Raw genomic sequence first — 72,089 nt, 5'->3', positions numbered from 1 at the left:
CCGTGCTACTTCGCCGCTGTTATACTCGATTTTTACGCGGCGGCACGGTCGTTACAGCGTCGGCGAGATTGATCGTCTCGCGTCGCGAATTTGCAAACGACATTTTGCGATACCTTACCGCGATTTTTACGAAAAAATCCCTGAAATCGACGAGAGTCCGTGTGGATTTTTGCGGGGCGCGAAAAGGTGCTCTCCACGTTACATCTTGTCGCCGCTTGTCGAACGCTATTGAGAATCAACAGTAATCAATGATGTTGTTTAAACGTCACGTAAGGAACCCTCGCAGAGAGAGGGAGAGAAGAAGAAAGACACGTTTTTTCCATGTAATGTGCTTCGCCCGCGGGATGTTTTGTTTACGCGGAACTTGTTGCTGAAGGCGAATAAACATTGCACCGTGAACGTAACAGCAATTACAATATAATAATGAAAATAATGATAATAATTACAATAGATTGCCGTAGAGCGTGTATTTTTTAGTGCTGCGAATACACACAATTTGATAATCACACATTACGAATAAAGAGCGTCATAATTTAGCGAATGCAACGTGTGTGTGTATGCATGTGCCAAAGGTTAACAACCGCGGTTGGCAAAGGTCAAAGTACGGATCTCTCTCTGAGGAGAAGAGGACGTTAATCCTTTACGGCGGATTGCGAAGCGGGCCCCCCCTCCATGCTTGTTTGAGTAGCATCTAGCTTCGCGTGACAAGCGTGGTTTTGTGTTCCCAGTAGGATCGGTCACGGTCCAACATCGCGTCAGTTTCCGGAATCTCCGCGGGTCGGAGTAGTTCCCACAGGATGTCTACATATCTGGTACTCGACCATAAAAACCGACCCCGTGAAGACGCTCGCGTGATCTCCGACATTTCAATTTGTCATAATAAAAGTGAAGCAGAACGGCGACGAAATTTACATGCTCGTCCATCTTGGTCCGTGGCAATTATTAATACAAAAACTCGCTCGCTCACCCTTAACATGAGTGACTTTCAAGTTCTCCGGATTCGCGTCCGGCTAAATTAATTTCAAACACTTGGTTTTTGAGCGATCTTTCGTGTTTTCCGACTAGAGTGGGAAGTTGTTCTCGCATTTTAAGTATTGTACACATCCGTCTACGTGTAACAGCCCGAATTTAATTCCATTTTGCTCTCATAACTTTGTGTGATTACTACTGACTTAATATGACGAATTTCCGGACGAGATGAGGAGTCTCTCAGCGAAAAAGCGCATCGCGTTAACGCGAAAAGCGTCCGTCTAGTAGTCGACCGAAACCATTTTATTTCCTTGAATACCACGAACGATGATGGCGAATGTGAGAGAGGCACGGAAATAGCGTTTCGCAAGGTCCCGCGATAAACTCGGGAAAGGGGAGGCGTCGTTAAACTCGACAGCGCATTGTTTTTGTAATCCGCAATCACGCGATGTTAATCCATTCGGGCTATGATTAGCCTGGCGGTGCGCGCCGTGAAATCGTAACTTTAATCCTTTGTAACACCACCGTGAATGCTTCGGCCCTCGTTTAAACAGCAGTAACCGGCGCGACGAGCGCGGTCTGCCACCCCCCACGGTAGAGTCAACCGCTGTCCACGTCGGGTCGGTTTCCCGTAACACCGCTGATGTGATTCGCCGTGGGCGAGTTTGTCTCCGCGCCCATCCTCGTGACCGCGCAAAAACAGAACGCGCACCGATGCGTAGCGAGGAACGAACATCCGGGATATCCACTGACGCGGTGACGTGTCTCTGATCTCCAAGGAGATCATAGAGCGAATCGCGACCGGAAAAGGATCGCTTGCTCATCCCCGAGGATTTAGGCGGATGATAACCATTAAGTTAAAAGTTTGTCGTGCTCGTCCAATAAAACAAGAAGACAAAATCACCCGATTTCGAGAGATTAATCATTTTCACGAGGAAAACAGTGCATGTAAAAAGAGTAAAGAGTAGCATATAAAACATCGTGCATTTAAGTAAATGTTACCTTTCACAAATATTTCATAAGTTTATATATCCGCAAATTTGTCATAAGTTTATAATTACATTAAATTTATTCAAAATCCACTCTGAATTCTAGCAAGTTTAACATTTTACAACCAAGAATATTAATTGAAAAGAAAACTTTGGTTTGCTTACTACATAGAGTCGAAATTACTTTTCTTTCGATAAAGTTTTATAGTATTCTTATAATAGGAATAAATTCTTCTTTTCATAGTGAGTTTTTCTTAAGTGTATAAAGACTATATCTTAAGACTGTTAGCGAGAAAATATACTTTGTTGAAGATAATCATTATTTACCAGGAAAAAGGTAAACTGAGGTGTTCGGTTATTCTTAAAAATAGAATAATGTTTTTCTATCTGCACATCTTTTTAGACATCAATGAGTATTTCCTATTTTCCTTTTAACACTTTTCACACGAGAATTGAGTGAGAAAACGACAAATCTTTTACGCACCAATTCTAAAATTATCCTTTCTTTCCGTCAGCTGCTCTCCTATTTGCCGCGAGTTCCCGTAGAGTGCACATTTATCTCTCACATCAGCAAGTACGCGGACGACGTTGGAGATGTCTATTATCGGCTTTCGTTTAAATTTCGCGACTTTTGCGCTTTTCGCTCGCTCCTCGCCATGCGTTGGATGCGCTTTTAATCACAATATATCTTCCCGACGTTTTATCTGTTCACCACGCCCGCTGTCCCATGCCGTACTTTGATAAATACTGTCATTTAAACAGCAGGACGTGATATGACGGCCGTCCGTGTCGCCTTTCCCGGCTTGTCCAAATAATGGAAATTCCCTCTGAACCGAGTATGTTCGCAGTCGGTGGGCCCGGGCCGGTCGTTCGGGAAGTCGGGGCCGAGGAGACATTAATTACTCTTATCTGTGCAAACAGTAGGTCCGTTACAGGCGAGGTCAGCCCCGGCTACTCGGGAACTCGTCCGGTTAGTTGCGGCCTGGCCTCGTTCCGCAAGCCCTAAAACCGCGTCGCTTTCAATCCCGCCGAGCCGTATACGATGCCCACCACCCCTTTCTTCGCTGCTGACTCTCACCCGTAACGGGACCGCCAATTCAATCCCTCCGTATCGCGACGCGACGAAACACAACGCCGAAGGGCCGGTTAAACGAGCCGTAACCCAACAGGAGGGTAAATAAAGTGGCGTCGTCGCGCGGCCTCGCGGTGTGAATGACGAAACGCTCCGCTTGTGAATCGCGGCCTAATACGCTCGGGGTGTATTCAAGCGGCATTCATGCTGCCATTTACGGAGATTCTGGTAGGGACCGCTTTTTCCTCCCTCGCAGAACTATCGCGTGTAACGACGCGATGAATAGCGTTTCGTGATCTCGCGGAGAAAAATCGGGAGACCGCAGACGTCTCGCCGAAAAATGTAATTCTCGCTGATCTTTCCGCCGAGCGTGATCGATCAAAATTGTTCGAGTCGAGCTCGTTTGCTTGTTCGTTTGCTTGCTCCCTTTCTCCACGGACTTTCTGGCGCAAAAAAGGTGTAGGAGAGAAGGAGGAAAAAGCGAAATCGTCGCGCCCGCGAACCGTAGTGGACGGTCTAAACTCTTCAACCAAAATTCCGCTGGCTATACACGTTGCCCGACCGACCGACCCGTCGCGCTGACCCATTTGGCCGGAGTTTCTACGTCGCTTAAGCTCAATTTACGTAATATCGACGTAAGAACGACCGAGCGGAGCGCGCAGTATCAGGGCGGAGGAACGATAAAGAGAAATACAGCTGAAGAAATCTAAGTAGGAGAGCGCGCGCGTGCACGTGCGCGAATGTAAGAAAAATTCGGTTCCCGTCAGGGAAACGAGGTGGAATTTATTGCGCCATCGTGCATACGTTACACGTGACAGGCGGCGATATAAGAAACGAGTCGCGGAATAAGCAAAGTTGCCGACAAGCGTCGCGATAACAAATTAAAAAATGCGATCCATCCACCAACGCGACGTCGTCGTGTCAAATTTTTCGCGACAATGCTTACTTGATCCTCGCGTGATGCAATCTGATCGTTGTCTAAACGCCACGATGAATTGCTCGTAATATGAGCACCGACATGAAATAATTCCCTCAAAAGATCTCACTTGGAGCAATGTGGAAACCTATGCTTCGTTGCCTATTTTTTCTCTTTTTCCTTCCTTTTTTTTTGACTTTACCTTCACCTAACGTTCTCGGAAAATTGATGGAAGTTACCTCCGAATTTTATTTTAACGAAATGTAGGCCAACGAGACTTTCCTCACTACTACCTTTACGCTGTCGGTTACAGCCGAGGAAGCGGAATTATTTATACCGATGTATGCGCACGTGTGCATGTACTTACGAGGCGGAAGACCTGCATTTGTCGATTGAAAATCTCGCAGAAGTCGATCTCCTTTTTATCGGACTTGATGATGTCGTGATAGTAACGCGACGTTGGAACCAAGGAACACTAAGAAAGACAGTTAACGCGGATTGCAACACGGTGGCAATCTCGGTGCGATCATCCATTCGTGTACTCTGTCGTTTGATATACGCGAAAATTTTGCGCTGCGAGTAACGCCATCAAGGCTGATGTTCGAGCATTGTATACGCCAAGTTTCGATAAATTTGTAACACCAAGGGAAAATTAATGAGTCTTCCTCATCATGCTCATCGTATCTGAGTATAATACTATTCGATATAATATCTACAAGGTAGTTGTATATACATAATGACAAATTAGCCGAATAATTAAGTAATAATATACAGTCACATCTAGACGCAAACAAAGACTAATAAGCTTCGATTGAGGAAACGTTAACGCTTTATTGAAGTTTAAGATACGAACGTTGGAAAAGTTGGGATGAGAAAATCGCACAAACAAGCAGATGAAGTCGGACGAGAAAGGATGGGAGAAAGACACAGAAAGATAGAGACAAAGAGAACGCTTTGGAACGAGCGCATCTCGTCGCGACGGGTAGTATTATAAAAGCCTTCGGAACTAAAGTTCCCGCCTATTACGATGCTACGAGCGTTAAGTGAATATTTCAGCATACTTTTGGATACCTTCGCTACGTCGTATTAGATCGCGCCTCAAAGCACGTCTACGCCAACTACAACATGCAGACCGTGTCGTTTCTGGCACGTCGACTGCTTTTGATCCAGAAAGCCTCTCCAGAAGACTCCTCGTTCGCGTCCGTTAGTCGAGTTTACACGATGCTTTTGTCTCACCTCATTTCGGTCCGAATGACATTTTTGATAAGTGGAAGCCACCTGTCTCCCTTTCTTCCAGTTACTCGAATTTATAGCGCGTCCTTCTCTTCCTTTTTCGTTGCATAAACAGCGTAGCTCATTTCATTGTCTCTTTCGACGCTGTTTCCAACTGCTTTGTCGCGCGAGTCATTCTCTGACGACTCGCGGAGCGCAATTTCCCGGATTCGCGTCCGATGACTCGCAATTCACCCCGAGCTGGAATGCAGAATTGAGCTCCCACATATATTTCCGTGGCCTTCGCGTCCGACGTCAAGGACGGCGTTAATCTCGAAGGGTTGGCGACGGCGCCTCCTCGGCTGATCCAACGCGCTCGTGCATCATCGATGGTCTTTCTTAAAAATCGCCAACGTCTGCGTCCGTTATGTTACCGTGGAGTTCGCCCCGCGCGCATCTTCTCGCACCGTCATGGTGGCACTCCTTCCACACCCGGCCGTACGGCCACGACGTACGACGAAAGGTAACGCAAAGAGCGAGGGTGGATGGAGAAGCGAGAGACCGGAGTCCGGGGTGTGACAGGAGCTGAGCTACGCTGGCCAGTTGCCAAACAACCCTCTCGGGAACCGCGGAACGAAAAATCCTGTCCCCCCACGACCTTTGACCTTCTTCGTCGGGAGATATACTGCAACTTTTCGTCTTTCTCTCCTCATCGTTTAACGACGGGATTGTAGCTCGAGCGTCGTGCTACTCTCAGTCCGCGCTAATAAACGTAAATTATTAAAGAAGGAAGGAGAGGAGAGAAAATCTAAGATTCTAATTCTAAAGTTTCTCGCGTTACCCCCAGAGAAAGAGAGATTTTTGTTCAAGTTTTTTTTTCTTATATTAAATTTGTGACAAATTATAGTCATTACTTGTGTTATAATTGCTCGAAAAAATTAAAGCACAAACGTTCGTAAAAATATTTATTGTAGCCTTTGTTATACGAGTTTTCGCGAGATGTCCTTGTTATCCCCTTTGTTCTCTACATTAAAGACACGCTTGAAAGGTTTTCGCAACATGCTCGCGAAGTGTCGTTACATTATTGGTAGTAGCAAGCAAGGTCAGCGATGTTTTGAAAGTGCGCTTTCATCTCGCGCTCCCAACTACCTTCCTCTTCCCTCTTATTTTTCCATTCGTCCGCTCTCTCATTCTCTTTTTCTCTCTCCCGCTCTCTCTCTCTCTCTCTCTCTCTCTCTCTCTCTCTCTCTCTCTCTCTCTCTCTCTCTAAAATTTTAAAGCTAACTTGCGGAACTCCTTGAAACACGAGCTATATCATTATGCAGGGTGGGCTTATATTCAACGTATTCGTTAGAACAATGATACAAAGAACATGAATTTCCTTTTTTATTTTTTCGTTTTCTCGAACTCTTTCCAGCCGTACGCGAGTCTACGTTATGGTCCGCAATTCCGAGGGAAATTAAAACACTGGAAGTTAAATAATTATCAACGAGAGTGCTTTCGCGTTCGCGTTCTAATGATATTTTCGAAAAACGTTCACTTTTTTCGGTCATCTCGTGAATGATTAAGATGAGCAACAAGCTACGCAAGAACAGTACTTTTCTACTCGTACGTTCTTATAGACAAGTTCTTCGTATCCTCCTCGCCATTATATCGATCGCTCATCCAATTACTAACATTGAGAACTCAGCCGTCTAAATGATAAATGGAAGACTCGCGAGATTCTTAATGTCGCAGGATTATATCCAGCGAGCAAATTATTTCGATTTAATCAAGGTATTAAATATCGCCATACATATATTGTGCGACGTATTCGTGGCGCCGCTGAACCGTGCACGCGCGACAAAACGCGCAGAAATGGAAACACTACAGGGAGAAAAAGGAGCAAAGAGGGGAAGGGGATGAACAAAAAGAAAAAAGAAGGCAGAAACAAAACGAGAAAGAGAGAGAGAGAGAGAGAGAGAGAGAAAAAAAGGAAATGGAAAAAAGATGGTAGCCGTGGCATCTCGGTCCCGGTTCAGCCTTCGTCCAGTGCGCCTCTCGCACGCTAAATATTCATGATACGGGACCGCATATCTGGGCCATTGTTCTATGCTCCGGAGTGGAAATACCGTAAAGCCGCAGGAGGGTCGTGCAGGCGCTTACTCCCGCCACATTCCCGTATCTGTACACACGCTTTACTTACCCTCCACCCCCGCCTTCGCCACCCAGCCTGCTGTCCTCCCTTCTCCTATTCTTGTAACCTGGGCATTTATCTTCCTCACTATCCACGAAGCAATATTACCGTTGGTTTATGGTCTCGGTACCGATATATCTTTGGAAATAATTAAATGGCGAGACGCGCATCTCCTCGTCCTTCCGCTCCTACTTCTCCATCAGAGCCGCGGGAGGTAGTCGTAACCATCGAAATCGCTATGAACGCTTAAGGACGTTATTACACTCGTCTAGCTAATTCACGCGATCACCCTCGGCGCCGTAATTTGGATGACTAACGAGTTTCGCTGTAAGCTGATTTTCCGGAATAAACTGATTCCCGACATTAGACACGCGCGCGAATGAACGAACGAACGGACGAACGAACGAGCGAGCGAGTGAGTGAACGAACGAGCGAGTGAGTGAACGAACGAGCGCGTGCCTCTCGAAATGGGGTAAAAGGATCGCGCGCGCGGCACCGGACTGTCCCGGTGAAGATCGATGCGGGCGTCGCAGCGCGCGACGTTGGTGTTCCCGTTACGGAAATGCGTTTTTGATCGTATTACGGAACTATTCGCATCTTTTTGCGCATCTTTCACAATGCTTTCCGCTGATAGGATGATACGCGCATGATAGGGAAACATTTTCAACACGTTTACACATGTACGCGCGGAAAGTCACTCACCAAGAGGCTTGGTATCTTTCGGCGCTCGCAAGCACTCGGATCAATTTCCCATTCGGGACATAGTCGCGTGAGGAGATTGCGACGTGTTTAATGAGGAAGCGAGGCGAAGTCTCTTCGTTACGTTCGACTGATGATATAACGAAAGCAGAAACCAATGAGATACCGAGAGCAAGTGTGAATAAAAGAGAAATGGATCGGTGATACTTTTATTAATATTTATTAATACTTTTATTAATACTTTTATTAATATATTAGGTAATTTCGTAAATCATTCATAAATTGCAAAACACACAAAATTGTATGTTTAAAGAGAGAAAGAGAGAGAGAGCGCATTACGGTATCTTTGACTTCACACATATCGTTTAACGCACGGAGAAGGCGATGCGCATATTCTTAGCGTAGTTGAAAGCTGTATTTCCCGCTTGTAACTGTATCGTGTTTCTTTTACACATTACACGGGTAAACATTGTCGTTGTTTTGTCGTTGTTGCAAATCATTGTCGTTTGTAAACGCGATATCCCACGTGCTTCTTCTCTCTGAGGCTGATTATTGAATTTCGTCGTGGTGTATACGTGCGAGAGTGCGTGGCTCGACAAACGGCACGGACATAAAGAGATTTACGGACGCGTTCGTTATTCGTCCACGTGAACATATATGGTTTCTCTGCGTACGCTTTTTTTCTACTAAATCATCGTCGCGAAGCACATAGGTATAACTGTGCTTCCATTACACGAAATGTCTGGGTTTAGGTGTCCCACCGCATTGCGCGCAATGATTGATCGGTTTTCTTTAATTAAGATCTCGGAAATTATCGTGATTGTTTGCAAATTGGTAAAACATTTTAGTTGAACGAGTGCTGCTTGTACGGGCCTTTTTTCGAATACCCTAAATCCAACCACTCTCTATGTGCATGAAGCTTCCTTTATTATCATTCTTTATTTTTCTTTTAAATTGCACTTTATAATTAAAAAAACTAACGCTTTGCATCACAAATCTAAACTAAAGTTTCCCATTAATCTTAGTCTTTGTTCATTCATATTTTATGAGAGAATAGTACGGAAACGTAAATTGCGTTCCGTTATACGCATATACGTGCAATTTCTATAGTACACGTGATATGAACTATAGATCGACCTGATGGTAATATCGAGCCGAAACCTGACATCGTTGTCGGGACTTTGAATGACTATAATGGCGCAAATGAGTTGATGTAGCGATATGAAACCAAAAGCAATTTCGTTAGCACGCATTCTTGCACACGTCTATGCTGCTCTTTTGTTGCTTATTTGAAAGAATTGAGTATCGTATTCGAATTATTCGAAATAGCAAGCTCGATATATAATACGGCAGGAGAGAAGACGTTTTATCAGTGTGTTTAAAAGCTCGCCGGTGTAGCCTAAAGGACGAGACAATCCAGGCCTCTATGATCGGCGAAACACTTTCGAGGAAAGTTCCTTTCACATTTTTTCCTCGCGCAAGAAGAAAGATTCTTACGTTGATTCTTTTTTTCATCGTCGTTTCCACGTCGAAATGGGGCTTGTTACGATGTAATTTCTAAGGTGCGACGGTGGCGTCGCTATGATTTATCGCTAGCTTCTTGCCTTACACACGCTTTGTTTTGTTTCGTTCGTCAGGAGACGCACGGAAAAGTGCTATTGTATTCTTTCCCGCGTTTCCAAGGTGCTTAATCTTGTTTCGCAACGCGAATAGCAGACCGTCGCAGATGCTATCGTATTTGACAACGGCTGGAAACACAAAGTGTTGCTGTAAACGCGGAGAGTGGAATAGTTTCTAATTTTATTCTCCACAAGAAAAATTGTTCACGTTCGATGTTTACATGTGCAAGACGATTTCAGCGAAATATTTGGCGCGTATTTTGCACTTTCTTAATTAAATCGGGTCTGTCCGAACGAACGGTGAGCGATAAGCTTGTATCGGTATACGAGACTATTTCTTATCTCACAGTCGATAACTCGACTACCACGGACGTGGCTTGCTTGCGGAAAGAAAAACTGCAACCCCTGACTGTGTAACCGCAACTGCGAAAACCAGGGTAATGGTAGCCAGGGAAGAAACATCTAGTAGATTTGCACCGCAAAGTTTGCCGAGGCGGACAGCTCGGACAAAAGTCTACTCTCTCTTTCTCTCTCTCTCTCTGTCTGTCTCTCTCTTTCCCTCTTTCTCTCCAGACGCGCGCGTGAGATAGATGTACAGACGTTAAACTGGGACAAGAGTAGATTTATTAAAAGGAACGTGCCACACGAATTAATATCTTCTTTTATCTCGCTCTTCCGTGACAAGAATTTAAGGATCAAGAAAGATGGAGAAGGGGAGAAAAAGGAGGAGGAAAAGAGATGGAACAGCGTCTGACATTCGATAAGTTTTGCATCTCCGGGTAATAACCATCGCGAGAGTCGGCGCGTCATACATAATAATCGACTTTAGAATTTTCGTCGCGCGGCTCGCTGGTCGTTTTTGCTCGGGGAATTTGCTAAAAAAAATATACACTGAGAAGAAATGCGCTTGAAAAATTATTTATAAAATAAAAGTTTTTTTTCACAAAAATTAACTTTATTTCACAAAAATTAACTTTATATCCTACAAATAAATTTTCAAGTATTTTTTCTTAGGGCACTATATTTTTTCCTTTTTAAAATACGGCGTACATCTATCGTATGCGTTTACATTTATTATCGCACATTAGTATTTTAGTATTATATTAGTGTGACAATCGTAATATAATCATCTTAATATCTCCTTGATATAAAATCATCGTAATAAAATCAAACTTCTTTGACGCGTCAATCGCAGCAATTGCGCAAACGACTACAACGTTTCGCTCTTTCGAGATTTCCTTGCAAGCAGGGAGAGAAGATCGTGGCGGAAAAGCGAAGGGTTTCGGCAAAGTCAACGTCTCGTTCCGTTCAGCGTGTTCCGCGTGAGCGATCCTTTACCATTCCGTCCATTCTTTCGCCTCCCGACATTACCTGGGATAGCGCTTAATCTTCTCCCCCATAGCGCCACTTTAAACTGCAGCAACTCCGTTCGCCGTTTCAACTCGCGTTTATTGCATTTGCTTGACAATCGATGCGCCTGACACTCGCGCGAGATGCTATCGCGGAATTAAGTTTGAGATCCAAGCATATGTGCTTAACGGTCTCTTACAGCCGCGATAAGATCCGCATAGCTGCTCCACCTTCCTTCATCTCCCTTTTCTCATTGTCCCTTTAACCTCGCCTCGCTCTTTGGCCTCTCGGAAACGAGAACGGACATCCTCTGCGCGCCGATGTCTATGTATCTTGCACGTTTATCCGACAAGCCATTCCTCGGCTCAATTAATGTCGTTGCATTTATAACTTATATAAATTTACCAAGAAACCACTAGCTGGGAATTAGTGCTGGACTTTTATATCATACGTGTCGCACTATAACGTTTCCGACAGCGCTCTGATTGAACGAGAGAGCTCCTAGACTTGTTCTGATAAAATTCACACACGTGGAAACCAGCGAGAGTCATGCGGTCGACGGTGAAAGATACGAGTCTCCGGAGGATGTATCTAATTTTGCTGTTGGCTGTAGGTTATAATGAAGCTGACACGAGATAGGAAATATCGATATTTATATCTGAAAATTGCGCGACGTGCCGTTCATGAGTTCGCGCGGTTGATGAGATACAACGTGATAGATTGGAAAGCTATGAAATGACGAGATAGCGCGCGAAAAATCCGCCTCCACGTCGCGAACGGCTCCTTAAATGGAGTTCTCGGATTTTTTATAACATGCTGTTGGGTGTCTCTCTGATCCGTGGTGGATTTTTATAATGAAGAAATAACTGGAATATTTCGCGGAAAATGCAAAACGAGTGTCCTGCGCCCATAGTCCGCGTTCATAACGAGAAAGGCGACTACCGTTGTGGACGACGCAGCGGCGGATTACGCATTGCGGAACAAGAAGCACGCACGATAAATTACACGCGCGAAAATGCACACTTATTCTTGAAATTTTTATATTACAAGGCGCCGGATAATTTGGAACTTCATATTCCGCGTAAAAAAGAAAAACACGCATACACACCTTATGATTTATAGCCAACTTTCATTAAATTGCGCAGGTAAATTTACGATTCCAATGCCCCGGCCAGGCTTGAATTATTCATTGAGCGAATTAATTAGAGACCGTGCATGTCTGCGCTTTAGTAATTGCACGAAGGAAAGCCACGACGATAAACTACGTCGCGGGTAGCAGTGAGGAGCTGTTTTTTTTCGCGACGCACTAAAAAGTCCGCGTTTTTCTTTGCCGGCGAGTGTAAACTCGGCGTGGTATCATGAAGCAGGAGGAAATTGATGATTGAACACCGCGTATGCACGCGCCTATATGTGTACATATGTATATACGTACATAAATATATGTGTATTTGCGTATGCATAAACAAACGGATTCCCCCCGCGGGGTCTCGGTAAACCGCCGCTTTTGCACAGTTTGTGTCCTCCAGATTCGAGCGCGTTACCATTTCTCTTCTTCCTGCCTCTCCATTTCCCGCCGCTCGATATTTATCCACGAGTCCATTTATCTGCTTATCCGCGCATCGACGTATCTATTTATCTATTTTACCTCCCGAACTCTTTTCACCTCTTTCTCTTTTCTTTTTCCATTCGTCCAGTAGCGACTTTTAGAAAAAGGGAGAGGAAAAGAGAGAGACGAACGTTCACTCTTATTTTGCGTCCCCTTTGTGTCTCTATTCTGGACTTTTCGTATTTTCCGTCGCTTTTACGCACACCGTTTTCGCGGGAACAGCCACAGCGATGTTCCTGAAAGCTTCTCGCATTGAATTGGATCACAAGAGTTACGTCCGTTTTCTCTTCTTTTTTGAAAATGTATTTTTACACGCGAGGTATTTTGCAACGGAGCCTAATCACAATTGTACATTCGTCGTTAATAACAGTTAACTGACATTCTCAACTAATAAGACGATTTACCTCGACTCGTCGTGCGAATATGTAGGAAGAATAAACATTTGTCACCGTTGTTGCGAGGGAGGGAGAGAAGTTATTCGTGCGACTCGATCGAGAATAAATTGCGTCTTGTCGATGTTCGTACGGTACATATGCTTGTCTAAAAGTTTTCCACGAAGGCGCGCGCATATAATATCTCCGTGGGGTATCGAATCGACAGTGTATGGAATTGTTGGTGCGCGCCCACCTCAGAAAATAGTTTCTAGTTTATCCAAGTACTGCGATACAGTAAAAAGGGAGATGGGTGAATATATATAGACGATGAGTACGACGACGACGACGACGACGACAACGACGACGACAGCGGCGACAACGACGACGACGACGACGAGCGGGGTTGGTAGTACGTTTCATTATACCAACGACAAGAAAAACTGGAGGAGGATAAAGATACGCCAACGCTCGTTAAATACGGAACGTGTGGCGGAGCATGTAATAACAAGAGAACAAAATGATTAATGCCGAGGCTACGTGTCCGAGAGTGAAGGGTAGATGGCGAGCGCTGTCTTAATTAACACCGCCCTGGATGTGCATATATTTCGTGGAACATCTCGTCTGGCGGATTACCGTTATTTTAATAGTCGATACGAATGAAAAGTTTTTCCCTCGGTCGGTCCTCCCTCTTTCCCCTCCTTCTTAGACGCTTGAAAACGTAAATCAGCAAGCAATACGGTATTGTAATGTGTATACCGCCGTTATTCTTATGGGTCACGTTTTCGCGTAAGTAAAGAGGCGACATTTGCAGAGTTGTCACGCCGTATTCTTTTTACATATAGCAAATTTACCTTGGCGTATGCCATCTGTTATTCTATCTCTCGAGTCGCGAAAACGATCGCATTACGAATAGCGAATTCGAAATGACCGATTCGGTCTTATTATCGTAAAGGTCACGAATGTACCGATATTGAGGTGGCATCGATATTGAGGTGGTATCGATATTGAGGTGGTAGTAAAACTCTTGCGAATTCCGCGAATGTTTCACGACGTTGTACGACGCGTGTATACCGTATTGCAGGACGTACGGCTCGAAGAGTAGGTCGCAATGTTAATGCGCAAAGCTACGTTCGGTGTTATGTTTGATTTTAGAGCCTGCTGGATAACAAAACAACAGTGGTAACCGCGCCGTACGGTGGTGAACGTCAGTCACGATCATGACGGTATCTCCGCTATTAACGTTAATATCGCGCGCTCGAACGTTGACTGTTTCTCTTTAGCAAGGCCGGACACACGTTTGACGCGGTTGGCTTCCAGCCGGGCGACATCATCCACACGAACAAATCTAGAAACTATCGTCTACCGGCTGCGCGAGTGTTGCTAGGCAAATACGCGCGTACACACACGGCAGCGACTTAACGCACGAGCACCATTCACACTTACACACGCGCGCACACACGCGCACACACTCGATACATACTCCGCGCTACGGTACCGAGCCCAACGCGCCCATACTATAAACAGTTCCAGGAACTTTAATTAAAACCTCCAGATATATATAGGTAATTAACTCACTTGGCTCGTTTTAGCGGCGCGCGGGAGCCGCTCGTGTTTCGGAAACTATCACTCGTGTTTCGGATATTTTAATTATTAATTAGGCGACGACGACTTCTTCCGTCTCTGCGGCATCGCCAGTTCTCCAATCCTATCCTGTACACAGGATATATATGTAATCATCCTGTATCCTCTTTCTACACTCTGACTTTCTCATTCTCTTTCGTTCTCTCTTTCATTCTCTCTCTCTCTCTCTCTCTCTCTCTCTCTCTCTCTCTCTCTCTCGTACTCTCATGCCCGTCGGCTTATATCAAACGCGCGCATTTAAACAGAAGCTCGATACGATGTGGATTAAACTGGTTGCTCGCGAGGCTGCTTTCACGGCGGCAAACATGCGCTGGCATTAACTTTCGTCTCGAGAGAAGCCGAGGAGATCGCTTCGTGCGCGACGATGATGTTTTCCGCGAGCGATGGCTGTTACAGTGCAGCGGAATGCGCAAAGGAATGGTAAATGGGATTACGGTGGTACCCAGAGCACTTTATTCGGTACAAATACATTCTTCCAGTAAGTGTTTCTGCCTGTCTGTCTGCTTGCCTTCTTGTCTGTCTGTCTGTCTGTCTATCCGTCTGTCGCTCATTCGCTCGAGAATATTTGCTGCGAGAGATCTTGAGAGGTGCCAAGTATCTTTGCTTTTCTTTCTATTTTTTTTCTTTTTCTCTCCTCTCACACAAGCAGCCAAGTGAAATTTCAATATACTTACGCGTAACGCAGGACGCGTAACGCGTGCGCGTTTATTTCATATTTTATATTCTCTGCGGATCGTACATTCTGCTTCTCCTCCCTCTCCCTTTCTCAATAATCTCGCTTTCACACGCATAATTTATCGCTTTATAACTGTTGCGTTTCCAGATTTTAGGAGGACAATTAATTCACAGCGATAATCGTTGGCGATGATTGATCCGCCGAAGAAAATTCGGATAGAATGTGTAAGCGACATCGCATCAGTAAATCCGTCCGCAAATTGTTGACGTAATATTTTTAAAGCGGAATACTTAATTTATCTTTATAATCAACAGCGATGCGTGGGGCCGCGATCTTCTTGCGGAAGGCGACCGCCCTTTGCGGCACTTTAAATAGCAACGATAGAAAAACATCTCTTTTGAAAGGGCTAAACGTCAGCGTGACGGCTCTTCCCCCGTGAAATTGCGTGAAATTATGCTTTTGACGGTTTAAAGCAATTTAAGTCTTTACGGCGTTTACCACTTATAATTATAACATGCGTTCGCCAGGGTGAATTTGTACAATGTTAATTACGAGCATGCCCCCATCCTTCCCCCGAAAAACTCACGTATTAGAAGAACGTTCCTCCCAGCATAATTCACGCGTGATTTATATTGTTATTTCCGCCTTTGCGGATTATTTGTTAATTTAGTCTAGTTAATGTCGTAATATATGCAAGCACATGTAGTTGCTGCAGCATATTATTCTCTGTTCTCCAATAGCAGACATAATTTTGTTAGCCTTTACGCGAGCTTTGAAGAGGATTTATTATGATTTATTCAAAAGATTATATATATATACTTTATCTCTCGCTTCTCTCTCTCTCTTTTTCTCTCTTTGGTTAAATAATTTGTCAGAAAGAGAAAGAGAGAGAGAGAGAGAGAGCGAAAGAGAAATACATTTTCGAAGAGTTACGAGATTTATTTTGTTAAATAATTTTCAAGCGTATTCGAATCACATTTAAGAGCACGAGACTAAAGATTTCAAACGGGACAGTTATTTCCATAATTAATAAGACTTTTGGTCTACGAAATCAAAATGTAAGTAAAATTTTCGTGATTTGAGTTTACCATCAAGGTAAATGCGCGCATTCAAGCAGCCGTTTGCACAGTTTGGACGTTTGTTTGCACAGTTCGTCCCCTCTCCCCTCTCTCTCTTTCTCGCTCACTCACTCACACCTGATTTTTTGCCGGAGACCCTTCGAACGTACGCTTAATAAACACGCGAAATAAACGTCGCGCCGCAAATTCACTTTTACTACACCGACGAAGTGGTGTAGTTAAGGATGTAATTGCATTACACCTTTAGCGCCGGGAAAAAACTCCTCGTGTGCCCTTCAGGAGCAGTGCGAAATTAATCATCTGCTGTCCGAATTCCCGATAACTTCTCAATTTAATACACAATAAACATCAGGTCTTACTTATCAGAAACGCCGGATCGCTCGATACACATATTAAGGCTGCTTCGTAGATGGAGGCAACCAACAGTTCAGGTCTTACCGAGTAGCCCAAACAACTTGGTTAGAAAATCCAATTTGCGCGCCAGAAGTTATCTCTGCTCTCGGAAGCGTGAACCATTGCGCCCAATGCGAATAGATAACCGATTAAGTATCTTAACCTTTAACGTAGCGTTGTCTCAAAAATCTCTACTTTCATGGAAAACTTGATTGGGATATTGATTCCATTCACTTCCTACGATTAGTTACTTCGAATGTCACCGCAATGATTAGTCGTCAAATTAAAGAGGAAAGAAATATGGGAGCAATTAACACGGCAATAATTACAGATTACATCGAATTACGTTCAAAGAGTCAAGTGTAACAAGATACTGTGTTATTATTAAAATTGCGAATTATGTAAAACTAGATGAGAAGGAGGGACGCTCTGCGCGGAAATTAATTGAAACTGACACGCTCTTCAATTGTAATTAATTCGTGAGATTTATCAAAGGAGATCATGCTGCGGTGCTTTCGAACGATTTCCAGAAGAAGCGTCATAAACTACACACACATTCGATTAATGATGTCCAATAAATATATTCCCGCGCGATCGATGCGCTAATTAGCGCTATCGTCCAAGCATACGTAACATCGCTCGTATTATCGACAAGCATTTTCATAGCGAAAATGATTGTCTAACAAACAAGATACTGTGCAAAAAGAGAAAGAGAAGTTTTTAGATATAAAGAGTAAGGTTACGATACGATTCGTTTGCTCGTTCATTCGTGTTACGTATTACGCGGATAAAAGCGTTCGTTTGTGATACGCAATCTCGAAATGTTTGCATTGGCCTTAATAAAGATTTCTGCGATCGACTTTAATCAGCGCTCCCGTTACATCGCCCTCGCGCGGCATGAATGCTACCTCGAGTGAGGGGTGAAAGGCCGGCGAAGGAGAGGTCGCAATGGGGCGTCAGGTACGGCGTTAAAGCGATAATGCGGATCGAAGTAAAGCGAGGAGTAACCGGCGGCGGCGCACGTTGCGCACGCGGACTGAAATTATCAAATTTGCATTCGATTTCCGGCAAACCGCTGCGCTCTCGTCCCGATTGACAAACAAGAGAGCGCCCATGTCGCCATCGCGCTTAATATAGGCGCCAGCGTGCTGTTTAAATTACAGGCCGTGCAAATGGATTGCCGGCGGTGGTTATACGTGGAAGCGCGATGTTGCGTGTTTGGCCAGCTGTAGGAGAACGTCAAACTGGCAGAGCGACACGTGCTTGCGACACCTTGCTCCGCGACGTTTGCTGCTGCGCGTCTTGGCGGCCTCGCGAAAACTACGAACCGGTCCACAGAGTTTGTTACGTTACGTACTAACGTACTAACGTTACGTTACGTGTCGCACATGTGAAACGTGTCCACCTTTCAAGAGAGACTGCATACTAGGAGAGAATATTAGTTTTTTTTTATTTATATATATATATTATTTATATATATATATAAATCCTTATCAGTTTTACTATGTTTTTAGTGATCGAGGAATAGACCATCCGTAAGATCTATCTTGGTAAGGTAAAAATAAATTTCGCTACACTGAGGGAAAAATTACCTTAAAATTAACAAATATTTCTTTGATAAGTGCCAATATATTTTTACTTAAATCTAAATTCTCTTTATTTAAATCAAATATTGTTTACCTGATTTTACTGATACCTGAAGTAAACTGATGATTTTATTGATGATTTTATATTTGAAGTAAACGATATTTGGTTTAAATAAAAAGATTTTAAATAAAAAAAAAATGTTAATGGCACCCATCAAAGAAATATTTATTGACCTTAAAATAATTTTTCCTTCAGTATAGGAACAGCAAATTTTGCTAGGAAAAGCAAGTGTTTTAATAGTACATTTTAGTTTCTAGAATATAAGTAATGCATATGAAATGAAAGGATAGTGAATCACTGTAGGATGATCGAATCCCTCGGATATAAAGTCCTATAGTAATTTTATTATAAAAATCCCCGTGTAGAAAAAAGTACTATGTTGAACCAATAGATATTGTTGGTCAACAGCGCTATAATTGGAACACGAATCTTCTGGATTCAATAGTAATATTAACTGATAAATTATATATTGTTTTAGTAAATTGAGTATTAATTACAATAATATTGTTATTGAATATGCAACATTAATCCCAATGATAGTACGATTAATGAATTCTATTGATTGAAATTTTCTTCACCATGCAGTGCTGCATATTTGTGATAATTTATTTTCCTATGTTTATACAAAAAATCAAGTTTGTTTTATACAATTACATAGAAAAGATGCAGAAAAGGTTGATGAATGTGTTGTATAACGGTTCGTCGCGCCTTGGCGATGACACTTGTCGCAGCTTGCAAATACCGTCCTCTCTTTTCTCTTTTGTTTTAATATTAACACACCGTAATTCCTCGAGGGAAAGACAAACGACGGCTCAACGTAGGGATTTTTTGCTCTTCGCGAATCTCTGCCGTCTCGTTGCGCTCGCGTCGTGTCGCATCACAACTAGGATCTTCATGCAAATCTCACATCAACGCTCTCACGCGTGTTTTTACACGATGCAAATTGTTTTACGCATAGAAAATATTAATGATCATCGCTGTATATGAAGGTCGCGATTACAACGCGTCGGTCGTCGGTGTTTTACATAAAGATTACACGATCGCTGGGGGAGGAGCAGGATCTGCTAATTTGCGTCGCGATCGTTACGGGCTAGCGGAGTGCGTCGTTAGAATCGCGTTAGAATAAACCGACATCGCGCGCGATGCATCGTCCTGAAGGTATTAACTTGCAAACGCGTGCGTGACGTAACAATTAATTATTGTAATCAGCGCGAGAGCAGGAGAACAATGGGGATCTATGCCGAAACGCTGTCGGACGTGTGATACATTTAATTTATCCGGAAGCTTTGAGACGCGAGATGTACAGCTTCGCGCGCGCTCGTTCGCCGACGAATTGCTGGTAATATGCAGCGAACCTAATTTAAACAAACCGTTTGTTTGACTACCAAGGGAATTCTGTTTCTTTTGATCGCCGCGGCTTCCTGCTGCAATCATTTGAACGCCCCGATCCTGTGCACCCCAATCGGGGCACGTACGTTCGCTTTGCGTTGTCTGCTTTGAGCGCTCTTAATCCGTGAACTCTCCGCCGCGTTCTGTGCGATTTGGAGTATTTCGAAAAAGGTCGTTTCATCGCCGGATACAGGGAACGCAGGTCACGTGTGTTCGCGACTCGTGAGTTTGCGTTGTATTGCGCGTTTGTATTATGGGAAAGCAAGTGAACCATAAAATCGCTCGAATAAACGAGGAAAATATTGCGAGACGTCGAGCGCGTAGGGCTTGGAAAACCAGCGTTTTCCATATTAACACGTTGTCTACCATGATGATCACCAGTGATCAATAATATTGCCGCATTGATTTACGTGTGAAGCGTAAGCAGCTTTATATGACATATTAAATATATAGTTAATAGGGAGCCAATGAAACGAGCTAACGAATACATGCATCGTGAATAATACAATTTATTTACCGCATATTTAGTGATTCGAACTTAAGCATTGAAATAATTTGTAAATCAGCGTGGCGATCAACATGTTAATGAATATCTCTCTTTGTGCCCACCTCATACGGTCCAATCACTCCGTGTCTGCTTTCCGCGAAATAATCCAGGAAAATCCGGAAAAATATTAATACCAGAATACTCATTGCGGTGTATGTTACCACGACAGCGGGGGCGGTGGCGGCCGTACGAACCTTAACATACCATTCATCTCGTCCTAGTGCATTTATCCCGCTAAATTCCTCTGTAGCTTTGAAGGGCTCGGACTTTTCGGAGCGCGGGCTTTGCCGACGTAACCAAATAAACCGCGACGACACCACAAAGCTAATCGCGGTAACATATGACCCTGCAATAAAGAACATCGGCCGAAAGCTTTGCAGCATCGCTCTCGCCAAACTTATCCGCGGGTCACCGCGAGAACATCGGTCTTACACATAGAGCGGTTTTCCCACCGAACTTCCGTTCTCGTCTGATCGACAATGCATCCAATGCGGTCGAAGGGTGATAAACGAATACGAAATAATGATAAAAAAGGAGAATCTAGTTAAAATTTTGATTCCACATTAAGGGGACTGCAGAGTCAGATTATCTGAAAATCGTGCTTATTTTTTTACTATTTTTTATGACAAACTGAATGAATATGCGAAAGTGTTATTTTGACGTGTATTTATACAACATATGAAGAGAAGAAAAATATAATTTTGATGATCAAATACTCAATATAAGAGTATGGTACATACTCAGTTAAAATATATTTAGTTTTTCTTTTCAAGGTCGTCATTTTGCAGTAATATCTTGACTCTTGGTGGTTCAATTAAGCTGAATTTTAGATAGAAAATTTCCGTAAGCTTGTCGTTATCGTGTGAATCACTATAATAGAAATTGAGTAAAAGTTAACAAAATTGTAAATATCTTAATAGAATATTATTAAATTCTCAGTTCGTTTATAGTAAAAAAATTAATATTTCAAAATTAAATATTTTCACGAGATTCCCGAGTTTGTGAGATTTGTGGTTCACAACGACAAACTTATGGAAACTTTCTACCTAAAATTAAAATTAATATTAATTATTAACAGAATGTATATTTATAGTCAGTAAATATTAAACAATGTAATAAAAATATCTATTTAATGAATAAGTGAGAAATAAAATTTTGTTTTTTCATAATTTCTTTATTATTAATTCTTTTCACTGGTGTTGGAAATGTATGCATATTAAGTACATATTTATATCTAAAAATATATTATGCATCACTGCTCGACGTTTTACGTCCGTCGTCTTGGCTTCCCGGTGCAGCATTCTGCTCTTGGAAGCTGCTGTCAGGGTATACCGGTCACTATCTCGTGACACTCGTGTATAGATACGATTTAATCGAAAAAAAACACGATTGATGGTTAACGCGATGTTAAGTCGAAAATCCGATTAAAAATATTTCAAGAGCCGACGAAATATTCTGCGCGAAATGTGGATATATAATATGGGTGAGGGATTCGCGGAGTAACGGGGAAGTACGCGTCGCGCAACTCCAAAACAAAGGGCAAAAAGTGTAAGTTTATTCTCAACCGTCAATCGCTGAACAACGTCGCTCAGAAGCAAGCGCCGAGTAAATCAAAACATTTAAACATACTGGACTTTCAAGAAGGTCGCACGCGCCGCGCACTGTTTCAGATGTTGTCATTACGCCTCGAGTCGGCGAGCGGTACGCACGTACACGGAACGCGTGTGTCGGTGTTACTTATCGTTCCTGTCGATTGATTCATATATTTCGCGGATTTTTGAACAATTCAATCGAAGCCTCGTCTCGTCGGTGTCGCGTTCATTATCATACAATTCTCCGATCGAATTGCGCGAGTGTCAGTGTCAGCATCAGTGCTAGTGCCAATACCACGACGGAATAGCCAGAATGTTAAGTGGACAAGTTAGGATGGAGGACGCCACGACGCAGAAATTGCACGTCATATATTGCAAGGTGTGTTAAATCATTTATTATATAGACTCCAGTTTTTAACGGGCGTTTTAACTTACTGGGAACAATAATATAACCGAGTCGAAATTTAAGTCGATATTCATAGTCATCATTGAACAATTATAACTTTATTAATCTCAGATTATTTGTCGATTTGCATAATATACACTTATTACATTATTTCATATTGGAATTACTAAAACAACCGAATAACTGTTTATAAATACAAATTTGTAATAAATTATGTTCTCAAAGATTTTAAATAATTCACGACTATGAGTACCGACTTCAAAATGTAGTGTTAATTTCACGATTGCTGATTTTTATGTCTAATAATGCTCTTTAGACCGCGATCTTGCTTATATTTTCCAACATTTTTTATTTCTGCTTAGCTTTGTTATATCCATTGCATTGAATTCAAATTTAAATTTCATTTATAAATACACACATAGCATTATTAGACAGATAATTGTTATTTTTTTACAGTTTCAAATTAGCTCTTTTAAGAGCCTTTATTCTCATCAAATCTTTCAATGCTTAAAAAAACAAAAAGAAAAAGGGAAAACAAAAAAGGGAAAAAAAGAAAAGTAAAAAAGAATTAGGAAGAGATGAGAATAAAATGTGTACTTTCTTCTACTCATTTCCACACCAACTTTTAATTGATTACTTAATATTTGTACTTAATATTTATACATGTCTTCTATTTGCTGCTAAATAAATTATATAATTAATACATTGCGGACTGAAATTAAAAATAAAGATTAAATTCTGGTAAAGTTTATTTTGAGATAATTGGACCGTATAAATAATTCGCTAATAATAAACAATGATAATGCGCGACGAAATAATAAGGAACACTTCGAGTACATATCGTTTTCTCGTTATAGCCACTCTTCGCCAATTGTCAATCGCAAGTATATATTTGTCAATTAATATATTAACGTTCATTTTCCGAGATTTTTCGGCTGAGTGATGCGCAACGGTCGTGAATGGCAATTGACGAATATTCTTAATGCATCAAATGTACGCAATTTTTTCGACACTTTTCTCGTGGAGAGAGATGCATCATGGAAGTTAAGTAGTCTCTTAAAGTAGATGGTGAGAACGTCGCTTGTAATTCATTTTTTGATTACGTTTCTGTTTAAAAAATCGCCAGTCAGTGAGGCAATGTAGGTTTTATGCATTCGATGCATCCGGGCGGTTAATTTTTTCAATATTTTCTCCGCGAAACGAACGAACGAACGAATTTGATCGCGCGTCTCTGAACTTCATTTTGTTCGAAAAAATCAAGGTAAACATCAGATCTCGGATTTTTATTATTGAATCGCGGTTATTCCGAATGACCTGTAATTTAAAGGTTAAATTCTATTAGAATATATTGAGATAATCTAATGTTAAATAATATTCTTGAACGAGTGCTTCTTTGAACTTCTTCAACAGAGATAAAAAATATAGTAATGGCAACTATGTAGATGACAAAGCTACGAGACTTTTTGATTTAGAATAATATATACAGTTTAATAAATGATTTTGTAGTTGTTGCAATAAAGTTTAGTATATTTCTATTCAATAAAGTATAGTTATATTTCTTTGAGTGTAAAGATTTAGTCGCAATTATAAAATAATTTATTAAATTATATGCAGTGCAATTTTCACATACAAAACTTGTATAGTTTCCATCATCGGGTTTTTCTCTTCGAGCGTAGAGAAAATGCAAGCAAACAACCATCTGCAGCATCAAGGTAAGACAATAGCCTGTAAGATATTATATCTCGAGATTCTTCATTGGTCTTTCACATTTCACGAAATTTGCAGGACTAATGTAGGATCCAAATTTCGACTCGGTGCACCGTAAGGGAGAAACACTCTCACTTCGTGCACACTGATTATGTCGTGTAGATTGCAGTCGCGATTGTCGTTTTACTCGCGAGTCATACAGCGGCATGACCATACAACCGGCGAGACAATTTACAGTATATACGTTAGATGATGTTTCCCTCCTGCTCTTCTTTATCCCCTCATCGTGATAAACACATAACGCTAGTTCCTTGCGAAAAGTGAGCGAACGCGGTAATCATGTTGCGAACACCGTAATTTACAAAGTTGAACCGAGCTAACAAAATTATGGTTGTTCATGGGAACGGAAACTCTAAAACGGGGTTAGTCTAACAGGCTCGTTAAAAGTCGCGCTTCACACCGTGGCGGAAATGATACCTGCCGCGTGTTCTGCAGAGCCTCCCCACCTTCGTGTGTATCTGGGCTCGGTTTTGTTGCGAGCGTCATTATAAAATAACAATGATATAGAAAGGATGCGCAATACACTGTGTTGCGATATACGTTTTGGCGGCCGTCGTTGTTAGAAAATAACGATCCGGGACAAAAGATGGGAGGGCGCATTACACGGCGTCGTGCGTGATGGAGTTTTTGAAGTCGCAGATCGAGGTCGATTGGATTTTCAAGCGTCGCGCTTGTTTATAGTGTCTCTGTATCCCAATTGCACGATGAGGGGAGAAGGGCAGGATAAATTAGAAAGAACATTTTGCTTATTAAACATGATATTATTTTTAATCACATGTAAATATAATTTATATTTTATGAAGGAGAATTACATTGATTATGTAATGAGATTTTTTTTTACCATGATATCGTTACGCAAATGTTTAATATATCAATCACAAAATGATAAAGAGGCTCGAAACATTTTATCTGTTGATGACAGGCTGTTGCATTAACGCGTTAATATGTTGGGAAATATTGGATGATGGCGTTTCATTAAAATTCATAATTCAGCGTAACATTTATAATCGACGTTCGCGCGGAAGTGTGTGTGTGTTCGCGATGCGATTTTCGCGCAGTTCCTCTCGCAGCTGTTCTGTATAACGTGCTACGTGATCGCGATGGGATCGCGACGATGAAATTTTTTTGGAATCTCTTCAATGAGCTTCTTTTCATCGTGAATGAGGCTCTAATATCTCTTCAATAGCTCGGCCTGAACGTTGAAGCGTGTCTCTCTCGGTGATTCGCGCTCAAGTTCATTAGCGAAAGCGCAAAATAACGTATTCGCCGAAAAAGAAAGTCGCCCGTAGGGTCGGATTCGCGCCAGGACAAATTACGCGCGATAACGGATGCAGCTTGGAGTCCGTTGCTAATTAAGTCCCAACTACCTCGGTAAATCAAGGCGGCATGACTGGACCTTAATGACGGTCTGGCGAGGCGGAGTTAGTTCACAGTATAAAATCACGTTTCTTTCCTTTTGTTTTCTTTTATTTCGTTGTCATTGCTTTCTGTTTTATTTGCCGTTTGTTCCCCGTCGTCGCGCGCGTTACACATTTATCCGGGGAAGAAAGGAATAAGAGGCTCTCCGCGATTGCATGCACGGCGCGCGCGATGCATTATGATCAGAATAAGGTCGCGCGCATTTTACACCTCGTTGCGAGATAACTTTCATCTCTCGCGATACAACGGCTCTCATGTCGATTATCAGCGTCGTATCTCTTCTTCATTCGCTCGGCTCACTACTTTTTCACGGCGCGCTTCCGTCACGTCTCTGGCGCGCGTTCATTCGCTCGCTCGCTCGCTCGCTCGCTTTTCGCTTCTTCTCTTTGCTGATGCTCGCGGCTCCTCTATTATCCGCAGCGACGATCGCCAGCGGCACCTTTTGTTTTGACTTTATGTACCGCCATTTTTCAAGCTTACACTTTAATAACGTCGCGCAATTCGAAAGTACCTACCGGTAAGCATTTTCCGCGTGCGAATGAACCTGCCGTTTGAGGCGGGGGTCGTCAAAGAAAAGTTACGTTGTTTCGTGACATAATAACGTCATAGACGACGGCAACGATGCAGTTACTCTCTTTCTCCCTCTCCCTTTCTGTCTCTCTTTCTTTCTCTTTCTCTCTCTCCCTCTCTCCTCACTGTGTCGCTCGTTTGACATAATAAGAAAAAGCAATCTGCATCTATCTGCGTGCGAATGGATCGCGAGAATAGGACGTTTAAAGAACGCGTGAAAGTTCCTGCGAGCTTTAATTTCGCGTAACAATTTCCGCTTTAGAAGACAATCTCATGAAAAGACCTTTCCGCGCAGGGTCGTGGAAAAATACTATTTTCACACGTTACATGAGAGCAAAGAATTATCACTCATGTTTTAACACGTCCACTAAATTTTCTTGGAATAAGCGCAAATTAGCGAAATAATGCTTTTGCATATCCTCGACACGCACATGCGAGCTTGACAAACAATATGCACGAGCAAATCGTATTCGAATTGCGGCCCGCGCGTAAAACCACTTATGTTTTATACACACATTCGCGTTCGTACGCGCACGTGCACCCTCCTGCGAGTAAACTTAATTCGCGTCACGGACGACTACGGAAACCGCACAGTTGCCGTGTAGGAATGGCGGTCGGCCGAGAGTGTCGGGAAATAGTTTCGAACTTTGCCGAATAAGGTCGTCTGATAAACGACGTGGACGTATCTTGCTCGCAGACATTGGCCGATCAGGCGGTCGGAATAAAAGCAATTAAAATTAAACGGCACAACCGGGAAAACGATCTGGCGACGGCCAGCAACGACCCAGACGACAATAGATAGATTTTACGGAACGTATCGCCAATCACGATAATAACTCAGCTAATTGCCGCTTATCCTTACATCATCAGCCGTTCATCTCCTCGTAAAAGCTTCCCTTTCTCTCCCTTGTTAATGTGTGCTTTGTTTCAATAGATTTTTTTATTGTCATTATTGATTTTACAGGACCGCTCGCTCGCAAAATTAAATCGGTGTGAAATAATTTGATCGATTATCTCTTCTGATAATGGGTTTAATCTGGAAACGACGAAGTTTATTTAGCGATGAGAGTAATAAATTTAAAAGAATCTACAAAAGGAAATGAAAAATTAATATGAATAATCTAATATCTCTGTCAAATGTGGTGTTTCTTTGCGGGTATTCATTAATTCGATTTAACTCCAACATCAATAACTCGCAATAATCCAGAAAGCTGCTCTAATAAACACCACAAATTATGTGTCTTTGAGATGTTCAACTTTTTATATTGCAAGTTATACTTTGTTTTGTACAGTTCTGTATGTGGAACAATTAATACAACAGCTTTAAAGAAAGAACGATATTATGAATCCTCTTCCGCATCGATAATGGGATGTGACGGGACCGCGCATCGAGAGAGACCGATTTCGCATTTTTAACAATACGTTGATTTGTCCGCGAGTTCGGCTCTTCAAAATATCAGATCTGTTCTTTGCAGCTGCACTGCTGAAATGATGCAGTAAGTTAGAATGAGACAAATATATTTGTCTCCCTCTAATTTACTGCACTAGTTCAGCAGCTATGAAAAACAGACCAATCGCCACACTCGGTATGACGCATCCTGCGGTCTCGCTGCTGCACCCTGACGCGGAAACACATCAGCCAGCTGACGCGTGGGAGTAAGGCCACGTCCGACAATCGTCGGTATTTTCATTTTTGGAGGTCTCAGTAACTAAAGACAATAGTCTGTGGATAGTTGAGAATTCCACGTTCCCGACAGAGATGTAGTTGCTTTTTTCTCGAATTAAATAAGAATTAATTGAACTATATCGGTTGGCAGGAAGATTTTATTGTCTCCAAGATCTCAATTTGAATTGGTAATATTGTCAAACATCAATTTCCCGTCTTTAATAAGTGTTAAATGCAAGTAAAAAGAACATGAAAAATAATCTATGTGGTCGTACAAAAAATTTATTTTACGAAATAAGAACATCTCGAAAACGCTTCGTTTGCTACTCTACGTTTATTAAGGACCTTTTCGTTCTTTGTTTCTGCAAATTCTACTCTGAAACATTGTGTAGAGACGCGAATATGCGTAAATATGGAGATCAGAACATTTGAATATTGTAATCAGTTATACAAAATCAGGTTGTTGCTACATTATCTTGGACATACATGATCAAATTGCGTAACGTATAGCGCGGATTTTCCAAAACGATGATCCCCATTATTAACGATACCGACGAGTACATCGTGTCGTGCATTACGTGTTACGCATCGAGTAATTAACGTCAGTCGCTTGACAATCGCGAATTATCTTTTGAAAAAAGGTCGGTCCTAACCTAACGACCAACAAGCCACTTACGTGCCACATTCGCCGATATTTTCCACGTAAATATCGGAATTCGAAAGGAGGGATCGATAAATTTCATCCATTCGCGGTTAGACAAACTCTAACGACCCAGTACTCGAAGACTTCGTATCGATTGTTACGCTTTCGAAACGGCCGCTCTTAAGAGCGGACTTCGCGAGCGCGATTAGAATATTCCGGAGATAAGACGCCCAATGACCGTCATTAACTCCGCCGTGGCAGGAAGCCGGACGCAGGAAGTTGCTACCTGCAACTCGGCCGATCGCGTCGATATCAAATCGACCGACCGACAAGACTCACACGGGGTGGGTTGGCTCCTCGTCGCCGCCGTTATTGTCGTCAAAGGAAATGCAAAAGCCGCTCGCGTCCGTGCGCCGATTGTCGGGACGTAAGAACGCTGGAAATCCCGCATTCGAGACTTGAAGACTCGAAATCCAAGTATCTGGCGGGATTAAGGATTGCAATCTCGTCGGCGGCCTTCCTCGGTCAGGAAACGGAAAGCCGGAAACTACGAGTCCGGCCTTTCGGTTACACGAGAGCCGGTTTTTGGCGGATTCGTACGAGATAGCGCGAACCTAATAGCGCGAGTGGTCGACATTGGGGGGGGGATGCAGCGGGGAGTGAGGGGGATTGTAGGAGGTCCTCGAACCTCGGCGTGCGCTAGCTGCAGTGATAAATCAAACGTTTTCTCATTCCTATCCCGAGGCGACGCGCGCGAGCCACGTAAGAGGCTTTTTTGTCCCATGCAGGAATCGTGCCCGTTTCGCGATTCGCATGAGAGAACCGAATATTTTTCGCGCGCGATTGCGATTCACTCGTGATTTTGTGCGCTTATCCGCGTGATCGATGTCAATTAGCAACCGACTATTAATATTCCGCGACAATTTCATCAATGAGACTATTAAAACATCGATTCGATGCTTAAAACATCCGCAGTAAACAGATATGCACAGCGGAATTTTCAGGTTTGCATCGACCAGAGGCGCGACTTGGCGCTAGATTAAAGTTGCGCGCGACGTTTTATTCGGCTGTTGCGCAATTGTGTAGTCCCTTAAATTATGGTTTGCGAGATATTACGGAAGGGAGAGCAAAGAAAAAAAGACAATGTAAATAGGAATAAATTCGCTGTTGTAGCGGAAACGATTTATAAACGAAACCCGCAATAAATGTAAATCGAGCGATAAAGTGGGCGATAAAGTGGGCGCGATATTAACGCCGGAGTGGAACGCGCATCGAGAGATTATGTCTCATTAATAGCGCACAGCACGCGGTTGAGTGTGATACTATCCTTGCTCTTTAATGATTCACTGGAACGTCATGAAAGAGCGCTATCGACGTGAGCGCACGACCGTCGCATTTGACATTACCGGCGTGAACTTTTTGCGTTTTATGAATGCAGACAGAATAATTATACGGGCGAGAAAGCGCGGCTATTTATGATTGTATCATGTACATACTCTCTCTCTCGAGCCGCCGTATGTATATTTCCGTGGATATCCATTTGCTGTGTATGTATTAAATCGCAATGCGGTCCGTGCACGCATTACGACGAAAAGGGACACAGTCGTTCCCTCGTAAACCGGCCAGCCGGACCGTATATTAGTAATATAATAATTGCGGCTCTGCCGTGCATTACCTACAAAATGCGCTGCTATCTACGATCTAAATGGTCGAGGAATTTAATAATAAGAGCAGCGCGGGCGCGTAAATAAGAAGAGTGCAGCGACCGACCAAACGTGTGTTCTCGTCACAAAGTTGGAAATTAAACAAATCTTAAAATCCATCTCGTCGTGTAATTTCGGTCGAAATGAAGTATGCTTCGTGTCATTTCCTTTCTCTTTTCCAAGTTTATAAGTTTGCATTATCTGCATATTTGGACTCTCCATGAGGAATAAGTATCTTACAAAATGATATCATTTTGCAGTTTTTGCAGTGTCGTTCTTACAGGAATGATATTACTCCGCGTTCTCCGTATAGAAAGACGTTCTCATCGAGTCGTAAGGAACGCGAATAAACGGCGTTATGAAGAACGCTATGGAGGTCGGATGCTTGGGGCTTTGGTCCCATGAGTTTACGTCGAGAGAAGCATAGAGAGAGAGAGAGAGAGAGAGAGAAAGAGAGAGAGAGAGGGGGCAGCAGGGACTGAGACTTGCTGAAAGGTAGCGATTAAAACTGTCTGCCGGCATTGAAATGTATTTCAACCGGCCGTATTGTGCTAATCCCGGTACATTGAGGAATAATTTACAGAAAATAGGAGTAGTTTGCGAGCAACGGGGGAGGGGGAGGAGGAGGAGGATTGAATACGCCGTAGTCTGCTCGACAGATACAGACATCACGTTGACAAGTAATTTACGAGACTGTAAGTCGTCAGACTGCCGGGGATAAATTTACCAGAGGAAACGTTTGCTTGGGCAGGATAATTTCGCGTATAATCTCGCGTAGTTGCTGCACGATACGTCGATTAAGGCGAGAGCACAATAGCGACATCGCAAGATATAATTATAGTATCTGCGGTGTTTGTTCGATCTATAAATTCTATCCACTTGATAACGTCGAGGGAACGACCTGCCGCTGTATCTGATCGTCGCGCTTGAGTTGTCCGCGCAAAAATCAGCGAGCAGGAAACGCGGCGAGTCAGATTTTTTTCCCGATAGATTTGTCGTTGCCGTGCCAGCCATTCTTCTCTGATCGCGGGAAGCGTCGAAGAGTAATTTTAGATATGTCCACATCTCGGTTTTATCTCCACGAGAAAGAATTGTCTCCGTGAATCCTCCCTGCCTTTCTGCTTTCCTTCCTTCCTTCCTTCCTTCCTTCCTTCCTTCCTTCCTTTCTGCCGATTAAATTGTTCACCGATCCCTATTGATCGGCGGAATTTAATTATAGGATGCGCATTTTGGATGTGGACGAGCCCGGTGGAAAGTTTTGTGTCAATGTATTTGCCCTAATCCCTATAATTGCTCACCCTCACCTTCTACTTTACCGCATCCGTTCGTTACGGACGACAGCCAACGGTAATGCGTTGCCATCGGACTACTTTGCGCGGTAAATCGATAGCCCGCTGCCTGATACGATTCGTTCCTAACGATTCGATTAGGGGAGACGATTTACGTTGTTCCGGACCACCTTTCGCGGATCATACGCCGTCAGTAATCGCGGAAATCGTACCGGAAAGCTCTGACAAGACTATTCAAACGTAATGGACGCCCGCGCGCGCGCGTCCATCAGCGTCTTATCTTTTACCGTGCGATCCGTCGCGCTGTCAATTGAACGTTTTGTACGAGCTACAACTCAATAGTATTCGATCCAACCTGATTCATTAATTTAGTCCGATTTGTGTTCGTTTTGGTAAAATTAGAGTCAAGCCTGGTCAGTTCCTTGTCAATCAAACGCGAGCCAGTAGATATATAACAATATTTTACAATGTAGAATCGAACGATGAACACTATTTGACAGTTTTATACAAAGATAAGTTTGATTAGAAATTAGCTGATTAGTTTTACCAGTCCAGTTACTAACAATGGAAGCGTCGCCTAAATTGGCCAGAAACTAGGCAGTAACCAAAACTCCTGGTCTCTATTAGAGTCACTGCCCAGATTTTCTGTCATATATTACACATTCACAACGATAATGTAACGATAACTACACTATCATTAAAAGTTACATAATATACTTACGAACTTAAGGTTTGACTACCAAAACGGGAACAGATCAGGCCAAACTAATGGTCTGGGTACTTATGGACCTTGATTTTTTGTTTTGCTAAGAACATACCGCGACGATTTCTCTCCGTCGCGTAAGTGGAATCTGCGAGGTTTAACAAAAATTTTAAGCACGTTAATGTGCTTAAAAATGTCACCTTAATTCAACGTAATGTTCGTAATAGCGCATTTCGATATAGGCGGAAGACCTCGACGTACCGAGACCCGCGACCCTATTTTGCGGGAATACATGTCGTTGAAAATATTCATGAGTCGCGAGGAAGTGATCGACCGTACGATCGATCGATCAATGACGACGACGACGACGACGAGGACGAGGACGAGGACGACTAGCGATTTATATGTCGTTATAAAAGTTTGTATCCCACCTCGCCGTCGTCGCGATAAATTCTTCGATAAACTTTGACGAAGCTAGCTTATAGGATGTCGTTGCCGCGTCGCATGCACCGCGACCGTGTCTGTCCTTCCTTTCGCCCACTATCGTCCAACTTTTCAGCCGCGCCCATCATATTTTATAAACATTCTTTTAAGTGGATCTGAAAGGCGCCATTAAGGCTAAAAGGTTGAAAACATGGCCAGGGCTAGAGGGTCGGTGGCCTCTTGATATCTTTGATCGATACGCGTTAGTCCGTTGCTTAATGCGCTGCAAAATTTCGTGCAGCCAAAAGAGACGGAACCGAGGATTCCGTAGCTGCACGTCGACACACGAACGGCAACGAGATTACGTTCGTACGAAAACGACGTTTGGGCAAGCGAGATCGCGTTTCGCTAAAAATTCGCGTCTCGAGTTTTTCGCGCAATTGCGTGTGCAACATCATCGAATGGCGGATTCCTGCCGAACAATCGCGTGTATAATCTCATGGATTTTCAACGAGATTCCATTGAGCACAATAGCGCACTGGAGCTATGCAACAATTGCAATTACAATAGCGTTTGTGCTTGGCGCCGTATGTTGTTTACCGTTCCGCTTATTCCTAACTGCTCGTTAATGCTCCAGTTGAAATTTTGGCCCAACTTTCTAACATCTGTATATTCTGAAGGATGAGTGCATGTTTGATGTTCATGGAAACTAAAGTTGTATTTAACACCAAAAAACGCACAAAATGCCATTTGTAAATTCTAAAAGAAGTCTTATTGGCAAAATTAATAAATAGAATTATAAGAGATTGACATAGAATATCAGAATAAACGTCATGTTGAGATCGAAAGAGATCAAAATTTCGACTCGGACAAAGTTTTTATTCGTAATTAAATTTCGACTAGATCTGATTCCTCATAATTAAGCGAGCTGGAGCACTGATCGGGGATCTAATGAAATTTCGTCGAATTTGCACTTTCGAAACGTGCAGAAGTACAAGGCGAAAGTCGGATACCACGTTCTGAACACGGTCGTGATCGAGGAGCCATCGACTTGTGAAACGCGCGACTGCACAACGGGAGCGTTAATCGCTCGTGGAGATCGCTGTTTGTTTTGCAATACTATAAATTTCGTGGGAGTTTGCGGTCGGTATCACGAGCCTTTAAGTTTCTGCGCAAGACACCTGTTCATTCTATGCCTAACTACAAAGAACTTCCATAACTTACTTGTCTAAGGTTTTGCACGGAGAGGCGCCGCTCGCGGATTACGGCCGCTACAAAGAAATATAGTATATATGTATGTGTGTGTGTGTGTGTGTGTGAACCGCGCACAGAGTTACGAGTGGAGTTACGATAATGTAACGTTGAGAAGCGTATCTAATTTAGACGCCTCCTACTCGAACGCGCGCGCGCGCGCGGCCGATGTACTCTCGGTAACATGATAGACAGATTTTACGGCGTGCTTCCCTATTTATAATATTGATGATGATGGATATCGAACTGAAACTTTTAACGCAGTATTAACTTTTAACAAGCCACTCGCTCGCTTCGAACTTTGTTCCGGACGGCAACAGGACTTTTATTACATCGTCAGAGTTTCTTCCAGCGATTCTTCAATGTAAAGAGGATCGTTTAAAAATAATTCGTGATAAAACGCGCATACCTTTAGGCAATCTTTAAGGTCAGTAACTTTCTTCACAGAAATATCGCGAGAACTTTGTCTTTCGACTCAGCAAAGTTAATTTTTTGTTAAAAAAATACTTATATATTTATTTATAAAGATAATTGTGTAGTGCTCGTATTTTGCCTAGAACTGACAAAACAGGAATCTCGGATAGAATTTAAACAGAGTAATTCTCTACTATTGGTACCTATATCGCGGTATGATCACGCAGCTCTCGTGTAGCTTTTGCGAACTTCGTATACATCGGTCGGTAAAGAAAAGCTCTCGCTTTGCAGGCGGTTTTCTACCGGAACGCACACACAACTTCTAATGACATTAAAAATCTCTTTTATTAAAAAAAATGCGAATGCTAACGATGTACAAATGCAATGTCGTGATACACGTTCGTTGATCACATTGCCAGTGTTAGGCTTCGGAAAGAAGAGATGAACCAATGAAGCACAAGCATAATATTTATTTGAACATCGATATTCAGTTTATTTAGCGTTGTAATACTGACACAAATTCATTCAGTGTTCACAGTTCGTGTGTTTCATGTAGTAATGACGTCGTGTATGTACGAATGAATGAGCGAATGAATCGTGAGAACTCGTATCTCGTCGAGGTCGCTTTGAAGCACGTTATCGCGCGGATATCGATGGGAATATCATCGAGGTTGACACTCGCGCGCGATATATGAACTTGGCGCGCGCGACGGTGAAAAATAAGTTTTCACAGGGAGTAATAACTTCGCCACATGTGAAGGAGAAAATTGGCGAACACCGCGTAAAACTCGGCGAAACCCACGTGATGGTTGGCGGCGCGCGCTGCATTCCATTGGTCGTGATGTACCGCAGCTTGTTTTTCACCTGAAAAGGGTGACAAATTGGTGAATAAAAAACACATCAGCCCTATAATTTGTAATATACATATGTATACACACACGTGTGTGTGTGTGTGTGTGTATATACACATATATGTACACAAACACACGGGGTATCTAATTTTAAACAGATCAATATCTCGAAAACTGAATTCGACAGACAAAAACGTTGCAGTCAGAATTTATAGGGCTTTAAAGGGGAAAAGGTGGTGATATTAAATTTCAGCTATGATCATTTGTATTAAATGAAAGTTAATTTTTTTTTAAATACAAAGCAAATTCTAGCAGATTCTAAAAACGTTGTTTAATTTTGCGTGGAAAGTTCTTAAGACGTGTATAATCTAAGTGCAATAGTTTAGGAATTATTTTGCAATAAAAATGCAACTTTGCTGATTTTTATCAACAATGCGAATTTATATATATGTTCGAGATTGGATTGGATTCCACTGGCCTATTTAAAATGGGATACTCTATGTATGTATGTATGTATGTATACACACAGAAAAAATATCCCATTTTAAAGGCCAGCTGAATATTTCGAACACATATATAAATTTGTATATGTATATATACATATTCACACACACACACACATATTACACGGACGAATATTATATGTATCGTCTGATGGGGAAATCCACTTTGTATGATCTGTAATTTGCGTTGAAATTTGCAACGGTATTTTATCAGCAACGAGACAAAGCAAGGGAAATAACATAAAAGAAAAAGATAAAGAAAATCGATATTACATTTAGAGGTATACGCATTTAAACGCGTGTATGCATATCGACGAATCGCATATCGCTCGCGAGATCGTTAAATAGAATGCTGAATTTCGAATTATAGGGTCGTCCGGATGGCATGAGTCACGAATTTTGCAGACAATACGCATTCCCGAGCGTCGGCATATATAACACCATTTATCCGCGCTAATTCTGTTCGGTGATTTTTTATTTCATTTACCATTTAGGACGTGAATGTGCACCGCGGTCGTGCTGAATTGGCTCACTGAGCACGTATACTCTCCGCTGTCAGTCTTTTTCGCTCGCTCGATGTAGACTCTTGTTATCACGTCCTCGTTCGATCTGCAAAAGCCGGTGGCTGTATTATGCAATGTGCCGTCGTGAGCGCTATTCTTTCGCGTGTCACCTGTACTCTCTTAAAATGAATTAGTCAAACATCACTGAAAGTGAATATACACTGATTGCAGTTATAAGTATAGGACTGAAAGTGTTCAGTGCTGTACTCATAACTGATATCAATGACTATTCACTGATTCGCTTTAAGAGAGTAGGTCTTTGCTACATTTTCGCGATGGAATATGCAATTACACAAAAATACATAATTCTTGGGCGGCCGAATGGATTTGACTCTTTAGATATTCACGCATTTACCGGCGCGTATATAAAGGACATGTGGGGAATGGACACAAAAATATAATTAAAATATATTTTCCTCTCTGACATATATGTATATATATATATCCGGCTCGACAGATTCAGTGACATGGACGTTGAATGAAAAATCGCGCATAACGCAAATTCTTTTCGTGACGATAATTTTTATAATTCACGCGCAAGCTCCGAAGGAACGAACGGCGATTGGTGAATGGGTTCGAGCTTCGTGCTCGCCGTATGTAAAAGTGACGACACCAGATTCACGCGAAGAAGACAGTCCGCTCCGGCCGGAAAGAAAGATAAATTCTCAATCGTGCGCGTGGGCGTTTGTATGGGTGTGCCGCAACGTCTGGAGCAAGATCAATCGCGGCAGGTGCATTTCACAAAGCGTATCGAGGCTCGTCAACGCGCACACCCTGCGGGCTTTCGACGGTAATGCCGGTGTTGCGCTCGCGGGGAATAAGAGCGGCGCTATGTCGTCGCGCTTATGTGTAGACAACGCCCACGCACACGTACAACATACAGTATGCGTGGGCACATGCAAATCGAGACACGGCCATACATCCATCTCTGGAAGCTCTCTTCGATCCATCGCCGCTTTACGATTTATGCTCACCCATTAACGTGATAAACGTTGACGTGATCCGGCAACATCTCACCATTTTTCCGCCAGACGGGATACGGTACTCTCGAGTCGGGACAGGATGGTCGGACGACGCACGATAACTCGATACCGCTTCCGGTCTTGTAGTATCGGTCTCGCAGCTCGTGTCTGGCTTCGTCGACGATTCTAATATCCGGCGCTGTAAAATCACAAATGTGCCGTATGAACAAATCGGTCGACGAGGGAGAGACACATTTCTTCTTTCCTATCCGATTTCTTTTTACCTGCTATATCCGTTCATCTTTTTTCCTCTTTCGACAGTCGCACTTGGATGTGAATTATAGTAGCGGAGTTTAATTAACGAAAAGTAAAACATGTTGATCGTACAAAATCTAGAGGAGCTGGACTGGATACGGGAGGGTAGGTGGATGGGGCGGTATTTCAAATCTCGTAAATCTCGACGACCGTCGCCGCGCAACGTGAATTTTCGGTTAGGACTTTGCTTGCAGTTGCTCTCTTTCTCTCTACCTTGCTCCATTTCGCTTTTACGTAGCCGACATTCGTAATTAAGTCGACGTAAGAGAACAGTTTCCGTCGTTATGTTACCGGGAGCGAGCGAACGCCCACGCTACGATATTGGCGCATACAGGCGTATCCGTTGACACGAGGTAAGTCAAGCGAAATAAAGTTCCGCCGTTGCGCGCGCGCGCGCAGCTTCTACGTGACGCAACTGCGGCTGACTTGTTTTCGAGAGCGCGGGACGCCGCAAGATTTTCTCGCAGTAATTGAATCGCCGCGAGGGCGGAATTTAAATTCGCGGCCGTTCCGGCTTTAGGCGCGACTCGTGCGCGCGTGGAGTTACGACCGCCGCGAAATGGAAAACTATGCGTGCATGCGTGTCGCGGCGCCACGACGTCGCTGGATTACGCAAACGTCCTGCAATTCGTGCAACTCGAAAACAACCCCCGCTGGCCAGCACGCGTAATAAAACATGTAGGTCTGAGTCACATGAATGAAAAAATAAATATATGCGTGTATGTATGTATATATATATATATATATATATATATATATATATATATATATATATACATTGTCAGCTAGACCGCGTTACTTTGATGAAATGTTTGTAGATGAGGGAACCGCGGATTCTGTGATTTAATTTTATCCCGCTCGTATGAAACGCGACATACACGTGAGATGTCCCGATTGCATCAAACGAACATGCCGCACACGAAAGAGAGGTGACTGTTAAATTAATAAATGATATTATAAATAACGAATTAATGAGAAAATTATCGAGGTGAATTATCAAGTCGGCGTGATAATTAATAAACCGTTAGATATAATCGAGAAAATTTACTTGAACATGTCACGAAATAATTACTCAGCCGATGTTATTTATTCGGCCCGGGACTCTAATTTCGCCAAGTTTCTCGCTGACTAATGCTCGCGATGTCGCACTGCATCCCTCAGACTTGCTAGCGCCGGGATAATACATACCGCACTGTCCGCGATAACATCCGTAAATGTTTATTTCTCGTTACGCTGGTGTATCGCCAGATATTTTGCAAGCGGCGGGAGATGCGCTCCCGGGAAACGGATGCAACTTCCGCCGTCGCTGCCGCCGCCGCCGCCGTCGTCTCTTAACGTAAGTCGCGGCCGATGAAGATAGATGATCGATCGATGAGGGTTTCAAGATTGCTCATGCAAAAGAAAACGCGGCGAGTTGAGACGGCACTCTGAGGTTATTACACGACTAATAAAATTTTTCGACATCGGCAAGGCGCACACAATCAGTTCCCCTAATTCGTGTGATTAAGAGTCGCGTTTTCCTGTTATAAGCACAACATTCTCTGTTGCTCGAATTGTTTCTTCATGTATAGCCAAAAAATTGTATCTCATCAATTGCTTTATTATTATTGAATATGTAATGACATCTGATGGTGAAAATTGAATGAGAAACAAAAAATTTCAGATTATATCTTATTTAGTGTGTACTACAAACATTTAAAGAAATCAGGTACGATTTAGAAGACGGTACGATTTCGGCAACTCTCTTCCCTATCTGTATCTCCACACCGCCCGGCGTGTTTTTCTCTTTTTCTCTTTTCTTTTCTCTTTCCGTTCCTTATCGTAAAAACATGGTATTACCGAGAACGGTGACGTTCGTGACCAGCATCCGCGGCGGGTGTGTGTTCACTTGGCAGACGTACACTCCGTGATCCTCCCTTCGCACGCCGGAGATGGCCAGTCTCCAGTTGTTCGGATACTGGAATCTCACGCTGTATCTCGAGTCCGATATATGAGTAGTGTTATCGAGAGTCAAAAGGGATGGCCAGTCGGCGTTCCGTCGCAGCCACATGACCTGCGAATATGTTTGTCAATTTTGCGAGCATCACACACTGTCGCGTGTGCCTCACTATTACAGCCAGAGTTATTTGGGCAATTTCCAATCGTTTGACGTCTAGTTTTTAAAACACATTTTTTTATTCTATTTTAATTTGATATCGCATTTGTTTCATTATTGTTGTATACATACATGTATAAGACTGAAAGTCGTGTAACTCTCGATTCGAAGAATAGTAAGGTAGACATGACGCTGACTGAACATTGCTACAAGCGGGATTATCAAACAATAGCGGTGAAATCGATGAAACTGTTTTATCAAATGAAGTTGCAACACTTCACATTGTCACAATTGTGTCAGCTGCTGATGTGCATTCAACGTACGTCACGTTCTTTCACTTTATAAAATATATAAAAATTACTTAAAAATAATATATTCTCGTATCTTTCAACGTAAATTCTTTCCAAATTCATTGCCACGCCCTGTACTGTCAGTTTGACTGCTGTCAACCGATCTCTACGCTCGCACATCAGTAGTGGCTTTGAATTGTAACAACTTGAAGCGTTGCAGCTCCATTCGATCAGAAGTGTGCAAACCGTTTTGCGACCGAGCATACATACGGGCAGATTGTCAAGTGCCAACAGCGTCGCTCCGATATTACCGTGAATGATTCATCGCGACACACACGCACCTTTTTGCCGGAGAGCATGGCCACGCGACAGTCGAGAAGGGCTGTCGCGCCAAGATGCAGCGCCACATTCTGCGATCCGTTGATACCCTGGCCGTCTGCATTCTCGAAGTACGGATTCCAATCTGTGACACGATGATGCCGCAAACGCGGGACTCGCAAAGGAGGCAGATTGGCGGTTATCTCCTCTGAAACGTATCGACAAACGAATTATCGGGGCTCCGCGCGGTTCCGCTGCACTTTTCTACATTTTCTATTTAGAGCGAATTGAGTGTGCGATTACTGTCTGAAGCGAGCGCGAGAAAGGGAAAGAGAGAAAAAGAGAGGGAGGAAGTAGAAAAGAGACGAACGCGTGACACAAAGGAGAAGGAATTTTCTCATTTCTTCGCTTCTGTTACGCACGACGGTTGTGAGATTATGAAAATATTTTGTCCGGATATGTGAGGCGCGTGACGCGATAATATTAGATGTTTTGAAGTGTTTACGTTATCAATGACGTGGCGTCCTTACGAACCGATTATCTTTTAACTGACGAAGGAGGTTTGCATTGTTAGCCATGTGGGGTGCGCGGATAAAGATTCGATCTATGTTTCTCACGATACAATCTCACCAAGATTTTCGCGTAAGCCGCCGACATCCAGTTTGAATGGCGCGGCTGTAATGGGATTCTCGCGAAATTCGTGTTGAAAAGCACGAAAAATGCGAATACATCGTGTACATAAGTCCGAGTAAATTGCATATTCGTCCCACTAATCGTTTTATGCATCTGCTATTTGAGTCGTGCAGTTTTTGTCTCCATTCCTAAAACAATAAACATATTGCGCATTCAAAGTTTGGATACTCTGAAGAATGAATGTGCGTGCACCTTTTTTCATTGTATTGCATCCGTCATCAGCGAAAAAAATGTTGCAATTTACAAAAAGTTCTGGTCCTCCAATTTTATTGCAATATTTATTTCCTTTATTCTCTGACCAAACGCAAGAAGCGTATTCAATTATCGCAACAGAATTTTTTCCTTTGTACCTTCTTCCTTTTTACACGCTATAAAAAAAGAGTGCTGCAAAGTTCTAGTATATACGACACGTTGTAAACTTTATTATCGGAACACGTCTCAACACTGTGAAATCTCTCAAAGTATAACTGTGAAATGATATTATGCGCGCAATATAATCCACACACACACACACACACACACACATCCACACACACATCCATCTCCTGATGAGGTTATCGAATATTTGGTTTTAATCGCAATGAGAGAAGAGAAATTTTCATTTCGAACATTAGTCTTTTTCCTCTTCTTCCATCTTTTCCTCCTCTTTATCGTGACAGATTTATTCTCGCGCGATACATGACACTCGTGGATTTACAGCGCGTTTGTTTTAAAGCACGATCTTGTTGTACCCGTTGTGAAAGCATAAGAGCGCGCAATAATCTCCAAGCGGATGCGAACACTTTAAAGTTAACACGAAGCAATAATGTCTTTTTGAGTACCGTAGGAAGGCCGAAGTTTCAAGTAATCGAGACTGTCGGATGAGAAGCGAGGGATGGGCGAGCTCGAATCGGGAGCGAATGTACTTTAATTAAAAAATAGGAAAAGGTGGAATGATGATGGAAAGGGCATCGTAAAACGAGCGATATTCAGTCAAATAATAGATACGGAAATTCGTCTTTTTTTTTTCCCTTTCTCTATCTTTTCCCTCTTTCTTCCTCCCTGCTCTTTTCTGTTAATTATTAAATGGTATTAAATATTCCAAATAGACGAACATTCGTGCTCGATTCTCAGACACGTTAAAAATCGAATAAAGGAGAAAAATCCTTTCCTCTTTCCCTCACCCCACACATTCCCCCATATTCGGAAACGGAGCAAACGCGAAAGAATAAAGAGACGCGAGATAAAGCTGCAGCCGGTTAACCTTTTGACCCTTTATTTCGCACGCTTAGTAACCGCACGGAGGTTTAGCCGCAGGTTGCGAAGCACTCAGAAATTTTACGGATACTTGAAACACAAAAGGTACAATTATACTGTAATGGTGAGCAGGTGGCTTCGCCGCAACGAACGACACGGCGCTGGAAAGTTGCGGGCCAAGACACTCGCGGTGTATTTTATCCCGGCGACGTTTCTCCATCGCGCTTTATGTATTGTTTCGCATATACTTAGAATTTCCGCGGGGAGCGTCTGTTAAGTGCAGTAACAGGGCAGGATATCGGTCACCTCGACATCGTGGGTAAAGACAATCTCCTTCGCGGGTGATGAGGAAAATACGCGTTTTCAATTTCATCCTCTTCTCCCTTCACGCAAAAATCCATCCGTCATATCCCCCTTTGACAGCGATAATTGGCGGTTTTAGTCGCCCACAACGGGCAAGAGAGGATCCAAGCGAAATAGGTGATACTCTGGCAGATTTTCTTTCGCGGTGAATCGCAAGAAGCGTTGTAAACGGTGTCTAAGAGCCGTGGCATGGCAATTTCTTACGTGAACCCTGAAAAACCGCTTGGAGGAGAATCTTTCGGGTCTGTGAACGACCTAACGTGTATCCTGGCGGGAGCGCGTTACGGTACTTTCTTACGGTCCCGAAGTCCAGCCGGGTCAATCCCTGATTTTCTTCACGGGTGTCGAAAGCCCGGGTATTTGATACTAGCTTGTGTTGGAGAGACAATGCCGCGATTTCATACGAACCGCGAGTACATCACCTCTCACTCATTCACTCACACATTCTCCCGCGGACACGGTCGGCTGCATTCGATAACGCGTCCGCAAATTACGATTACGATAAACGATTCTTCGTCGTCACGTGTCTTTACAGCCGGAACTTCATGACTGATCTAATTCGTTCCAGTCGACGGAGGGAATTACCCATCCGTTATTGATTCGATTATGCGGGAGCGCTCAGGGAGAGGACTAAATGTCTTCGGCAACGTCTACCTTTGTCTCTTTCAGTCTTCACGGCTCGCGCCTTAATCGAATGAGAATTAAGGGTTCAGAGCTTAAAGAATGCTGTTTTAATCGCTCGCTCTTGTCGCAGCGTCGCGAGTTTTATTTTCGTTTTTAGGGAACGGCTCGATTCATCACGGGATCTCGAACGAGCAACGCCGTCATTATCCATTTAATCGAGTTATTATTACGTTGTGTATACATAGTTTGACTGGTTCATTACGAAATTCTTGTAGTGGCCCATACATCGTTAATGGCCGAGGAGTGTTAAGCGGGAAATAATATTCGCTTAATGAGCGACTGCAAATAATTTTCTCGGGCTAATTTAACGTGTCTTCGTTAATTTGTGCGAAATATATTTATTATCAATACACACGAGTTATTATTACACCATCGTATATCGCGTATCTCGCGTCGATGTCGATGATAGGCACACAAACGGAATTTATTTACGCATCTTTACGATTTTATTGCCGCGGCTCTCTGTGAATTTTCCGGTCCACTGGCTGAAATGTAGCGGAGATGTATCGACGGCGAGACGGATTAAGTGAACGCGGGAAACATTTCGATGGCCGCAGTGCTATCAATTTATTAATATCCGATCAAGGCAGTACGAGCTTAACGGAGTAGAGAATTAAATGTCCCTCGCAATAGTCGCGATATTTCAAATTCGTTGAATCTCTTTTCTGTCTTCTCTTTTCCTTCGTTTATCCATATACGCGATTCTTATCTAGTGTAAATAGTTATAAAGTTGAAATGCAAGTGAAAAGTAATCGCTGAGGTGACGCGGTAGATTCACTGAAAGGAATAGATGTTGATTTATCGATTACATATGATACAAAAATGCTGACTAATCTGTAAATAACCGTGTATTGAAAAATATATAGGTTGATTAATTCGCTAAAAAGAAAGACAGGAAAAAAAGGAGCGTTATCTCGTGTACGATCTCTTTTAGCAGAATTACAGCGCAGTGTACATTAAATTCGCGACGATCGATATCTTTTTTAATCGAACCACAAAGCATTCTTTTATGCATTTATGAGCGTTCATTCACGTATATGTTTTCATATTTTTAGCCCGCGGTAACCTGCAACTCTTGCAGACTGCAAGAGGAGTTGTTTTTATTGGTATTTTCCACCCCCTGATTTGTAGAAAATAACCATAAAAGGAGAAACATAGAAGCGCATAGAAGGATTTAGATTGAACTGAGCTCTGAAATTGTTGCTTTGCGAAGTGCCAAATAAAGCAGAGACCGCGCACGTCGATGCGGGCTGTGTAGCCCGCGAATAAATCGTGATATTTCGTTTCTATCTTATATTAAAAAGCTTGCTGAATCGCAGTAGTGGCCAACTTAATTAACCACGGTTCAACTGAAGATTGCGTTCGGGTTGTCGACTTTTAACAGGCTCCTTTATTTTTCCTTTTTTCTTCTCCGATACTTCATCGAATAATGTATTCGTATATTCTACATCGTACGCGGAAACAAATACTTTATTCGCTTCGATGTGTCGCTTCGATTTAACGCGCGCCGACAATCGCTTGAAATTCAGGTACAACCGCGTGCGAGAGATAACGCGCGCGCGAACAGAGAGAAAAGCGAATGGTAACGGCGGGACGCGAGAGAGAATCCGAGTGATTTACGTTCTCCTTTCCGCGAGCGCGAGCACTCACGGGGAATAATTCGTGCCTTCGTTTTTAATTGTGCTCGGGCGCTCGCGGGACCTAACGGAACAATTGGCGGGTTCTACAGGAGTGCGTGAACTGCTCGCGCGCTGCAACGTGTGTGTTAAGCCGGTTCGCCGAGATTTTAGTGCCGCTAAAACGACTGCTGCGCGCGTTACGCGTTCCTACGTATAATCCGGTTCGTAAACGCGAATCGGCAGCTGAACTGACTGGAACGAAATGCCGCTGCTATGTGGAGTTTGCGTGCAAAAGTGCCGCGTGTTTTCCACGACCGCGCTCAATATGCGACGTTAATTATTTGTGACGTAATAAAAGCGTGTAAAACATGAACGAGCGAACCGTGATTCTGGCGATTCTGGAATCTGGCGCGGGAGGGGATAACGCAGGGAGAGAGTGTATGTGAAAGAAAGAGAGAAAGAGAGAGAGAAGGTGGGTTATTTTCTTCTTTGACGAGTCCCGTAAAATTTCGCGTTATCTGGCCGAGGTATTTTACGAGTCGTAATCGTTACGTCTGAGAATAAATTGCCTCACGGGAAGGTAGGTGAGTAGAGCGTTGCGCTACATGGGTCTCGGTAATTATAACGTACGATAACACCCGACCATGCCTTTGAGCTCGTGATTTTAGTTATTTGTCGTGCGGTCGCGAGTTAGCGACTGCGCCAAATTAACACTGAAATTATATCAGCAGGCATCGCGCGAAATAGTCAACAAATATTACTCGATGCGATAATACTGAACCCACTGCCGGCATTCTCGTATACGACCCTTGAATTATGAAGCGTTCAAGCTCGATGGGGGGACAAGGACAACTTATTCAACCGCATATTAATACGAATGACTCGCGTGCGCAATTTCGACTCGCGCAATACTCAAAATCGCATGATCGATTAACTGTATTGTTAAATTCGTCGACCGACCTGACCCAATCGAAAACGTTGGAAGAGTCGCTTTGTTCTCATGAGTTAACTGTGTGTGCGTGTATGTGTGTGTGTGTGCAACGTGAGATGATTAACGACACGAAACAGACTGACGTACAACATGACGGAACACGACGCAACAACGTTCGTCCATAACGGCCGAGTTTGCTCGTAAGCACTTTTGCGGACAGTGAAGGAATTAACTTGCTAGATTGTGAGGCAGTGCGGGATATGACGGCAGTGAGACGAGAATATCGTGTGTAAACGACATTAAAAGAGCATTATAGGCTATTCCATGACGGCCAAGATCCGGTAATATCTTGGTACATCATAGTGCGCTTTTATGCCACAATTTCTATCTTCTCTCTCTCTCTCTCTCTCTCTCTCTCTCTCTCTCTCTCTCGATCTCTCTCTTGATCTCTCGCCTTGTTTATCGTCCTTCCAAATATCGAACTCTGCACACGTTACATCGATACATGAATCTATAAAATCGATTCTTTTAACGCGGAAAATAGATACAACTGCGACATCTTATGAGAAGAAGGAGGAGGAGAAACGCGAGTGTGAGAGCAGTCACACACGCTCGTGGTAGCGCGACGTTAATTAAAAGCGCGTCCATTAGGCATTGGGTGGCTGGGGCGTATAATGAAAAAAGTTGGAAATCGCCATACACATTCGGTCCATTAACGCTAATGGGAAGCGGTTAAAGCCACGAGCGAGGAAATCCGTCCTTTCGTGGCACTATTCGGATTGAAGTATTTACGAAGGTGTTTCATCATCGATCTGCGGACAATTCTTATCGATTATCGCGATCCCTTCGCACGTAGCTCCGGAGGGAAGCTTGCTCGCCAGCCGTTAATTGCGACGAGGCTGTCTTAATTGGGACGCAGGACGAACGAGCGAGCGAGCGAGCGAACGCGCCGTTTAAAGTGACCGAATTTAAATTTTACAATTATCCGGGGGGAGGATCGGGTCCCCGGGCGGCGACCTGCGGGTTTCATCAGCGTTCGGATAATACGGATACTCGCACGTGAGGATCGCGAGCCCGAGGTAATAAGATCTGTGAGAACGTTTGGTGGCCGCGTTACTAATTTGACGCGCTTGTACCAACTCGTTTACGTGGTGCTATTTGCATGCTCTAAAAATTACCGTCATTCCCTCGTCTCGCTTTCGCTCCGTGGTTGCCGTCAGTCGTCGAATAGCTGCATCGTGAGAGAAGAATTTCTCTCGCTGTGCTCAGTTTCGCACGTGACTTTGGTACCTTTTTTTCTCCGTTTCTCACATTTACCTTCGTACGTGTAAAATGCCTCCCAATGAAATCGGATCTAACGTGTTACTCATTATCGATAACGACCGACCGCGTTTCCATCTGCCAATAGTCGTCCAGCTCATCGACTTGATGTCCGCGAATATATCTGCGAGTATAAAATAAAATAAATACTCGTTATCCCCGTTGGAAGTTATTTATGAACGGGATAGAATAACAAGCGCTTGACCGTTTCTCACGTTTCTCATCTGATCATCCGTGGAGAACCACCCGGTCCTATTTGCGTGAAAGGAAAGACACAGGTCATTCGCGTGCGCCCATCACGCATTCTCGCACATACTCCGAAAGGAAGTCCATAATCCCCTCGGTCTCCCGTGTTCCTTTCCATCGCTCATGCGAATCCGAGGCACAAGCGGCGCGCGCGAGCGAGCAGCCGTTTCGGCTGAGTTCCCGACGATCGAGGTCACAGAGCACCGACGTAATAAATATACATCCAGAAGACCATTTGTTTCCGTACATTGCCTTATGGCAGGGATGCTACCATCGCCGAAGATGTTCCACCATCCGTCTTGTCGCTCGTTTTTCATCGGCTAGTTTCGCCGGCCCTGTTGATGCTTCCGCGATCCTCCAGTCCCGGGATGAGAGACTGGGATGTTCGCTGGAGTTTCTCGAATACTTTACGCTCAAGGCCCGCCATCGTGAGTCCAATTTGGGAAATAAGTCGGACGATCGTTTGACTAGCCGTCAAGCTCGCGATATAAAAATCCTCCTAAAAACGTGACTACGTGCGCGCTCCTCTTTTCTTTTACGGTAATTTATACGACACGCGCTCCCGCTAATGATGCATTTTACGCCGGCATGTTTGCCGACCCGCGCTTCTTGATATTTTTCTTAACGGGTCCAAGACAAACTTGCGGTAAAGTGAGACGGCACGCGAAGAATTTGGAACATTCGGTCTTCCTTGGAGAACCTTGTCGCCGCAAAACTGCCGTCCTAAATAAAACGTCGGTTACGCGCGATAAGATTTCGTGTCGGGAAACTTCGCGATGCCAACAATGAGTCTTCCTCTTCCCAGTCAGTTAGTCTCAATCAGTCTCAGTTAGTCTTCTTTTCTTTCTTCCTTCACGAAGGATGTTGAAGTCGCGAGAGTTTTAATTGCTCACACAAGTAACGAATATGAGCGATCAGTCAACGCGGAAAACCAATATTACTCTAGTTTCGGCAGGATTCACTAGAACGACAAGTGAGCCGAGCCGATTCGCGACGGCGAGGAGAGTCTCCCTTCCCGACGAAAGGCATCCACGGACAGGTGTAACGTCACGGTAATTTCGTCGCGGGACGACACGCAACGACGAAACTTCGCGTGTAATCCGTGCATGGTAACCCCCCTGCTATCCTTAACTGAGGCGCGATATTAAACCCAACGTGAACGTAATTCCCTTGCCTTCTCCCGTGCGTACTCCTCTTGCTCCTCCGTCACGTCACCTTGACGCAGCGCGTTCAAGTATTTATGCAGTTTCATTTCTCTAATACAACTTGCACCATCGAAATTAGTCGCCGTAATTAGATCGCTATTTCCGCGACTGGGAAGATTCCTCGCTTACGAATGTTGCCGAGCAACGAACAGAAGGAAGAGCTAATTTTCGCGTAATTTAATTTTACTTGATCATTGTTTTATCCGCTGCAAGGTACCGCGTTTAAAATTGTTCGTCTTCCTTTCTTGCTCTCTTTTTCTTTCATTGTCTCGCGTAGGATGTGGAATTTTTAATTCAGAACTTGTTGCGAGACTAAAGTCGTTGACAAGACTTTAATCTTGCACGAGGTATAAATATCAATCAATTTGAGGAATTTTAGTTTCTACTCCTGAATTCAAAGGTTATTTTTACGAATTGTATACGGAAAAAAGGTTATTTTTACGAATTGTATACGGAAAAAAAGATATCAATAGTAGCAATAGTCGCTATTATTAACTGATTCTTTAAGCAAGATTCTACTAATTACAGTGCTATACTTATAACTAAATCACCAGTTATACGTATAATATTTCAGTGAAGAATATTGATTATATTTGAGAGAATGATTGCGCGTGATCTGGTTGTGGTAATCAGAAATCGGTTGACGTTTACCATGGATACATTTTGATTGAACTAACTAGATATCGTCACTGTATCTCAGCAATTGCTCTGTGGTTACAGCAACCATATAATTGATCGTATTTTATTATTAATTTGCTTGTTGCAACAAGATTTATGTGTGGCCTAACCGTATTATTTATTTTATTTATGAATTTCTCAGTTAAACTTATAATCGTTTTTATCGTTGGTAATCTCGTTTAAATATAAGCGCGTGCCACGTTTTTGGCACTTAATATGTATTGAGAGCAGATGCTGAACTACGCGAGTATTTTCGAAAAGCGTCTATTAGCGAAAGATCCTCCTCTTTTATCGGAGAATCCCTTCTACAATTTTAGCGCGGTATGTTTTCGTTTGATTATCCGTACGGCGAAAATATACATAATGGGGTTAATTGTACGACATAACATATAGGTGGAATGTCAAATCTACTTCCTGCTACATATTCCGCGTTACGCTTGCGCACTCTTCATTACAAACCAAAAGTTTGGTGCACCATAATTGTCTGCCACTCGGTATCTCTCCCGTCGCTTCGTTTCACATCACAAATACTACAAAGGAATTCTCGTCAACAGCATTACTTTGGAGCAATTGTTATGTTAATGTAGCCGAAATATCTATCGATTTCTATTTGCTCCGCTTCCAGAATTTGGGTATCGTTTAAAATACAAATCATGCACAGTACGATATGCATATTAAAATAAAAAAAAAAACTCGAAATTGTTTTCATAACTCCCGACGGAAATGTCAGTCGCCATTGATATTGAGATTGAGAGGATCAATCTCGGAAAAGTGTAACTTTTATGAATCAGTTACACAAAATTAGTTACACTGAAAATTATTATTACACGAACGTAATTCTTTATGTGCATTAAAGGGTTGGGTTGTTTGAGAAAAGAAAACTGGCAACAGTACATTCTGCGCGAGATGGAAGACTTTATGCGGAACGGCAGATTGACTCGTTAAAACCTCGAAAACGTCGTTATTCACTTCACTAAATTCGCTCGCCTTGTCAATGTGCATATTACGTACGGTTGATGTCTGCCCTTTACGTTGTTCGTTACAATGATGCGAGCCAAACGTGATAGAACGTAAATGAGATCCGGTCGTTAACTAGTCTCGTAATGGTATGCGATAGTGATATCGACGTGTTATTCAATTCCCGTTCAAGCTTCAGCATAGATATTATAGTAAACCGCTATAGTCTTCTTTAATATTCACTACTTACGTCTTATCGACGCGCTGTATCACGTATCCTCTGTATTTTCGGATATATATACCGGAAAGTAATGCGCGTTGTGAAAATTGTCAAAATTGAATGAGTAATCGAGACATTAAACGCGTGCATGTGCGGAGCTTCAAACATGAAAATATAAAATTGTATAATACGACTGAATGTCTCGATGTTTGAACAACACGCGTGAGACAGAGCAATGCTGTCGGTGTTGTTTCAGTTCAACTAGCATTAATGTAAAAATATAGAAGAGAATGCAACGGCATCCGGTATTTGTCCGCTTCCGGCGCATTTAAACGTGCGCATCCACGCAGTAGTAGATGTAGAAGTTGATGTTCATCCGGGGCTATCGTAATTTCGGGAAAAAAAAAAGTTGTTTTCGGAACACGGTGGCAGTACACCGGTGAGAGAGACGAAGATTTCATTTCCAATTCTCAGTGTGACGTTACCTCGAAGCCGTAAAATACATGGCGCGAATGGACAAACTTCGCAAATAGCTCCGGACAGTATGTACGTATGTAGTCAACACTTACGCGCCTATACACCTAGTCGAGTGCTATGTACTTGCGCAATCGAATGACAAGTCGCAAACGAGTTTTGAATTGAATATTTCATCGGCCGACCCCGACGGCTACGCGACTACGCAACTTTCTCGTCTCTTGACAAAAGCGCCGATATCGTACACGTACAAACTGATTCGCTTGATTCTTCCCAACGGGAATTTCGAGCCTCGCGACGCGACAAGCGGATACAACTCGACTCACTCGATTGCGAATCGACGTGACTGTTCTACAACGGAAATTATTCTCGCTTCCCTGTTACATCGTTTACGGCGACCGATCGTTAGTGCATTGAGTGCTTTGTATCAAATATATTTGTTCACTTATGTACGCACATTGGCGCGGATAAACACACATTGTGTATGTGTGTCTGCGCGCGCGTGCGTGCGTGTGTGGCATACACGCGAAGATATTGATCGCGGCTCGTTCATTAAGCAAGTCGTAACAATTACGTTTCTAATTCGATATTTCGGGGGAAACAGTATTTCGGGAGAAAATTTACATTATAATTGTCAACCACGATCTATCAAATCTGTTTGGCGAGAAGTGAGAAGGATGTATAAAGAATGCACGACAAACGGCGGGGAAGAACTAAGAGTTCTTCTTTCATACTCAGTAAGTGAAACCGTCCGAGACATTTCTTCGCGCACTTACAGATAGAGTTACGTCGACTTTAATGCGATGAGACCGCGGCGGCGGAAGTGGTGGTTTTTCCAAAATCCTTGATGAAATTGCACCGCATTACCGTAAGTGCGGCTTTCGAGAAGCGATCTTGGCGACGACCGGATTAGACTTTCATGAGGATTTGAGAACAGGCATCCGTACATGTTACTCCAAACAACTTAGTATAATGCCAGTGCTATTACAGGGAGAAAGAGATAGATAGATAGATAGATAGATAGAGAGAAAGAGAGAGAGAGAGAGAGAGAGAGAGAGAGAGAGAGAGAAAGAAAATGATATTTCTCCGAATCTGAGAATCGATGAGGCGATTACAAGTCGGGAAAGTCTGTAAGCGCGCGCGCATTACACGTCGTTATATACTTTCTCATACCTTGGTGTGTCTTTATATACAGGGTGAGCCATTTTAATCGACGGATCCAAATTGCTCCTCAAAAGGTTGCTAGCTACAAAAAAGGTTAAGACAAGAATTGTAGAGGACAACGGGGATCATTTTGCCGTGCTAATAATTTTGACTTTCAGATCGATTTTCAAGGTCATTCGAAGATCAAAGTCATTTTTTTAAATTAGAACCTCTATTTTTGACACCGGATTCGAAAAGAGCAGAAAATTTTACGTTAAAAATGATATTTAGATTTTTTTTTCTGAGTCCAAGAAGGTCAAATAAAAAATGATTAAAAACAACTTAGAAGCTGTTAATGTTAATTTTAAAGATTTTTATTCATGATAAGTGTTTCGCGGTACTAACAAATACTAATAGAAGAAAAGTTGTGAAACGTTGTCATTCCATTTCTGAAATTGATGCGCAATAATCTCACTTTGATATGATTATTAATAAGGCGTAATAAATAAAATTTTAAAAGTAAAAACAAACACTTTTAAAGTATTGCCTTTAACAATTTTTCTTTTTTAAGTGCAGGGTAACTTGAAAAATTTTTTTTAAATATGGCTGACTATCCTCCTAATGAAATTGTTGATATGATATTAATTTTAGGGGAATGTCATAATAATGACATTACGATGCTGCGTCAAGGCTTTATGCTGAACGCTATCCAGAGAGGAGACATCCAAACAACACGACAATACGAAGATTAACTCAAAGAGCTCGCAATGGACATCTTGTTCGGCAACGACGATGTCATGACGAAAATAAAAACCTAAATATCATTTTTAACGTAAAATTTTCTGCCCTTTTCGAATCCGGTATTAAAAATAGGAGTTCTGATTTAAAAAAATGACTTTGACCTTCGAATGACCTTGAAAATCGATCTGAAGGTCAAAATTATTAGCACGGTAAAATGACCCCCGTTGTCCTCTACAATTCTTGTCTTAACCATTTTTTTGTAGCTGGCGTATTTTAGGAGCAATTTGGATCGATTAAAATGGCTCACCCTGTATAGTCATACCTTAATATTTCACTTATATAATACTTTTATTTACTTTACATGCATTTTAATATACTTTTTGCGCTGTGCGGAAATTGTTTGACGTTCCGGGGTAATAAGTTCCGAGGTACAAAGAGCTCGAACGACATTATGACGCGTAAGAAGACGCATCTTGAGCCCTGCGACTTTTCTCTCCCCCTTCCCCCTGCCCTCCCTCTCACGCTCGTCGACGAGACCTGAAATTGCACTTGCATGAGGATCCCGATATATACGGCTGACTGCAGACGGACGACACGACTCTTTAAAGCCCGATCGGCTCGACTATTGAAGTTCGAGCGCTGCCACGAGACGGATGCGCGTCTTCACGCCGGCTCTCCCGGCGAAGAGGTCAGCTTGTAAATTTGTGCGGGAAGTAAATGTCCGGAGGCCGGTCGAGCGAAATTGACGTTTCAGTTGGTATTCGGCGAAGGAGCCGACGTGCTCCTATAGGGTTCTGTACGATCGCGTCGGACGGAGAATACGAAGCGATTCCGATAAACGCGAGCTGTACCGAGATTGCGAAAACGATCGCGACGTGATACATGTCGCGCTGATAATGGCGCTATAAATGGAACAGACAACGTAATTAAAATGTCCGCGAATGCAAAGTAAACGGGTAAGAATGAAAAGAGAGAGAAAAAAAGTAACGAAAGAATAGGAAAAACTAGCAATCTGCTAATCCTCTTAGCGACAATGTTCGCTGCGTTGCTTTAATTACGTGGAAAAAGGACTACTATGTCCTCTTTTACATGTCGGCCGGGACTTCGCTCGGCCCCCTCGACGTGCGGTTTTCCCGCGAGAGGTATACTTACACCAGGGAAAGGAAAAGAAGTCTAATCACCGTAGATCGCGACGCACGCCGTAAAATTTTACAGGGCGCCGAAAGTTGGACGAGAGAGCTCGCTTCGGGGTTCGGCGGCGGTGAGCCGAGGAGGCGCACGGAAAGTCGGACCAACTTTCGCACCAGACGAATCACTCTTACAGCTCGTGCAGTTTCCCGACGACCCCGAGGCCATACGTAGTGATCAACTTTAGAGAGCGGATAATTAAGTCTCAAGTTCCCCTCCTACTTTGCGCGATTCCCAATCCCCGCGTCGCGTTTATTATATATTACGATGGTATCGCGGAATTATCTCGCGGATTCGCGCGTCGATACGCTCCTCGGGTCTCCGCTGCGCGTCCGCACGATCTGTGCAGATTTAATTGGAAAATTCGTTTTCTCTTATCCTGTGCACTTTTTCACGACCGAATTCGCAGGTGCAGATGTAACAGAAGTTCCTTTGTGTCATGGAGGTTGAAATTAACTCTTTTACTACTGCGAGGACGTATATATTCTCCGCCCCAAACGATCTAAATCTGCTATTGGTTTTATATTAATTAAGATTAATTGTTATTAATTTTGCCGCCGGAACAATAGCGAGCGACCATTTTTGCTGACAGATTAATTCTTTTTCTCCAAAAAGTTGCTTTTTTTGGGAAATCAAAGTTCCCTCAGTCATTGAAAAATATTGAAAGGGTTAACCTTTTAACGGCGGGATTGATCGATATATCGACCAGCAGTTAGATTGGCGACTCCACATAAAAAATTCATTATATTTATAGCTAAATTTTGCGTAAAATAAGAAGTCGATTTCAATTGAAATTCATTCCCGCCGTTAAAAGGTTAAGAACTCGTCAAACCTCGTCGCTGTCGCCTTCGCGAGCGACGACACTCGCGCTCGATACGCGCCGTACAAAAATAACTACGTTGACTTTTTCGTGGATATCTCAATCGCTGCATGTCTCGTTTCGTTGCGTCGATTCAGGTCGAGTCGTCGTGTAACGCACCTTGCAGTTGAGTGATATTCCTGGTGATTTTGTGGCCGTTAACAAGCTGCTCGCGCAGGTGTGATCTGTCGCGATGTCGCTGATAATTGGCGATAACGATCGTGATCGTCGCCAGAACGAGGAGGAATCTCGACCCCCACGCTTGTCTCGTCATCGCCCGTCACCGTGTCTCGCATCCCCCGCAGTTTTTGCGAATATATAGTCAGACAATCGTCGACGAGGCGGACGAGGGGTGTCCGCGCGTTTTGCGAAGGAAGACTCCGTTCTCTATGTTCTGAAATCCAAACATGACTGAAGGATGCGGGCGTCCTTGCGGACCCGGATGTCCGTTCCGCGGAAACCTTAACTAGACACACATACACACATATGCATGCATACGAACAAACATGCATACATGCACACAGAGCATTGATAAATGAATATTAGAGCGGTCTCATGCCGTGTAATCGGGAAGACAAATAAAGCGAAGCGACTGCGAATTGGAAACGGGTAGGAATCGATAATCAAGGGAACCCTTCCGAGCAGAGAGAAAAAGAGAGAGAGCGTCGCTCTGTTTCTTCTGCTTTTATTGTGTATTTGTACAATGCAAGATTGCGTCTCGCGTAACGGTTTCCTCCATTTATTCAGTTGCACGGTCGCGCACATGTAATTTCTCGAGATTGACAATGCCGTCGAAACGAAGCATTTCTTGAGTTCCCTGCAGAACAATTAGGCGCGACTCTCTCGATTGTATTATATATTCATCTCTCTTTACTCGAATTTAACGAAGAGATCACAGGGGAACTCGAATCGGCTTGGTTACTTGCCGGGGTTGATGCCGCAGTGCGTATACGTGGTTCTATATCGCTTTTGTTCATGTATATGCATCACGTCGAGCGGAGCGCGCGAATAAACAAAAACAAAAGTCACTGCGGACACAACGTAGGAGCAAAAATTCGAATGCACCGGAAACAGGCGCGAGAATATAGTTGTCGCGCCCGAAATTTATTATTTTATTATCCCGATGCGCGGCCCCGTCGAGTCTTATTATTCCCTGACTTCTTTCTTTTCTTCCTGGTCCATATTCAAAGGGGAGGACTACAAGGTGCGAAAAGAAAAGATCGCGCGGAAAACGCAATTTCACCTTCGGTCTTTTCACAAGTTGCGGAAGCGGAGCGGGAAACTCCGCGCGAACTTCGCCTATATTGTTTTCTAAGGTGTCCGCGCGTCTAATGGAATCGATGTTACCGAGTTTGACTCGTTAGATTTTGCCGACGGAATATCGGCATATTCCCACCGCTGCAGTCGCGGAATAATTATTGAAGAGCGTGAGAGGTAGAAAAAGAGGGACAAAGATAAGCAGAGATAAGGGACGGAAAATAGCGGAGAACGGAGAGGAGGATGGCGCAGGAAGAAACACGAAGCGGCGACAAGACTAGGGTAACGTCACTTCGTGCAGTTTTGTAAGGGAACGCGGGCCAGCACGGTCCGTGGGAGGGAGACAGAGACAGGGGCCGAGAGAAACGGAACTTTTGCAGTTTCCTCGGAAATGCAGCCAGCTACAGCTGCACGCGGTCATAGAGCAAAAACCGCGATCTCACCGAGAAAGAGCGTGCGGATGACCGAGAGGATGAGAGAGAAAGAGAGAGAGAGAGAGCGAGGGAGAGAGGGGGGTGTGCCTTCGCGGTTTTCATCCGGAAATATGTGCACGCGATTCGCATACGGCGCGGCCGGACCGGGCGTCGTTAGGCAGCCGGATTATTGTGTCCGAATAACAAAGTAAATGGATTTGCAATGCAAACTTTTGCCATTCTTGCGCAAACGATATTTTCGCGACGATAGGCGCTCTTCTATGACCGCGCGCGCTAAACTCTCGCGCGCACGACGGCGCGCATTCATCTCGCTCACGGTGGATACCGCGCTCTTTTAATTGCTATCCGAATCGATCGTTTTATCGCGTTCGCTCGCTATATCTCTGCGTTGGAATACTCGAATACTGCTAAGTTTACGAAACTATAGTTTAAAAAGCAACAGCAATGACAGCACACGACGGTACATCGTCGTTTCATGTTTTCGCGGTGAACAACTCCGTTTGTTATTTTGTGCGACACGCGTGAAAATATATAGACATGGGAATTTTTACGGTGAAATTTGCAACGTTTCGGCATTTATATAAACACGCGCAATCGTTATCTTATATTTATATTACTCTACCATGGGAAAGAGCAATTTCATGTACGACGAGGCAGACAGGGAAGTGGCAGAGGGATAGGGAGAGAGAGAGAGAGTGTGACCGATGAAATATTTACGAATGGACACATACGCAAAATAATTTATACGTGCGCGCTGACGGTGCCAATGACAGTAGGATCGCGATACAGGCGGCTCTCAAAGATTTCCTTCGGAGTAACGATCTGCTTTTCGGCTTTGGGAGCAGTACGCGGAATCCGCTACAACGCTCCAGGAAGTCGTTTCCCACCGATATTTATGACGCGACGAATCGCATGACCTACTGCTGAAATCGTAGTTGAAGTAGCTCGCTGCATTTCCTGTGAAGAGCATTTTCACGCGGCACGGCACGTTCGCTGCTTTTCTTGGCGGACAACTCTTTTTTTCGGAACGTATGCTCGCAATTATGTGTGCACATCGTTGGAGAGAAAATTGCCGAAGGAAAATTCTTGAAATCTCCGTCTCATGTTTCCCGTGCTTCCCTCTTTCTTTTTGCTCTCGTTCTCATCCTTTCTTATTCATAATTCTTATCCGTACTCTTTCATACAGATATAACTGTATTTGTATTATAAATATCCTTTCTCGATAATTATCCGTATTTTTTTTAATGCTTGGCAATTATCGGTTAAATAAATCAATCTCCGTACTATTTACGATGTTACAAAGTTAATTGGATTTAAAATGGAGTTAATTGGCTTTAAAATGGAGTTAATGGGCTTCAAAATGTCACTTGGCGACTCGCGCTGTACGAATATAAATGTAATGCCTCTTAAACGTCGCAAACTGCAGTTAATAGGAGAACAAAGCCGTCATTTTGTTATAATGATGCAGTTGTGCATTGCATTTGGAAAGGGTTTACACCGCGTGTACCGCTGATGCCGCGACGCTTCCGCGTAAACTGTCCCAACGCTTTATGACGTGTAACGTCATATACAACATGTCGGGTTGTCGCTATGTTTAACAATGAGGCTGGCCGACACAAAGATCGCAGTGTTATCGCGTTTGCGTAATGAGACAATTTAAACTAAAGCACACCGATTGTTAAAATAGTGCCAGCTCCCTTGTCGAGAGAGCCAAGGGAAGGTTACGGGTTAAAGCTCCCGGTATTTCTGCGTGCAATGTAGGCCAAATTCCGCGCGTTAACTTTAGACTAAAGAGTGAATTTTTTCCCTCAAATTGCCGTTTCGTCTTATAACTATAATATCTCTCTCTTTGGTTAAAAATTAATGAGAAGTAAAGGCGATCATAAAGAATACGAGGAGCAAAGTACACGTGAATTTCGCCGTATCGTGAAGAGAAGATACCGTTCGTACAAAGAGCTTCGTTCACGTGAATTTACGTAAATTTCAATTTGACAGAGACTTTCTCTCTCGGAATCGTTTTTGTCGGACGTTTCCACGCGATGATGTATTAACACACGAAACAGAAGACGAATACACACAATTTGCCTAATTGATGTACTCGTGGGACGAACGCATCTCCGATAATTCCGTGTCGCTTTTCTTCTTCTTTTTCTTCTTCGATCGATTACGCGCGAATTAATGACGGGCAAAACAGTATAGTCAAATGTAAAATAATGTCCGGAGATTTGAGATGCGAAGGAGCAGTTGTCCCGTTCGTTTTATCGGCGTTCATTTTACATCCGCTCTTGCGAGACTCGCTCGGAGGGATTCAAGTTCCACAAGGGTCCTTCAACTAGCAAAGGGACTGCAGAAAACTCGGTTCTGCCGGCGCTCGTGGGAATTCAACTCGCGGCACGTCTCAGAATCGATCGATCTTCCTCGCCGACTCACTACGATGTCACGTTGTTGCAATCGGCTACCGATACCGGAAAAGGAGTCCCGATGAGAAGCCACGCAACAAACTTGCCGGGCAACGGCGTGGGCGACGAGGACGACGGCATGGGCGGCGCGGACGGCGCGACGCGAGTTCCGTAATTATTAAACTTCGTTTCGAACCGCGTATCTCTAACATTTGCGGAAAGAATCACGTTGTTTCCCTATCGTCGTTTGCATGAAACTTTCATGTTTTCATGTAGCGACTCTTGAATAATCACGATCACTCAGCGGCTTACGTGAACGAGGCAGCCCGTGAAAATGCATGCGAGCGTCGGCTCGCGACTTATCGATAAATCATCATAGGCATCGACGCTGTTTGATACGTTATCCGAGTCCGCGATAAAAAAGACTCGGGAGAGGAGGGGAGAAAAGGAAGAAGTAGAAGAAGAAAAAAAATCGAAACGCCAGATAGCGCGCAAATGCCGCGATCGATGGCCGACGGAATAGCGTACGAAACGCGCGCGCGGAGAGAAGAGAGTCAGTGACGGAAGAGCGAAACGGTATGAGAAACTCGCGGCCCCCGGAAAAGGATACGTTACGGTCGAATCGTATGTTACTCCGTTCTCGAAACTGACAACTAATTGCTATGTATGTCTCTAATGGCGGCCCGCAAATACCGCTACTTTGCGCGCGCTCCGACAAAAGCGCCATTTATCAGGCGTCCATTTTATCATAAGGCTTTTTTCGAAAGGGGAAAAAGGTGCAAGAGAAAAAGAGAATGTGTGTGTGTGTAGGCAAAATTTATCGAGGAATCAGTCGCAAAAATTTCTCTCGGAAACATTGGCATGCTGAACGCTGTAGTATATGTAGATATACTGTCTTTAACATTCGCGCGACAGTATGATACGATTCTTTCGCGAATGCCCGAAGCGTAAAAATTTATCGCGTGTCTTTCGTGTACGCGTGTCAAGACGATGCGGAAAGGGCGTTCATGCCGAGACGAGAAATCGAGCCAAAGTTCAGGCGAGATCCGACGCCTTGACTCCGCGAAACGCGACTCCTTGTGACTATTTAGCAACCAAGTTTGAATTGTGCTCACGTAACGGGAAGTTTATAAGCGAGGTATTGCACCGTGCATTACAGCGTGATACTATTAGCGAACGCTTAGCTATTGACTTTTCGTGTGTAAACGTGTGCCGCTGGAACTCGCGCTTTTTTTGTACACGCTCTGCCGCTGTGTTCTTCGAACTGTGTTCAGTGCATTATTGCACGCGTTGGCGAGGAAAAATTATGTCAAGTAGAAATATATACACATATGTAGAATGTCAGACGATTCTTTGTACGGCCGCGATGTGCAGGTGTGTGAAACACAATCACGAAAATTGTGTACTCTTTTAAAATGAATTAGTAAAAAGGTTTCTGTTTGAATCAACAAAAGGATTATTTCGCCGAAGAATCGCAGTACGTATTCATTTATTTTCAGTGATAATACTCCCATTTTATTGCTTCGTCTTATTTCACTGATTTTGACCAGTGGAAATATGATTCCACTGCGAAATCTGTAATGCACAAATTCGTCGTACAAAATTTTGTGTATTCGATGTGACGATGGAATTAACAACCTCCATTCGATTCGCATGCAATTTGCAACTACTGCAAATACTGTTTGCAATCTGCATTAATAAACAGTTGCTAAATGTTATTAACTGATTTTCTCAGCGAGATTTTATTTTGTTGGCAATGATATACTTATAAATCACCAGTTTGAAATATAGCATTTCAGTGAAGAGTACAGGATTGTACTTTAGAAAGTACTACTTTGTAATGTTCACAATACTTTGATAATATATATATTAGCAAATATTTTAGCTATCACAACTAAATAACTTTGTTATGAAAACAAGAAAATTTGCTCCTGCAGTTAATATTTTTAGTTGTTCGTATATTAGCAAATCTTTTTTTCCGTGTAACGACAGATGACTTGCAGTATGTGATAAAAATGCCTTAATTCTTACAGTCTCTTAGTAAATTAATTACAAAGTATTGTGAACATTACAAAGTAGTACTTTCTAAAGTACAATCCAGTTCTGCAGTTAATATTTTTAGTTGTCCATATATTAGCAAATCTTTTTTTCCGTGTAAACATGTCTGCAAGAGCTGTCCCGTGCGCTCATTGGTCTATATGGTTTAGTTATTTACATAGTAAATATTACGAAAATTACCAAATGGCATATAGTTCACTTGATTATTTTGACCTGTTCTGCTTGTACACCGCGGCTGTATAACGAATTATCGGATATTCTGCTTAGTGTAATTTCAAATATATACTGGCAGAGAAAAGAGAATACATGATGTGTGTATTGTGTGAGTAATTCGGCTATTGACAACGTAAACGCGCTAGAAGCAGTCCGCTGAGAATGTTGCCGCGCAAATCCCATTCAATCGTCGTAATTGTTTGCTTTTTGACGAGCGCAATCCTGCCGCGCGCGCAACAAGAAAAGAAAAATAATTCAATCTCGGCTTTCTGCGCACGCGGCCGCGCGGTAAGGGAAACTTCTGTCTTATGAAAGCCGCCGGAGATTTCTGGCGCGCCAGAATTGTGAAATATACCGCGCGCGCTGTGGAACAATCGATCCGCGAGTTGGCGAAAATACGACGAAGACACACTCCTTGCAATTCTGTAGCTGTAAACGCGTCGGAAAGAATAACAATTCTTCAATTATTTGGAATATAATGTCGTGGCAGCGGCCGCCATGTCGATAATTATTTACTCGAGTTTATGTAACTCGCGTAATCCGCGTGATTTCTCGGCGTAGATGAGCTGCGGATTATCAATCGCGTACAATTAGATAGCGTACGTGGCTTATATCGCGTGACCCACTTACAACGCATCGCAAATCGCCAGAAAGATCATTAACAAATAATGGACGAGGTACACGTGTACCTGCACGAGTAACGAGTGCCCTTTTCGAGAGGCGTGAAATTTTGGCTTGGTTCTCCCTCCTGATTTTTTATTTTTACCAAACTTTTAATTCGGAGCCGCGTTCTTTTCCAGTCGCGAAAGTTGGTTGGATCAATTTATCGGCGAATCGTATTATGGGTAATCCACTGTAGGACCGTAAGTCTCTGTGCTAAGAACATGATCCTAGGTATTAATGGTTCTTAGTTTGCAAGTACAGTTCGCCAATTTTGGCCGAAGTTGGTGTTACGTGCGTCAGGGAAACCGAGGGAGACACAGGGGACGGTATTTTCGACTGTGTGTTTCGATATCTCGGGCATGGATCGCGGCGAATCGATCGCGAGAGCGCAAATAATTTGGAACTCTGCAGGATTTTATTAAGAACGGCAGTGCATAAAAACGGAAGTTATAAAAAGAAAACAGAACGGCAGGAGAAAAAGGTGACCAAAAAGAGAGAAGAGAAAAATTAGAAAAATGCGCGCTATTCGCGCTCCGATTAATCAGGGTTGTCGTCGGAGGGTGTAAGAGCATCAGGAAATAACTATGATATTTATGCGTCATGGCGAAATAATTAGCGGATCGTGCAATCAAGGATTTAGTGTAAATTCGCAAAGAGATAGTCGTCGACATTGCGCTCCCGCAAATGTTATCCGCGCGCGTGGTGGAACCGGATCATTCCGGTCAATTCGCAAATTCCGCGTGAAATACGCACGTCGAGCTGCACGTAAATCGGCCGGGAGAGTGTCTAACGAGCGAACAAGCGTGAGAAGAACAATGGGCATCGCGGCTGCTGAAGCTGAGAGTATACAGCGAAAGGGGAGAGAGAGAGAGAGAGAGAGAGAGAGAGAGAACGGTCGTAAGGCAAGTCGGGCAAACGCAGTAGTAGAGGTAAGAAATTTCGCAGACGTCTCTCCGTGCGCGCAATCGAATCAGCACCGTAAGACGCGGTTCCTCGGTCGGCCTTTTGTTCGGACGTAGTTTATCAGAGAATACTTTAAAAGGTCGACCGGGTCAATCCCGTCGCCATTTAAAACAAGACCGAGCGTAGAGTCGTTTCTGCATCCAGAGACTCATTCGACGGTAACCTGCAGTGGGTGTGTTAGTGTATGGACGGGTGTGGACGGGTGTGTGAGTACACCGGACATTTAGCAAAGCTGGCACGTACTCTTTCCCCTTCGTAACACGTCGAATTTATTGCCGAGATCATCGGGTGCACAAAGAAACCACTACACGTAAACCGTTATTCAGGCGATATCGCCGGAGAAAAATGCTAAATACCGTTCGTTACCGATTCCCGGAGGAGCGATGCCGAAGAAATTCGGCGGGTACGCCCTTTTTCGTAATACACGCGAATATTAATGCGCGGGAGAACTCGCTCCGACGTTTCCGCGTCGGAGAAAACTTCGGGAGTTGTAAATTTCCCGGCGAAATAATTGAGCGAGTTACGACACGTCGCGATGTATTTACGGAAATACTTATGAATATTACAGCCACATACTCCCACTTCGAATTAGGGCATCGTTTCTTAATCTAAGTAGATAACAGTGCAACTTTACGATGAGACTACGTCAACTTAACTTCCGCGGGAAGTTCGCTTTCCTAAGCGCATTAATGCAGATTAGTTGGAAGATGCTGACATTCTCGCAGCGATTTGAAAATCTATACCCTAACCGAGATCATCCGGCGGACGAAGAGGAGCAAGAATGCCTGAAATATGCAAAATACCGTTATTGTCAGAGATATCGCGATATGATCGATCGATTGATTCGTGAATTGATGCAACATCGAGACGTCCGTCGTCGCGACAACGATGATTCCCAAAAATCATATCGTCGATTTAAAAATCAACGTATAAAAATACAATATATATATATATATATATATATATATATATATATATATATATACACAGCGTGAGTGACCTAACGTTAGCTTCTAAAATATCTCTTATTTTTTGGTATTTTTTTATTTTGGCTGGGTGACTTAACCTGTGTATATATATAGTATTCTTCACATAAAAAATATTTAATACGATCAACTCCGAAAATTTAATTGCCATCTGACAGTCTTTATATTTAGTATTGTGATGTTTTAGTCATCGCGGAATGTCACGATTTTCTATAGATTTATTTTAATGGCATTAAATTTATGAGTGTGCCATACGTCTACGGGATGATCTATATGTCGAATTTTAATCATGCCGTTATAGCGGGATCGTCCATAGGTCGAAGTCGTGTGGAATCGATGAATTTGAATTGTCGTCACACCGTTGTTCTCATGGTTGTCGTTTAATATGGATCCTTTCACAGACGCGCGCACTTATGATGGAAATTGGACGGCCGGCTCGACCGATCTCCTCCGTCCCTTGTACCGAATCATTTACATAGGAAGACGGATAGGAGGGACGGATCGCTGATCATATCATCCACGTTATTCGGACGTGACACGTGAAATCGATTAAAGGAAACCCGCGCAATGTTCGTTATCGGCAGATATGCATCATTCAGGAAGGGCAGAGTATTTTTGGGAAAAGCGCGAAGTCAACGCGACGTCGCGTGCGCGCGCGCCTCGAGCAAAATACACGGTGATGGCACGGTGGATCTTTATATTTTATTCAGTCGCGCGGTTTAAGCCAGCAGTGACTGTGGAGAACTAAATAAATTTCTAAATATATATTCCTCTCCCCGCAGATTTATGACGCGCGCTCTTCATAAAAAGGTCTACCTAGGCGTCGTACGATTGTATGTGTGTGTGTGTGTGCGCATCTCTGAGCTTTTATATTTTATATAAATTTCTCCCATTGTGTGTGTGTGTGTATTTGTGCATCTGCCTCTCTCTTACCTTCCATCTCTCTCTGTCTCTCTTTCTTTCTGTCCGTCGTGGTTTAAGTATGTATTAGATACCGCGCTACTATGTGCTGCATTAAGTATTTAACATACTTTATGCCTCGAGCTGCGCGCCACATTGTATTCGTCGATAATTTTAGCGATATTACGCAGAAATCGTGAAGGAAGTCGTATGTAAAACAGAATTAAAGAGAGGGAAAAAGAAAGAAAAGTTTTAAGACGTTAAATACAGGCTTTCGTTAGAAATATAATTAGCATTCTGCATATTAAACGACCGTAGAGAAAGAAAGAAAGAAAGGAGCATTATTTTTCGGACGAGATATTAAGAACACGATTTGTGATGTTAAAAGAAAATCATATCTCAAAGTCATATCTTCCATGTACTTAACCGGAACTTTAAGATTCGTGTATGTTCTTGCTAAAAAATATGACTGATAAATATTTCGCAATTGTTGCGACTCAATGTGTCTCGTGCGTTCTCCCCTTTTTTCTTCCTTTTTTCGCAGACGTTCAGCAAACTAATTAACCAGCGCGTAACAAGCCACGCATGAACGAAACGAAAGAGCCGTAATTAGTCGTTGCATAACGTCGGCCAACGTTTTTATTGATCCCCATGTGAGCGTACGAGCATTGTTGATTACCGTAAAAATCCGCACTGTCAGTAATAAATTCTGTTCCGCATATCTCTCTCTCCCTCCCCCTCTCTCTCTCTCTCTTTTCTCACTAGGATAACATTTTATAAAAAGAAAAATCTTTGAAAAGTTTATTAAATATTTACTATATCCAGGGAATAAAAGAAAATAAAATGCGTGCTTTTGGTAAAAGGGGCACGTTGACTTGTGTTCACATACGCGATCTTTTTCTCTTCTTTTTTCTCCACGACTTCCACGAGTTAAATTCGCTTTCAATAAAAACTCACTCGTTAAGCATTCTCGTCACTTACCGTTGTAAATCTGCCGGTTACTACACGTCACGAGCCCGTGTCAAGTCTTTTTTTTACAATGGTGTCGGGAGAGACGAACTTTGCGAGAGCGGAAAATATCACCCCCGGTTGGTACAGCACGGGCGGCTGCCGACTGACTGCTGCGGGGTTTGAAAGCTCCCGATTCTCTAGGCGACCTCTATAACTACCACGTGCTTGCAGTGACCGTGCACTGGCGCCACCGCGATATGCCTACGAAACGAAGCCCTTTGACCCAAAAAGAAACTAAGCTCGCAACAAAAATTGCGATCGACCTATATTCGTCGTCGAGTATAACAATCGAGTCATGAGCGCTGCGAGACTGCGCGTTTCTTCTCTACTTCGACGAGATATTGCATTCCTGCGGCATTCGGCTTTGTCTTCTTCTGCAATATTTTATATTTACATCCACATACAATTCTTCCAAAATTTATATTGTGAATCATTTATGTTGTGTGGATTGCATATGCTGGAAACTCACGAGAGTTCGTCAAATTTTTAGCCATATTGTTTTTAGCAATAAATAACGAAACACAGCACATATCATGTTCAATCAAGAAGGACCGCCCTCATCCATCTTCTGTCGCCGTCACCTACCATTTTCTACCACATTTCATCAAGTAATTGTCCGATTCCGCGTCAGTAAAATGACTCATCTTTTGAGCCAGTGAAATTGTCGAGGGTCCGATGCACTTTAGCAAGCTCCTAATATATTATTAAAATTGGACGAAACTTCTGACCAGAAGACCTAAAATATTTCATCGAATAACTGCGGGTTACGCAACCATGCAACATGCTTTTCAATTACTATTTACACGTCACTAGCTAATTTCGCCGGAAAGCTTCGTCTTACAGCGGGCGCGCAAAGGATGCAAGAGCATTTTGCGTTATTACGTCGTGCCCGAGCTATAAATTGCGTTGTCTGTGATCCGCGCTTAATTGACGAGTACAAAATTCAATATTCCACGTTTCGTAAAATATATACATATATATTTGTAGTATTTCATAAATAAAAGTATTTTATAAATAACGAGAACACGATGATTTCGTAACGGAGAAAATTGCATCGATGACAATTATTTACTAGTGCGTATTTGCACGTGTCTCGCGTACTTACGCGTTATTACACATACATATTATACGTACAAATTTACCAGACTTAATGACAAATTAATGATAAAAATGTCGGCATTCAGATTCTTCAGTTCGCATGTCGGGCACGTGTCGCGAGAAAGCGCGGTTTCACCGACAATTTAATACGTTCTTAAGAACGAATGTTCGACTCGCTCGTACAGGCCCCAGATCCGCGCTAATTCGTAATGGATTTTATCAATTCTAATTCCGCGATCCTATTACGTGGCGTGCGCGAGTACCTACGAGTGAGTGAGTGAGCGATCGAGCGGGCGGGACGAGAGTTACGTTTCGCAATTCTCCGTTGCGTGTAATCTGTTCATTAGGGTCTGTGCGCGCTGCTCGCTTCTTACTTCCGACATCCACGCGAGTGCAGCGCGGTATGTTCTGTGATTTCTTGAATAAGAAACATAGATCTCTCCCTGAGAACAGCCGTACGTTAGTTATTGACACCGGCGAGAGCATCACGATCCAAGAGATTTCCGCGTCCGTATCCCGCAATACTTTCCAATCCACTTAGTTTTAACGCGATCAGAGATTTACCCCTTTTTCGTTCTGCAAAATGCAAAATCGGTTCCTCAGCTGCATCAGTTTCGTCACTCGTACCGCTTTTTCGTCGTGTCATTTTCCTCACTAGAGAAATTCGCCGTGAAATTAAGAGAGCAGCCTGTTCGCGCGGCGGTCCCGTTTGCAAAAATATCGTAAGGAATAAAATATCGTCTTTATTGCATTATTACGCAGGGTCGTGAATATTCTCGGCAAATTCGCCTTCGATTCAGAAGCGAGTGAACTTTGATTCAAAATTTTTTTCGTAATTACCTCGCGACCCACTCCACGAATCTCAAACGAGGGAGCTGAAGAATATCGCACACAAGTTCCAGACATTCAGACACGGGAAAATTTAACGGGAAATTCGTCGTTTCGGGGCACGTGCCGAAAATGTTGAGCGTTACACGGGACTTACAACGATGAGGGCACGTGGCCTCGTCGTGCATGGTCGCGAAATGAAACGCCCGCTCGTCCAATACTCACGGAATCCCTGACGTATGTGTCGGTGATGTCACGAACCGCGGCAATAAGGACAAATCGCCGCGAAGGATCGACAATTTTCAAAAAAGGACAAACAGCCAGACCTACTTTACGCAAATTGATATCCTGTGGTAACTGCACCAATTTAATATTTCTTGTTTGAAGTACACACGTGAATAAAACTGCACCGCCGGTTCGTGAATCGCGTTAACGTTGAGTACACACGCCGAACCGTTCTTGAAATTTGAATAATCGAATTCCTAGAATATCTCGTCGATGTAAAGGGGGAGGGAGGGAGAGAAAGAGAGAGAAGCAATTTGGAAAATGTGAAAAATTTATCGCGTCATGTAATCCGCGCTATCGTCCAATATGAATATTACATTGTCTATCCCTCTTAATTGGGCAATACGGCGCTTGTGGCGGCGAGAGCGAATTACTCGCGTAATTACGATAGCGCAAAGTATATATATCGAGTAGAAGGTAGATCTTCTTTCACGTCACGTTCCCGACATAACGATAATTTGAACGCTTGCAGAGGTGACTCTGGCGCGCGCACACAGAAATCTAGTCATATTTTCCTCATTACGAAACTCGCGACTGAGTTTAAATTCAAAGGATACCCTCTAGTCAAGTGGATTAGGCGACGCCAAGTGGCGAAACTGAATCGACGCATACGATTCCGACGATTTCATCAAAGTGGATAATGAAAAAGAGGGTATAAAAGAAAGAAAAACGAGAGGATGGACGAGCGATTGGAAATGATCATCGCCAACTTACGCTGAAACGTGTATTTACTCTTGGTTGACTTTAGAGGTTTCAAACTCTCCCCGAGAGAGTGATTCTCAATGCGAAATGGCATGTTTGGAAATTTTAATTTTCAATCGCGATCAGGTGATTGAAAGTGCGATGAATATTCACATTTAATTCCGTGAAAATTAAATTGGGACTCTCCGTTATATAAATCTGAGAAAGCAGCGTTTGATGAAAGTCATCAAACGCTGCTTTCTGCAACAAGAAAAAATTAGAGTATGAAACGTCCAATTACTGATAGCTTTAGTCATAAGAGGAACCTAGTTTTTCTTGTGATCAACTCTTCACACAACATCTGTTCACACAGTTGTGAAGATCTCTTTTAGAATTATCAGGATGCAGACAAGAAGTTTAACTGCATTAACTGCTGGTCGCAAGAAGATCCAGGGTTTTCCAGAGTATCAGCGAGTAAGAGGGAGACGCCAATATAATTGAGTGTTTCACCTAGTCTCTCGCGAATCTCGTCACGTGAAGTTTCTTCGCGCGATCGAACGGGGTCACTTCGCGGCGATTTCGAGACGATTTTGCGGCGCATACGAGACGACGCTCGTTCGACAGTCGTCGCAAAGGCACGAACGGTCGGCGAAGCAACGAGGAGGGAACAGGGGAAAAATAATGAAAGCCCAGCGAGCGCGGCATCGGATCCATATACGCGCGCCGCTATAACTTAGAGCAAAAGGCAGTAGTTAGCAGCAGCAGTATTTCCCTGTCACTGGCAGTGACCCATATGGGCTGTTCATGTTGGGTACGTATAAACCCGCCATAAGCACTAGACGCGCGCGGCGGGCACGTGTACAGGAGAGGCCACACACGCGTTCTCTCGAATCCGCGCGCGCGTCGCGAACGTCCGATACGTCCGCCTGCACGGGATGAGAGGGAAGGTCCGGTCGCGTTGCATCGCAACTGACGAAAGGTCATTCGATCAGGTCGCGATTAGATCACCGTGCGAGCGAAGCCACATAGGGGCAAGCCGGCCGTGACGCGAGGACAACGAGGACGAGGGTGACCAGGATGACGACGAGGACGAGGACGACGACAGTTTGCGTTAGAAGAGCGCGTCGCGTATACTGCCGTGTGAGGGCATTAATTGATTAAAATTTCAGTTGACTACAATAACAAGCGAATCAATAATCAGAATTAATAAAGCGTCATGCACGTGCGTCGAGAGGAAAAATAACTGAAAAATAAGAAATATTTATTTGTGGTGGATAATATAATAATAGATTTACTTACATTAATATAAAGTATTGTTCAAATATAAGAGAACGTACATTTTCTTAAAACTTCAGTTTTTCATAAAAAAAAAAATTATTTATTCTATTTAAGTGAAATAATTTCGAGTTAAATGTAAATATGTGTTATTAATACCCACCGAATAAATATTTCTTATTTATTAGATATTTTGTTCTCTCAGCGTATAATCACGAATAATTTAATCAATCGATGAAATTAAGTATTAATAATCAATCAAGTCAAAGTTTTGATTATTAATTAATTTCATCGATCGATGAAATTATTCGCGTGCTTATATACATAACGATTAATTAATTTTGATTAATTTTAATCCATCAAAATTTTAATCGATCAATGGTGAGGATCCCAAATATGTCTTTCTAATTCGCAAACTGAAGAAAAATGTTTACCATGCTCATATGAGAAAAATGGAACCTGGAATTAAAACGGCATACTTGACGTTCGCAACATGTCCGGGATAGGTACGATATTGACGTGCACTCACGTACTTATCAACCGCGGCCCGTGCGTTATTGAAGCACCGCCACTAAAATATCCACTTCGCGAGTGAGCGTAATTCCGCTGCGCACATTATTACACGCAGCTCACGGTTATTTTCATCTCGTCGCCGAACGTCGGATTGTACTTCGCGGTCACCTCGATTTCGCATACGCCTCGTTACGTGGCGATAACGCCAATACGCTATTTTCCTTGTGTCCGCTGCTGATTTCAAATTTAAATCTGCCGTCGATGACTGTGAAATCAGTCTCTGACGGACACGAGTTGCACGATCGCTGGTTATGTACCGAGGTTGACAAAACAACGGCAACGAAAAAAAAAGGGGAAAACAAGGTAAAAAAGGGAAAACTATTCTCGCGACGATCGAACATCATCCGCTCTGTTCGAGCAATCGAAAGTGGTGACGCGCTGAACCCCCGTTTTTCGATGTGAAGGCATTAATAACAAACTCCCGCGCGCGCATCAAAGCGCCCTCGACAACGGATATTCTCCAGGGTAGGTCGGCGATAAAACGAACGTGGTCATCGAAATCGGATAATTTATCTATCTGCCGCGTCGTATTGACATAAAAAAGAGGCAGAAAGGAAAGGAAAAAGAACAATTTTCGTGGTAAATGAGTTTCCGATGGATGCAAAATGAGAGAGAGAGAAAGAACGGAAAAAAGACGCGATTGCGGTTTTGTGTTGTTTTGGAGTAGAAACCATGGGATCGACCGCAATTCAGTGGCGTGCACGATGTACGGTGAGTCGTTTGCCATTTGCAGCTGTCCCCGTGCGTTCTTTGAACGCTTCGGATACGAGCGATACTTTGATCTATCATCTTCGCGGAAAATCGGCGGTAAAAGCTGTCGATCGAACGAACGAACGACTCGCGCGAATAATGCATGAAACGTCAGATTTCAATTTCATCTGCTGTGCGTGACGTAATTCCCCTCGTTCATTTATTTATTTAAAATTTTATTGCAATGTTTAATACTACAGTTTCGTGTAATTACTGATATCTCTCTATATTTGTGATATTTACCAAATTAATTTTGTTAATTTGTTTATCGTTATTTTGTTTATCGTTATTTTGTTTATCGTTAGCTCTTTTTCCTTTTGTTGTTTTTACTGTATTTTTAATATTATAGTATCATAATTATTCATATTATCTCTCTCACATTTTCCATATTTATTAAAATTTTTATTTTTTTATGATTATTCTAGTAAAATTTTTACGATTTTTCCTATTTAAAATTTATCATAAAACTCGTAAAACCCGGGCAGCATCTTGAGTTTTAAATCTAAACTGAGTTTAAAATCTAAACTTAGTTTTAGAAATGGTTTAATAACTTAGGAAAAATTTAATTTGCTGACATCTCTTTCTCTCTCTCTCTCTCTTACGTTTTATTCGATTGTACGTTTGTATATATTGTTCGCGTGTCCTTCGAGAGATCGCATGTTGATCGAAAGAAACACCGCTTGATCGAGTTCGTTAATCGGTGGCTCATCTCATTCGCGATATCCCCTCGGTGTCAATGTAGTCGAGATCGTATCGATAATAATGGGAAAATATTAACAACGACGAATTGGCTGTGGATGAAAGTATACACGGCGATCATACTGCAATGAATGCGTTGGCGGTTTCGCGTTCGATAACCGTCGGCTCAAATATGCAATTGGATTTCGCGTGTTTGCCCGTCTACTCTCCGGTTCGTTAATTAGATGCGAGAGCTTCGTTAAAAACGTCATTTGCCTTGATAATTTGAAGCGTGCGCTTGACATGCGCGACAAACAATGTGTATTTATTCCGGGGTTTGCTACTACAATCGTGCCTATTGCGTGATGGTCACCGCAAATAAA

At 43.0% G+C, this 72,089-nt stretch overlaps 1 protein-coding gene across 1 annotated transcript; it reads right to left on the bottom strand.

The window, feature by feature from the left end:
* Positions 1 to 34,685: 34,685 nt before the first annotated feature.
* LOC116845247 (zwei Ig domain protein zig-8-like) lies at positions 34,686 to 65,673 on the bottom strand. The gene is made up of 7 exons (XM_032817718.1): positions 65,509 to 65,673; positions 54,775 to 55,048; positions 40,121 to 40,305; positions 39,234 to 39,447; positions 37,092 to 37,278; positions 36,042 to 36,163; positions 34,686 to 35,064 (listed from the first exon to the last, which is right to left on the bottom strand). Exons 2-7 carry the CDS (start codon positions 54,926 to 54,928, stop codon positions 34,928 to 34,930), a joined length of 999 nt encoding a protein of 332 aa, XP_032673609.1. The 5' UTR covers positions 54,929 to 55,048; positions 65,509 to 65,673; the 3' UTR covers positions 34,686 to 34,927.
* Positions 65,674 to 72,089: the final 6,416 nt, after the last annotated feature.

The sequence above is a fragment of the Odontomachus brunneus genome, unplaced genomic scaffold (genome assembly GCF_010583005.1).
Source record: "Odontomachus brunneus isolate Ranch 3 - 2012 unplaced genomic scaffold, Obru_v1 Obru_scaffold_050, whole genome shotgun sequence".
NCBI classification, from domain to species: domain Eukaryota; kingdom Metazoa; phylum Arthropoda; class Insecta; order Hymenoptera; family Formicidae; genus Odontomachus; species Odontomachus brunneus.
This window is presented reverse-complemented; position numbering and strand designations above follow the sequence as displayed.

Excerpts from the sequence above, each read along its gene's own strand:
- LOC116845247 (XM_032817718.1), bottom strand. The coding sequence starts at position 54,928 with ATGACGAGACAAGCGTGGGGGTCGAGATTCCTCCTCGTTCTGGCGACG. Across the intron at positions 39,448-40,120 it reads CCATGCTCTCCGGCAAAAAG|GTCATGTGGCTGCGACGGAA; the intron begins GTGCGTGTGTGT and ends ACATATTCGCAG. Across the intron at positions 36,164-37,091 it reads AACGTTTATCACGTTAATGG|ATCGAACGAGGACGTGATAA; the intron begins GTGAGCATAAAT and ends CGGCTTTTGCAG.